This window comes from Castanea sativa, chromosome 5 (genome assembly GCF_040712315.1).
Source record: "Castanea sativa cultivar Marrone di Chiusa Pesio chromosome 5, ASM4071231v1".
NCBI lineage: Eukaryota > Viridiplantae > Streptophyta > Magnoliopsida > Fagales > Fagaceae > Castanea > Castanea sativa.
In genome coordinates this window covers 15,473,461-15,545,549 of record NC_134017.1, presented here as the reverse complement: position 1 = coordinate 15,545,549, position 72,089 = coordinate 15,473,461, and the positions used below count along the sequence as shown (strand labels likewise).

The 72,089-nt window shown below is 33.3% G+C and overlaps 4 protein-coding genes and 1 non-coding gene across 6 annotated transcripts; all 5 read right to left on the bottom strand.

Moving 5' to 3' along the window:
- Positions 1-5,873: 5,873 nt before the first annotated feature.
- Positions 5,874-6,018, bottom strand: LOC142637756 (small nucleolar RNA snoR135). Its single transcript, XR_012844881.1, has one exon. It is a non-coding gene; the product is annotated as a small nucleolar RNA snoR135 (small nucleolar RNA).
- A 7,530-nt stretch (positions 6,019-13,548) lies between these two features.
- LOC142636026 (profilin-4) lies at positions 13,549-17,298 on the bottom strand. Its single transcript, XM_075810088.1, has 3 exons — positions 17,010-17,298; positions 15,923-16,060; positions 13,549-13,982 (listed from the first exon to the last, which is right to left on the bottom strand). Exons 1-3 carry the CDS (start codon positions 17,130-17,132, stop codon positions 13,848-13,850), a joined length of 396 nt encoding a protein of 131 aa, XP_075666203.1. The 5' UTR covers positions 17,133-17,298; the 3' UTR covers positions 13,549-13,847.
- Positions 17,299-32,632: 15,334 nt separating this feature from the next.
- Positions 32,633-35,900, bottom strand: LOC142636556 (acid phosphatase 1-like). The gene is made up of 3 exons (XM_075810814.1): positions 35,423-35,900; positions 33,324-33,533; positions 32,633-32,914 (listed from the first exon to the last, which is right to left on the bottom strand). Exons 1-3 carry the CDS (start codon positions 35,803-35,805, stop codon positions 32,737-32,739), a joined length of 771 nt encoding a protein of 256 aa, XP_075666929.1. The 5' UTR covers positions 35,806-35,900; the 3' UTR covers positions 32,633-32,736.
- A 13,354-nt stretch (positions 35,901-49,254) lies between these two features.
- Positions 49,255-58,907, bottom strand: LOC142633336 (acid phosphatase 1-like). Its single transcript, XM_075807561.1, has 3 exons — positions 58,494-58,907; positions 57,405-57,614; positions 49,255-49,432 (listed from the first exon to the last, which is right to left on the bottom strand). The coding sequence occupies exons 1-3, from the start codon at positions 58,874-58,876 to the stop codon at positions 49,255-49,257; spliced, it is 771 nt and encodes a 256-aa protein (XP_075663676.1). The 5' UTR covers positions 58,877-58,907.
- Positions 58,908-62,222: 3,315 nt separating this feature from the next.
- On the bottom strand, positions 62,223-65,965 carry LOC142634323 (nuclear pore complex protein NUP85-like). Of its 2 annotated transcripts, none has more exons than XM_075808621.1 (4): positions 65,472-65,965; positions 63,414-63,515; positions 63,254-63,310; positions 62,223-62,264 (listed from the first exon to the last, which is right to left on the bottom strand). In XM_075808621.1, exons 1-4 carry the CDS (start codon positions 65,520-65,522, stop codon positions 62,247-62,249), a joined length of 228 nt encoding a protein of 75 aa, XP_075664736.1. In that variant the 5' UTR covers positions 65,523-65,965; the 3' UTR covers positions 62,223-62,246. The 2 variants fall into 2 exon arrangements, 1 of the variants encoding a protein (XP_075664736.1); XR_012844114.1 differs by lacking the exon at positions 62,223-62,264 and adding an exon at positions 62,272-62,307.
- Positions 65,966-72,089: the final 6,124 nt, after the last annotated feature.

Below are 72,089 nucleotides of genomic sequence, written 5' to 3'. Positions count from 1 at the left end.
GTGAAATCAACACAAACCCTCCACTTACCATTCTTCTTTTTTAAGATCACCGTGTTGGCTAACCACTTGGGAAAAAAACCTCTTTAATAGTCCTTGCCCTTTTTAACTTCTCCACTTTTCACGACCTTAACATGGGGTTTTGTAGCTTTCCTCGGCCTTTGCTTCTTTGGGGGGACTAAAGGGTCCATATTCAATTAGCGCATGATAAAGGCTGGATCCACCTCGGGTACTTCATATGGGCTCCAAGCAACATGTCTAAATATTGAACTAATGATAGCAAAATCTCCACTCGATCTTCCATTGATAGGTTCTTTCCAATCCGAAAGTATCTGTTAAAGTGCGACATAATTATGATGTGGACCAACCCCTCTGCACTATCCACGCCTACCGAACTCTCGGCTATTGGTGATTGCTATAACGACTCCCGATCAACCTGTTCCTTTTACTTTATCTTGTGATTTATTGCGGCTACCAAACATTTCCTGATCACTTTCTGATTGGCATGGATTACCGCAATTCCATCTTCTGTAGGAAACTTGATCTTTTGGTGCAATGTTGAAGGCACTGCCCCCATGCTATGGATCCAGGGATGCCCAAGAATTGCAGTGTAGGGTGAGTAAGCATTAACCACAATAAAATTCATCTCTACTTCTTTAGCCTCAATTACCACTAGAAGCTTAATTTGCCCTTCGGGCGTTACCACCTTTCCTTCAAAACTCACAAGAGGAGGGTCGTATTTGCCCAGATCCTCAAGTTTTAGTCCTAGCCCTTTTTAGAGGTCAGGGTACATAATCTCGGCTCCACTCCCCTGGTTTACCATGACTCTCTTCACTAGGAAACCACTAATCATACAGGTTATCACCAAAGCATCAGGGTGCAATTGGGACGTCCCTTCCAAATCAACCTCATCAAAAGTAATCGGGACCGACATTCTCCTAGGCTTCTTCTCTGGTCAGTTTCTAGAGTTAGCTTTAGACGCGGATGCCATACTCAAAATACCTTTCTATGTGTTTAAGTTTATGCCCTTCGAAATTGCTTGAATTACCTCAATAACTCCTAACGGAGGGGGATGTGCGAGCTCGTTTTGACCTCTTAACCCTTGGCTTATATTCCTACCCTTTTGCTTGACCAAAAACTCCTTGAGATGCCCGGCCTTCGCTAGCTGTTCCAAGTGATCTTTCAATACAAGGCACTGCTCGGTTGTGTGGCCTTTCTCTTAGAGGTAAGTACAATACAAACTTTGATGCTGGGTCACCGCCCATTTTACCTTGCCATCGAAAATACGGCTTATTATTAATGCGTTAGAGGATTTTATAAACGGGCTCTTTGAATGTCAAATTAACTCCCTCAGCTACCTCGTAGCTCTCTGTTGAAACTTGTCAAGGCAATACTCTTTGCAATATTGTGAAGTAGTCAGGGCCTTACCCTTCCTTGTAGGAGGTCATCCTCTAACCTCTTAAATTCTTTGATCCTTGCAGCAACCTATTTACTCCCTCCCCCATCTCATTATAAAGCTCCTAGTACCTACTCGTGTAGGAACGGAGGGTCTCCACACTTCTCATCCTCATGGACAACAAGGCGTCAATGGGCTGTGGAACTTTGCTGCATGTTATGAACCTCATGCCAAACTCTTGAATCAACTCCCCGAAACTCCTGATGGAACCCTTCCTTAATCCATTAAACCATCTCATAGTAGTCAGCCCCAGACTGGAAAGGAAAACCTTGCACATCAACCCATCATTATGAGAATAAAGTGACATCATGTGTATATAATGACTTACATGTTCAACCGGATCAGTTTTTCCGTCATAAATTGTGAATGACGGGCAGGTAAACTACCTCAGCATCTCTGTGCACCTTATCTCTTTCGAGAAAGGCAAACAGGTTGCCCTTCTCAACGCTCTGCTCATAGCATCTAGAGCCGTGTTATGGTAACGATGCCAACTATGGCAGGGAGATTCACTACGTCGCCCTGCTATCTTGCGGGATCTTTCCCTTGACCAATACTATCCGCTGCCACGGGAGGATGCCCCCAAAATGTAATCAGGGTCGAAAGACGACTCCTCCTGTTCTCTTCTATGTTGTTGGCCTCTCAGCTTGATTTCCAAATCATTAACCTATTTTCGCAGGTTCTCTAGCTCTCTTACCTAATCATTCCAACGAGATCACTCGAGGATGTAAGACATGATTCTCTCCCCTTGTGAAGATCCCTCATCAGAGTCTACCCTCATCTCATGCCTATCTTGCATATGCTGCTGCTCCCTTCTTCTCTCCCTTTCGAGCCTCATTTGGCCCCGTGATGAGGCCCTAGAACGATTACCCGCTACGAAACCCTCTCCAGCTTGGGGCATTTCATAATCAGACAGTATTAGACCAATTCGAAGCCCCCAAAATGAGTAAGATTCCCACAGGCGGCGCCAATTATATGCACCGAGTACTGCTATTTTATGTTAGTACTTGGGCCCTCAACTTATTTATTTGTGGGCTTTATCTCAATCCTCAAACCTTAACCTCTTACCCTCATCCTTACTTCCCACTGATTTCCCAGTAGTTCTCCTAGGTCTTTTCTTCTCATCCTTTTCTCCCTCTCTTTTTTCTAGAACCCCTTTACTTTTATAGCCCTCCATGAGTGGAGAGGCCATCATTTTTATTCCCATAACACCCAAAATCCCAAGGGATCCTCACGAATTCAGAGGATTCCCTTAGAACTTGTTCCAGATGCTGGATAGTGCTTAGGAGTGAATTCCTTCCAGAATGCTAATTCTTGGTTATCGACCTCTTAGGAATTGCACACAGATCTCCTTTATGATCGGTTCAAACCCTTTATTTGAAAGAACCTTTTGGGGAAACTCGCACCAATTCCCAATACCCGGCCAGTGATTGGGTCCAATGTGATGAAGCCCGGGGGTACCTCTTTATTATGTGTTGAGCCTACACTACCCAATGGGCCTCGAGTTTCGTGTTGGGCTTTGCCTTAGTGGTCGGTTTGGTTCACTAGGCCCAGTTCACTCACAATTTAAATTATCAAAATTCATATTTTTTTAGTTCTATATTTTATCATTTATACTAAACATCAGCATTTTCATGCTTTTATTATACTCTTGAAAATTTGTCATTTGCTAATATTTTTCTACAATTTGAGTTAATATATCTTATTGCTATATAATCTATATACTAGATATAAAATAAACAAAAAGTAATATTATTTTAAAATTGTAATAACATGAGGCAGTAAATATTTTTTTTCCCAATTAAGTTATGCGTGAAAGAATATATTAAACATATGCCCTTCACTCACTTGTTATATATTTCCTTTAAAAACACAACAAGAGTTTGAAGAAAAATATATATATTAAATTTATTAAATTATTTAAAAATAATATAAGTACACTACTAAATCAAAATATAATAAAAGAAATAACTTAACAATATAAACATTCTTTAGTCCCAAATTTTTCGTTCAAATTTGAAATATACTTGTATGTATGTCTATATATGTTTTTTTCATTTTCCTTTTTATTATGCCGTATTTCTACTAAGTTTTTTAAAATCTTGAGAAGAATGAAAAAAGATTTCATACTATATATATTCACTTATTCAGTGTTACATCATTTAAAACTATAAATGACGTGACACTCTGTATACAGCTAAATCTAAAAAAATAAAATCTTAAACATGAAATTGAGAAAATGAACGATATCATTAGAAAAGTAGGTTGGTGGTTGCCAAAAGACTTATAGTTCAATTAGAACCTCTTTATAATGTTTTCAAAAGAGAAGTCTAAGGTCACTTCTAACTTTACCTAATTGACAAACTGAAACTTAACATAAACACACAAAACACTTGCCATAACTTGATTATAAGAACCTATGTTTTTATTTTTTTTTTAAATTATAAAACTTGTCATAAGTAGATGCCGCAAAAATGATTCAATTGATAACCAAATCATGTAATAGTAATTCACTGGACACCATTTTTTCTTTCAAAAAAAAATGGACACAATTTTTTTTTCACAACAAATTTCACTATTGCATTATTGATCATGTTATTTTGATTCGAGTGCCCACTAGCATAATGCTGTTATAGGTTTTTTGAGTTAGATTAGGTTCTAAGCTTATTTATTTTTATAATTTAATATTGGAGTGAAGGAATTTTAAACCTAAATAGAAATACAAAGAAGCATCAATTAAATCATAAAGTTCTTCACCTCATGGTAAAGTTTAACTCATGAATAAAGAGTAAATTATAACCCAAAAAAAAAAAACAATTTTATTCTTGAAATTTCGTTCGTATATCTTCCATCATATAAATACTTAAACAGAGCTTTCATCCAAGACTTCAAATGAACTTTGTAATTGAAAATTCTTCTAAAAAAAATTGCAATTGAAAATAAATTATTTTAACAAGGAACAGATTCTATAATGGGCTAGAGGAGTTGAGGTTGTCGCAAATGGAACACATAAAAGTCCAGTTATTTATAGAGAACCCAATGAAGTCTGATAAATTTTAGGTAGGTCAAAGACCCAGGACAGAAAACAAGTGAAGCATATTCGTGGGTTTGCACTTTGCAATCACATAATTCACATAAGAATTCAGTCATTTTTGGAACAATTCAATTTATTAGTTTATTTGAGCCCGCACAAACCTTACTAGAATAAACCAAAAAAATCACAAATTTTAAGTCTTCACTTTACCAATAAATCCATCCAAACTCAACAAGTCATCTAATCCGATACCAATTGTCGATTGATTGGGTTCTAAATTTTTTGAAAGCTCAGGATAGACAAGATTTTCAAGCCAAATAACTTGATTCAACTAAATTTGTTTTAGATTTCGACATTCTAAACAACGAAATCCAATTTATTTTGACATTTTGAGACTTAACTTTGATGAGGTTGAAATATGATCAATTCAGTAAAACGTAATTATTTAATACATATTAAATCTGCATGATCAAATTAAAACTCAATTTTCATAACAAAATTGTCCCAACCCATCTATCTAATTCAATCTAATCCTTCCCTAAGAAAAGCATCCCACACCTCCGTTCTACAACATAGACCCTATGTTTTTTTTTAGGAAAACCCTATGTTTTTTTTTAGGAAAACCCTATGTTTTGAGTGAAGAGAATGGACGAGGAAGAAAAAACTAAGGGAAAAATATGGATCCAGGATAGGTTTTTCATTATATTTAGCTTTTTTTTTTTTATTTCTTATTAATATATTTTTCTCCCCCTTCTCTTCCCCTCAAACCAAACATAGGGTTATGGTGTGCAACCTAATGAGATCATTAAGTCACATATTGTTTTTAGGAAAAAAGTTTAACTTCAAATCGATCATTTCCACCCCATTAAGCAAAATATATACCTTTTGCCTCAAATTTAAAGCCATCTTCCTCCAAAATTTATAGCCAACATAGGTTAGTTTCAATCATATTGAAACTAAATGTTTTTTATTTTTATTTTTTACCCATTTGGTTTCTCTATCATATTTAATTTTATTTATAAAAAAGGAAAATTATTAGGAGAAAACTACCAATTACAATATATATTTTTTGTTACTTTTAAAAAATACATAAATATCGACATGACAGAATTCACAATTAAATTCAATGAAGCAATTTATCCAAGCAATTTATGAAATAACACAATCATGAAAAAAAGCAAGATTTTGCATATCCGTTTATTTTTATGGGTAATAAGAGGAAATAAACTTAAAATTTTACGAAAGGTTTTATTTATTCATTTTAGACAATCCAAAAAAGGAGATTAAACAAACAATTACAGAACAATTTCTAATACAATGTTTATATGTTTGCTCCAAAATAAACATTAAAGAAAAAAACATAAAGGGGAAGATAATGTAGAAAAGAAGCGATGTGGGGAAGATGATTGTTGAAAATATCAACGGTAAAGATGAAACACAACTGCCCACCTTCCCCAGATCAATGTTGCAGGGAACTCTTTCGGACACAGTGCACTTATTGTTGCACAACGCCGATACACACAATCCCTGCTTTAACTAAACTGACCATTCAACAAAAATTAAGATTAAACAGACATTGACACAGAAACAATATCACAAAATAGAGAGAGAAAAAGAGAGAGACACGAGAGGCTGAGTGAGTGTTGGGTATATATATATAGGTGAAGGGATTAGCTACGATTAGGGTTTTGTGGGTTGTGGAGCATGAGGCGTAATTACTAAAGTACCCTTTTCTGTGTTCATTTTTTATTGGAGCGGGCAAGGGTATTAAATGGGCTTGGACTTTGACCCGGCCTGCTCAATATGTTTCCGGGCTTATTTTTTACATTTATTTTTTATTTTTGGGGAAATTATTATTATTATTATTATTAACTGTAAGTGAGTCTGTTACAGAAAAGCTACGAAATAAGCTCAGTATCATCAACAAATTCTCCACCACATGCCGTAGGTTATCAAAGTACAAATAGTCACTAGATTGGTTAGCTTTTAATTTAGCAAATGCATCCGCTCATTGGTTTACCTCTCTAAGATCTGTTGAACTTTAAATATGTGGAAATTTTTCTATAGGGTCATGCAGTCATTGAGCAAGGGCTCAATTATAAGATCGTTCAATGAACAGTTGTACATCAAAGTATTATTTTATATTAATTCCCCAAAAATCGCTTGAAGAAAGCAAGATAAAAACTAAATAAGGCTAGGGCATGTGACCCGAGGGAGACAATAGTGATCAGTATGGATAAGGATGATGGGAAACTTCTTAGAAAAACATTCATCACCTCTATATTAAATGCACTACACCAACCATGCCAACTGCATTAATGGCTAAATGACACTTGAACAGTGTCAAAATTAGAGATGTTAATTTTACCCCGCTTCGCCCTGCTTACCCCCCTTCCCCCTAACCGCATCGTCCCATGCAGGTTTTCCCCACCCCACAAAGGTGGGGGGCAGGGATGGGGCGAAATTTTAGCTTTGCACTACAAGGCAGGGTGGGAATAGATTTAGACTTTTTAGACTCAACCCGCTCCGCCTCGCATTGATAAGGGTTGAACTGTAAATTTTTCATACCCTAAAACCCTAATATTTAAACAAACATATCATCAACTCATTTTATTATACCAATAAGGCTTTCTACATCTTTTTTTTTCTTTTGCAAGGTTGGAAATAAGGTACCGATTTTAACAATTTTTTTTTTTGTCTTTATTATGAACAAATTTATATACTATTGAATCATTGATTTTGTATTATGAGATTTTTTTTTATATTCTCTTGTTAAACACTTTAATAATATTATTCAATTTTTACTAAAAATTAATTTGACTTGATGGGATAAATTTATTTGTAATTTTAAGTAACTCTTAATTAATGAAACAAGTTTTATTAAAAACAATTGTAATAACTATGAGTAGATTAACAAGAAATAGAGTTTTACGGGGTAGGTCAGAGCTTTGTGGGGCCCCAAGGGGTTGGGATGAAGCAATAAAACTTTTCCCATCATGTGGGGCGGGGCAAGGATAGGGTAAAACAAAACTATGCGGGGTAGGGACGAAGACCCCATCCATTGAACCCACCCCGCCCTGTCCCAATGCCATCCCTACCTGTAATCTACTCAACATGGCTTCCAAAGGAAGAATGGGGCAAGTATCCTAAAGGAGGATCAACAACCCTCCATGTGAAGGGCCAAGATTGAAGTTGGAGCACTATAAAAGAGAAGAGATCCCTAATGAACAGAGATTAGATCCCTAATATCAGAGAGAGAAAATACTTATCTTTATAATCTATCAAGTGTAAAAGGCTACTCGGCCATTCTGAGGAAGATAAATCAAATGTATTATCTTTAAAAAACCTAGTTTAAACCCAATTCAATTGCCTTTTCTTTATCTTTGAATCAAAATCTACCTTTTAGGAGTTCAAGTGTTGGTCCAAAAACCTATCTCTACAAATTAATTGTGATGGACCTTGATCCAAGCCCAATCAACTTTTGGGCCTCAGATTTTTTCCCCATACAATTATTATTATTATTATTATTATTATTATTATTATATGAACACTTTGCCAATTCTATTTTTTTTTAGAGAGTTTCAACCTATAGTGTTTGCTCCTAATCATAGTTATTTATTATCAGATCAAGACACCAATCAGTTTTTGGTATAAGCAGGGATTGAACTCTAGATCTCTTATACAACCATCAGAGACTTTACCAGTTAAGTTAACTGGAACTCACAATTATTATTTTTATTTGATAAACACACACACATATCAGAGAGAGAAAATACTTATCTTTATAATCTATCAAGTGTAAAAGGATACTCGGCCATTCTGAGGAAGATAAATCAAATGTATTATCTTTAAAAAACATAGTTTAAACCCAATTCAATTGCCTTTTCTTTATCTTTGAATCAAAATCTACCTTTTAGGAGTTCAAGTGTTGGTCCAAAAACCTATCTCTACAAATTAATTGTGATGGACCTTGATCCAAGCCCAATCATCTTTTGGGCCTCAGATTTTTTCCCCATACAATTATTATTATTATTATTATTATTATTATTATTATTATTATTATTATTATTATTATTATTATTGTGGGGTCATGGATTTTGGGATTTGGCCGAGAGCATGTAGTTTTGGCCGAGAAGCATGGGTCGTCCGAGTCCGAGGAGTACTATTTCCTCGGACTAAAGTTAAACGCAAATCTAGTATAGATCCTAATGATCAAAGATGACCTTTCAGGAAGTTCTAATGATAGCAACGAGCACCATAAATGTACAAGAGGGATAATGGCTCAAAAATATCTAAGGGGAAGCTGCTACCACGGCATTAATGAGGAAGTGACTTTTGAACAGTATTATGGCAGCCTTACAGCCACCCCAGAAGACTTTTAGAAGGGGCTGATGGGACAAGTATTAGCATAAACCATCAACTGTCCACATGTAGGGTAAGGATGAAGGGAGAGATGTAATATAAATAAGGGAAGAGATCCCAGAGAGAGGGAGACGAAAAAAGGAGAAGAGAAAGCACTGTAGCAATCTCAATAACTCTTGTAACCATTGTCATCCAATATATACTAGAACAGAGCTCCTCGGATTGTGCCGATGACAAACTTTCTTGCACAAACCGGGTACAATTCTTGTTGGCTTATCATCCGAAACCATACTAACTGTTATCCATGCACTAAAGCCTAGCTCTTTGACCCACTCTCTACAAATTTATTGTACTAGGTTCACTGGGCCAAGATCCCTTACATTTTGGGCTTGGTCCACCAATCGTGTCCCTACAATTATTATTATTATTATTATTATTATTATTATTATTATTATTATTATTATTATTATATGAACACTTTGCCAATTCTAATTTTTTTTGAGAGAGTTTCAACCTATAACGTCCACTCATAATGATAGTTCTTTATTATCAGATCAAGACACCAGTCAGTTTTTGGTGTAGACGGGGATTAAACTCCAGATCTCTTATACAACCATCAGAGACTTTACTAGTTGAGTTAACTAGAACTCACAATTATTTTTTTTATTTGATAAACACACACACACACACACATATTAGAGAGAGAAAATACTTATCTTTATAATCTATCAAGTGTAAAAGGCTACTCGGCCATTCCGAGGAAGATAAATCAAATGTATTACCTTTAAAAAACATAGTTTAAACCCAATTCAATTGCCTTTTCTTTATCTTTGAATCAAAATCTACCTTTTAGGAGTTCAAGTGTTGGTCCAGAAACCTATCTCTACAAATTAATTGTGATGGACCTTGATTCCAAGCCCAATCATCTTTAGGGCCTCAGATTTTTGCCCCCATACAATTATTATTATTATTATTATATGAACACTTTGCCAATTCTAATTTTTTTTGAGAGAGTTTCAAATTATAGCGTCCAATCCTAATGATAGTTATTTATTATCAGATCAAAACACCAATTAATTTTTAGTGTAGGCGGGGATTGAACCCCAGATCTGTTATACAATCATCAGAGACTTTACCAGTTGAGTTAACTGAATCTCACAATTATTATATTTATTTGATAAACACACACACACACACACACATATATATAAGAAAAGGGGATGAGATAAGGGAATAGACTCACAATTCTAATTATATAAGATGAAAAAGTTCATATATAAAGTATTAACAATAATTCAATTCTTGGTTATTAAAAAAAAAAAAAAATTCTTGAGTGAAATGAACCGTCTTTCTTTGGCTAGCTTATACTAAATAAATTTGACCGTGCTTTGTCATTATGATTGAAAAAGCTTGTCCAATTCGTCATTAAATAGAACGTCAAATGTCCAATTCATTCCTTCAATTGGAGGGGATCTTTTTTCATGGAAGAAAAAACGTAAACGTAACATTTGAAAGCAGGATCCATTTTAAAAAAAATGTTAATTTCTTATTTATATAATGTTAGTTTTCATAACAACTCCGAAAATTTAAAGATGATTTTCATAAAAGGATTGCTGAGACGGTAGTAGGACAGTTTCTTATTCTTTTATTTTATTTATTTTTTTGTTGACGAAATGACTTTATGCACTTATTATAGTAGTGCATCCCATTATGACTATGACTCCTAATCTCTCACAAATTATAGGTTAAAGTGAATATTAGAAATATATAGGGGTATTTTTGGTGAGTATAGGAAAGTGAGAGCTTTGCCAATTTATTATTATTATTATTATTATTATTATTATTATTATTGTGGGAGGCCAGTAGAATTGGTACCATTGGGCCTGGTTCGAGGAATATAAAGGCCCAATTACGAACTAAATTGACCCAAGTCGGCCCAAGAGAACTGAAGGAGAAGCCTTTAGCCGAAGAGCCTTTTTGCCCAAGGGAAAGCACTTGGACGAAGACCGCTCGAAAAAAGCAAGACGAAAACAATATAAGGTCAGGGCATGTGACCCGAGGGAGACAATAGTGACCAGTATGGTTAAGGATGAGGGGAAGTTTCTCAAAAAAAAGTATCCATCATCTCCGCATTAAATATACTGCACCAACCATGCTAACTGTATTAATGGCTAAATGACACTTAAACAATGCTAACACAGCTTGTAATCTACTCAACATGGCTTTAAAATGAGAGTATCTTGAAGGAGGATCAACATCCCTCTATGTGGAGAGTCAAGATTGAAGCAGGAGCACTATAAAAGAGAAAAGATCCCCAATGAACAAGGATTAGATCCCAAATATTAAAGAGAGAAAATACTTATCTTTGTCATTTATCAAGTGTAAAAGGCTTTTCAGCCATTCTAAGGAAGATAAATCAAACGTATTATACTTAAAAAACTAGTTTAAACCCAATTCAATTGTCTTTTCTTTATCTTTGAATCAAAATCTAACTTTTAGGAGTCCAAAGGTTAGTCCAAAAACCCATCTCTACAAATCAATTGCGATGAACCTTGATCCAAGCCCAATAATCTTTTGGGCCTCGAATTTTTGCCCCATACAATTATTATTATTATTATGCTAGTTCCAATTATATAAGGCGATAAAGTTCATATATAAAGTATTAACAAGAAATTTTTTGAGAGATAAGTAATAACAATAATTCAATTCTTGGTTATCAAAAAAAAAAAAAAAATCTTGAGTGAAATGAACCGTCTTTCTTTGGCTAGCTTATACTAAATAAATTTGACCGTGCTTTGTCATTATGATTGAAAAAGTTTGTCCAATTCGTCATTAAATAGAATGTCAGATGTCCAATTCATTTCTTCAATTGGAAGGGATCTTGTTTCATGGAAGAAAAAACGTAAACGTAACATTTGGAAGCAAGATCCTTTTTTATAAAATGGTAGTTTCTTTTTTTTATATAATGTTAGTTTTCATAACAAATCCGAAAATTTCAAGGTCATTTTCATAAAAGGATTGCTGCCACGGTAACAGGACAGTCTCCTCTACCTCCATCTTTCTAAAAGCAAACTAAGTGTGCGTTTGACATGAATTATTTTTGCCAACTTAATTTACTATTTAGCTTATTTTTGCTACTATTCCTGAGTCTTACTGCACTTTTTGGTACTATTTATGAGTTTCACTTGTACTATTTCAGCCAACTTTTAGCTTTATTTATAGTATTTTTAACAAAAAATTTTCAGTTTCAGCAATATAAGCGAATCCCAAACGGACACTAAATGCGGCTACCTTCACCTTTCTTCAGAACATACTATAAGACAAACTAAAACACAGCTATAATTGAAATTATTGGACTAGAGGTGGTGGTTTGTAGAGTTATCTTTAGCCCTTTTTAGACTATAGGTAGTAGTCGTTGTAGACAGAAAGTCTCATCATCTACTCAACATATAATCTACTCAACATCTATTCAACATGGCCTCAAAAGGAAGAATGAGACAAGTATCTTGAAGGAAGATCAACAATCCTCCATGTGAAGGGTCAAGATCGAAGTAGGAGCACTATAAAAGAGAAAAGATCCCCAATTAACAGGGATTAAATCTCTAATATCATAGAGAGAAAATACTTATTTTTGTAATCTATTAATTATAAAAAGTTACTCAGTCATTCCGAGGAAGATAAATCAAATATATTATCCTTAAAAAGCTAGTTTAAACCCAATTTGATTGTTTTTTCTTTATCATTGAATCAAAATCTACTTTTTAGGAGTCCAAGTGTTGGTCCAAAAACCAATTTCTAAAAATTAAATGTGATGGACCTTGATCCAAGCCCAATCATCTTTTGGGCCTTGAATTTTTGCCCCATACAATTATTATTATTATTATTATTATATGAACACTTTGCAATTCCAATTATATAAGATGGAAAAGTTCATATATAAAGTATTAACAATAATTCAATTCTTGGTTATAAAAAAAAAAAAAAAATCAATTCTTGAGTGAAAAGAATAGTCTTTCTTTGGCAAGCTTCTACTAAATAAATTTGACCGTGCTTTGTCAATATGATTGAAAAAGTTTGTCCAATTCGTCATTAGATAGAATGTCAAATGTCCAATCATTTCTTCAATTGGAGGGGATCTTTTTTCATGGAAGAAAAAACGTAAACGTAAACGTAACATTTGAAAGAAGGATCCATTTTTAAAAAATGTTAGTTTCTTATTTATATAATGTTTTTTTTGCTATCTTATTTATATAATGTTAGTTTTCATAACAACTCCGAAAATTTCAAGAGGATTTTCATAAAAGGATTGCTGCCACGGTAATAGGACAGTCTCCTCTACCTCCATCTTTCTAAAAGCAAACTAAATGCGGCTACCTTCATCTTTCTTCAGAACATACCATAAAGCAAACTAGAGCACAGCTGTAATCGAAATTATTGGACCATAGGTGGTGGTTAGCGGAGTTATCTTTACCCCTTATCGGACCATAGGAAGTAGTGGTTGTACACACAAAGTCTCATCATCTAATTTAAGTCATAAATCATGTAATAAACACTTCAACCATGGCTGAAAATTAAAGCCTAAGCCTGTAAGGTAGCCTAAAATTTTCAGCATTAAACGAATTCTATTCTTGAGGAAGAAGAAGCTCTTTACAAGAATGCCTCTAATACTCCTTTGCAAGCCAAAGACATTCTAAATCACACATTTAAGAATCCAAAAAATTAAATCTTTTCATATCATGATATAAAAGAAATCCATGGATATTCGATACTATAAAAAAGGCAGACTCAATACGCACAAAACAGTTGTGAAATACATACACATAAGTTAAGAAAACATGGGAATTGGAGAAATAGAAATGAGCCTAATGCACCAAAAATCATTGTTCTGTTTCTCACACGGTTATTTTCAGCAACAATTCCACTGCCAGTTCACGACTGAAGTAAGAAGATGCAAGCCCAAAACCAAACACCACGATATGGAACCATGAAGCAAATAGCAACCTAAAGGCCCTGATCAATCAGGTAGTCTCCCAACCTCTCGACAATTATGTTACACTGTCCAGGGGTCAAAGGTTCGTCATATATACCAAAAATCAAAGCTTGGCCGGTTTTCTTCACAGTGATACCACCAGCACCCTGCATAGCAAATTGACCAACAAAACTATAAATATATATATAAAAATGCAACAATAAAAAAAAAAAATATATATATATATATATATATATATATATATATCTATTTTTGGCCAAAGCAAGAATAAGAATAAAGTAGAGGAGGCACTTGTAATCGAATGCTACCACATGAACCATTACTTAATGTGAAATTTAGCTGGCATGCATCAAACTAAATATGACAAACTAAGTCACCCCACGAAAAGAATTAAAAATGCAAGTGAAAATTCTGAATTGTAAACTATTTCTCATAAAGATTTTATTCAGCAACTTTTTCTCAGTATTATTAGAAATTTCACCCTTCATTAGGAATCCAATTTGGAAAGGGGTGGGGTTTTGAAATAGGATTATGTAGAATCCTTTTGTAAAAGGCATGGGGTTTGATACTCACTTATGAATGGGGCCTGCCGCCCTTGTGGACTGATTATGCAAATTTCATCATCAAAAGAAAAATGAAAAAGGAAATCAGAACATGATTATAGATCCAATAATACTCAAGGACAACTCATTTCTTCAAAGAACTTTCTCTTGCTTTATGAAAGTAAAGCAAAAGCAATTTGAATCCAATGTGTTGGTGAGGTGTCCTTGTCTGTCTGCACAAGAGACTGTTATTGACAGGGACTAGCGAATTGTGAGCAACGATGACTGAGGAATAATAGAGATGGTCCCACAAGTGAGATTCATTTGCTCTATTATTATTGTTTCAAGGGGCCAGGTACACGGTTGATGGTTCACAAAAACCTTAAAATAGAAGATAAAGCTCTCAATTGAGTCTTTCAGGGACATTACCGGGTGCATATAAGAAATTATAAGTCAAAAGGTGCATAAGAAGTCAAGAATCCATGACAAGGTGCATGTAAGTGGTCCATATAATAATTTGAAAGTCAAAAGGTGAAACAGCCATGAGTCCATGATGCCCAGTAATTATGACCAAGTGCGTATAAGAAATTGTATAACCTTAGCTACACATTGAAAATTCATTATACACTCAATAAATGAAAATGGAAGATTAGGTAAGATTTTATCAATAATGTTTCAATGGGTCTTGAACCACCACCTCACCCTCCACCAAGCACTTATATAAGGGGAGGAGGTGCTGGTTGAGATAGAGCTCACTGGATTATTAAATGAACAACTAATATTGGGCAAAGATAGAAATCCTGAACAGCCAGAGAAATGAGAACCCAATAAAAGGCCAATACCTAAAAAAGAAAAAGATACCTAAAAACATATTAAGACACACAAAGCAAAGTAAAATCAGCTAAGCATTGTCTACAGGTAATGAACCTGGGTAGAAGCTGGGGATCTCAATAACGTAATTATTATGACTAATTGGCAGATTAACATATATGAAAACATACTACATGGACTCAAGATACAAGGGTTGCGTGCAAGCGTGTACTCAAGAGTTGAGGCTTTCCAATCCCAATCTTGTAGCATGGCAAGGAAGTTTATTTGAAGCATCCAATTTTATTTCATCTATGCATCAAGGAAAGGTAAGTTCCTACATAATGTATCTTAGAGAGTACTCAACCCCTATTGCCAATATTGTATAAGGTCTACATTATTTCCGAGTGCCACATAACATGGGTGTGGAACTATGGTATACACTAAGATGCCCCTAATGTTTCTGCAACTAATCTTATACAACTACTATATGAAGATTTTATACAAAATAGCTCAAACAATAATAACATTACTATCATCAATTATCAACCACTGTAAGAAAAACATAAAAATGAAAGCGGTTAAAAAAGAATGAAAAGAGCATACAACACCTTTCATGAATAACAGCTAATGCCTCAAGATCAACAAAAGAATTAAGGTAAAACCATCAATCATAAACCAATGTAAAAAAAACGATGAAAGAAAAACAGGAGGACTAATAGAGCTTAAAAAAACACCTTCTTTCCACGAATAACAGCTCCAGGCTCTCCCTGAATAACCATGTACTTTGTGCCACCAAGGTGTAACCCAGTTGGGGCAAGAGAGCCGGGTTCATCAAAATCTTTTATGATGGCAGCAACTTCTTCTGGCTTGAACTGCATATAAAACGGGCGGGGAAGAAAAAAAAACCTCACTGTTAGTTTGCAGCTACATCTAGATTTTACAATAGAAGAAAAGAAAGCATATCCTAAAAGTATAAAATATGCTTGACATGTAAAACCCATTTATTCTCTCTATATTCTAAGCCCTCTCATGTATAAAAAGTTACCAAAAAGGACGCGAATCAAGCAATAAAAACATGGAAGCTTAAATGGTACAACTCAGAATCAATTTCGAATCATAAACCAATATCATCATGTAATTCTTATCACAAACAACAAATCCTTGGTCCAAAAACAACGGGTCGGCTATGGACTCTTAAAAGATTAATTGGGTCGTTCATATGAAAGTAAAATTTCCAACCCCATAGCAAACTCATTGATTTCGTTCAAAACCGCATTAATTTCACATAAATCTGCGTGTATTTTCATACAAATCAATCGTGAATAAAAGCATTCCCTAATGCCTTTGATCTAGTCATTCATATTACTTGTTCATCCACGCAACTAGGCTTTAATTCAACGGTCAAACAAGTTTAGTCAAACAATCCATTATCGGAAACCAAATCAATACATAGAAAAAACAAAATCGTAAAATTCAAATTTTCCTCTCCAATCCAACGAATTTCACCGAAAAATCCCGAATCCAAAACCTGAAATTTCAACAGATTCAGAATAAAATCACATTAATTCCATCCAAATCAATTGCGGAACTTCAGTGACATCCAGATCCTCAAGAAATGAGACGGATCAAGGTATATAAAACATTTTCCGAGGAAACAAACAGATTCAAAACACCAATCCACCACATAGATCAACACCAAAAAAAAAAAAAAATCAGAAAAAAAAATCGAAAAACTGAAACAACCAGATCTAACCGAATTCTGAAAATCAAAACCAAAAAAATCAGAAAAAATTTAGAGAGTGAGAGAGAGAGAGAGAGGACCTGAGGGAAGGTGGCGCTCTGGGCCCAGACGCTGCCGTCGTGGCCGATGATGGCCGCGGCGGAGAGATGCTGACCGTCGATGTCGCACATCAGATGATCATCAACGTAAGTTTGCCACGACATGTTTTCGGTTTCAAAATCAAATCCTCACCGTTGATTTCTTTCTTAATTTATTAATTTTTTTTTTTTTTACGTTTCAAAATTCTCCGATCTCTCTCTCTCTCTCTCTCTAGTGATTTTGGTTTAAAGAAGAAAGCTATAAATAGTGAGAATGTAAGAGGAGATTGGTAGAGAGAGAGAATAAGGTGGTGGGGGCCCACTTAAGAGGACCGTTATGATTAAGACCAGTCGGTGATGTAATCTCAGCCCTACGTTTCACAGACATGATTGAATGAGTGCCGTTCACGTTCTCAAAAGCATACTGCTTTTTTTTTTTTTTCCTATCTATGTTAGATCTCCATCTTTTACCGTACATGTGGACACATGGTCGCTTCTTCTTTTTCTTTTCTGTGTTATTTATTTATTTAATTAATTAAATTTTTTTTACCTCTAAAGCTTCGTTGTAAATTCTAGGTCAAATTTGATAATATGAGTCAATTTTGATAGAATTTATTATTGAAAATCAAAAACTGAAAATACTGTAATAAAATAATTTTTAAATGCGTAAAAAATTACTATTTCCTCTTTTTTTACTGTTCATATGCCTTGGTGCACTGTTCATGTCCCATGAACAGTGCACCAAGCGCTGGTCTTAAAAAAAAAAAAACGCGGAAACCTTATAGACGTAGACGTAGACGTGGACGTGCTATCCAAACCCAGCCTATATATATTTTTGACCGAAAAATGTCTGTATAAAGAGTTGTAAAATGTTTTATCTCAATAGAATTTTGAAAATTATTTTTTAATCTTGGCTTGCACAAACCCGCACAATATCTAATTGTCAAATGCTAACAATGGTAGTCATCTTTGGAAAATGTTGATTTGCAATTATAGTGATGGTGTGTTCCGATATGGTGGTTGCTGCACTAAACAAGTTATTTTTATTTTATTTATTTTAAAAATCCGATCTCGGTTTACACCAACTTTGTGAGTTGTGAGATAAAAAAATGTTTTCATTTTATGTCATAAAAAACACTTGAAATGTTTTTTTTACAACCATAGTACAACCAAACACTATATATATATATATTGTGCATGTGAGATTCGAAACCAAATTCATGTTGAGTGTCCTTTTTTTTTTTTGATGCAGAATTCATGTTGAGTTAACAAGTTATAAATGGTGCAAAATTATTTTTTTAAGGTAATATTTAAGTATAGTTCTTGCGTTTTACCTTAAGTTTTTCAATAGAGTTAAACCAAATGATTGAATTGATCAATCAAATAAAAATGATGTTATCATTTTCAATAAGAATTCAATTCAGAAAAAAAGTTGTGAATTTTTTTTGTAGTTTTTCTTAGATTCAATTATATTTTATTGGTCAATACAACTGTATGGTTAAATTTAATTTAAAAACCTAAAATATAATACCTAATTATTTTTTGATATAAGAATACCTAAAAAAAATTGTATCTAAATTTTGCCAATTTTGACCCATAAATTATGCCATGTTTATTATACATTATGCACTATTAGTAATATATTAACCCAAAGATTGTGGAATTACCATAAAAAGAAAAAATTCACTATTTATTTTTTAAACTCGTGGGTCCCAGATGAGTTGTGAGGATAATATTGAATGGTCTTTTATATATATATATATATATATATATATATATTTTTTTTTTTTTTGGAGAAGAAAACGTTCCTATCAATTATGATAGATTCTAATATGTCGGTTGAATCAAACGTGTATGACTTCATATTTCTAATTTTTGCGTTTAGCTTAAGCTAAAGGTCCTACTACATGACTATGATAATCAGGGGTGTCAATGTTCGACCAAACCCGTGAACACGACACGAATTCGACATTGATTTTTTCAGGTTTGGGTCATAAACGGGTTAACTCAAAAATGACACGATAAGAAATGTGTCATAAGCGGGTCAACCTACGTAACCTGCAATAGACACGTTTGATACGTCAATTTATTTGTATTAACCTGAAATGAGCCACTTAACACAACCCATTTAACTCGTATAACAAATAAATATTTATTTTATTTTAGATTTGTCAAATACCTTTTATATCCAACATATATTTTAAATTTTAAAAGAAAAGTGAGTAATTACAAAAATTTACAAGGGATATAATTGGAAATTGAAACCTTACAGACCCTAGAACTTCTAATACTTTTTTTTTTTGGCATAGAACTTGCACAAATGAAATTGGATGAGCTTGTGGAAGATGTTATAAATTTAAACATCAACAAAGAATCTATGGATGATAATCGTGATCATAGTCAGGATTAGTCTACTGTTTGCTCAAATTCTTTCAATATTGATACATAGCATTTGGCGAGTTCTAAGGATATTATATTTTTGTTGAACTATGTTATTTTATTTTTATTAAACTTTGTTATTTTGAATTTGGGTTGAAGTGTATACACTTCTTTTGGAGTGTAAATAACTTATTTCTAAATAAATGTTATATTTTTGTTGAACTATATTATTTTGAATGTAGGTTAAAGACTTGAAGTGTATGTACTACTTTTTGGGATGAAATTTTTTTTTTTCTAGATGGATGTTATATTTAATATTATGCAAGTTGAAATGGGTTGTGTTACATTTGTGTTAACCCAATGCGACTTGTTTATTAAGCGTGTCAAATGGGTTGGGTCAGGTCAACCCGCCTTATTAACAGGTCGGGTTAGGGTTGAAAGATCATAACACGATTATTAAATGGGTTGGGTTATGGTTGAGCCATTTAGTCGAATACCCCTACCTCGACACGACACACTAACCCGAATTGACACTCCTAATGATAATGAAAAATTTTAGGACCAACGTTTTTTAAATTTATTTATTTGATTGGGCCATGCATCACATGGTTTTGACCCTCTTATTGATAATGTGAAATAATGCCAAAAAGAAAGAAAGAAAGAAAAAGAATTTGATTCTTTTAATAGTTTTATTTTTTTTCAAATAACATAGGTGGATTATTTGAATCAAACGTAATAAATATTTCTTAAGCTGGATCAAAATCAAACACCATTTCCGCATGTTTATTTTTATTATTTACAAGTGACTCCTTTAACACAATTTCATGTGCTAGTTAAATAGATATTAAGGGTTGGTGATTAAATAATTTAGACGTAATTCTATAATTTATCTGTCTTTTTATTTAAAAAGACATTTATTGAGGACTATTTTTTTTGGGCTTTTGTTTCCTATTGAGCTACAAAATACAAACAAGTGTTGGGTATAAATTCTTGGGCCCAAATAAGTATTGGTCAATTTATTTTTCTTTGTGAGTTATTAGGCTTTTGGCCCACGTTACTTCACTATATGGACATGGGTTGGGCCAAAAAACTTTAAATTTTTGATATTCTTTTAATTGTTTTATTCATATTTCTTTGCAAATAACATATGGAGAATTATTGGAATCTCATGCGGTAAATTTTGCTTAAGCTGCACCAAATGACAAATACCACTTCCTAATGTTTACGAGTGACTACTTTATCGCAATTTCATATGCTAGTTAAAGAGACATCAAAGGTTTTCTCACAAAAAAAAAAGGGAGATATTAAAGGTTGATGATTATATAATTTATCAATTATTTATTTAAAAGGAATTTTGTTGAGGGTTATTTTTTCGGCCTTTGTTTTATAGTGGACTAAAAAATACAAACAAAATTGGGTATAAAATATTGGCCCAAACAAGTATAAGCTCATTTATTTTTCTTCACAAGTTATTGGGCTTATTGCCCATGTTACTTCAATGGGCCTTGTCGTATATCTTTTTTCCAACTTGGGTTGAACTTCAAGGCCCACACTTTAGAGGATTAGATTAACATAACTAATCCTCTAATTCAAGCAAAAATCATAAGTAGCTCACACATCCATACCTGTTCACTACCTATTACCTAACACAAAACTCTCATATTTCATTTTCTCACAAGCAATTTGGCCTTTCAACAACATCATCTTTTCACGTTTTTCAAGGGTAGTAGGAGGAAGATCATATGTGGTTTTCCAAGCTAGCAAATCTCAGACCTTTGATTCCTCTTCATTCTTCTTCTTAAAATTCTTTTATCCATCACCAAAAGCTTCACTTTTATTAACCAATTCCGCATAAGATCATTTCTTATGCTTCTAGCAGCATCATTAAAATGTTTTAGTAGCTCCATAACTTCAAAATAAGCAAATTTCTAATAATCATAGCTCACTATTTGCTTCAATCTCCATCACTCTTGACTAATTAGCTATTGGTCATTATCTACACAAAATGATATATGCTTTTTGCAAAAGATTTGACAGAATAACTTAACTGCTATTGCCATGCATTACCAAAGCTATGTTCTCCTCTCTGTCCAATTATTAAAATTTAGCTTATTATCTTTTCTCTGATATTCATCATTGGTATTTAATTTCACTGTTGAAGTTTATGTTATTGTGCTGTAGATATTTGCGTTAATGTGTTAATCTCTTTAATTCTCATTGTTGGACACTTCTTACTTGATTATCAAAACTATTTTATTTTGTAATTGTTGAACATGTACACTTAACCTTGTTAAACTCTCTTTACTTTAATTTGCTAAATATGTTTGTTTAACATTACAAGATTTTTTTTTTTATCAGTTTGTTGGACTATTCATTCAAAAATGTTGTTGGTGGATATGTAACATTTGTAATCGCACTTGTCACCAAAAGCTACATGGTACATGGTATTCTTAGACACCATAGTAGCAGGTAACAATTGATATTAGTGTTGTTGGATGTCACTTTTCTATACTCATAGCTTTATTTACTATAAAATCTCTCATTGTTGCGTAAATGCTTTATGTGGTAGCTACACCACACCACATTTGATCTTATTTCACTTTTGAATTATATTACTTTATATTTAAAGGGGAAATATAATGGTAATAATCAACTGGTGACCCGTCGGCATGAGTTCTATACTCGACTCCCCTCAAAGATTACAGGAATCAAGACCGGGGTTGCTAAGGATGTTGACCAGAATTCTTGCTTCTTCTTTGCTCAATGACACTTGAGAAATGAGGTCAATGACCATTGTGGATAGAATAATACATATTCGGGTATTTGGAAAGGGGTATGGCTTGTGTCCAGTGGCCAGTGGCCACAGGACACAAGTTCCACCCTTTGGAAAGTATCTAATTGCACTAAACCCATCCAAATGGTGTCATGTGTCCACTATTAGGTGTCAGGGATCTAATATAATTGGATAATGATGGACCAATCCAACTATCGAAATCCTTGGAAACTAGGTCAGAAATAGCAAAGGAAGTAGTTGGTTTCTTTCATGGCCTCGTCAAGCAACAGAACAGTTGGACTAAATGAAGTCAGAGTCACAAATGCTGTAGAACAGATGATGACAAATGCCATGAATGAAGCTTTACTTCAAGACTTCATAGCAGAGAGAAGTACGTGTCGCTCCATGAAATACGCCTAACATTAATTTTTTGTTTAATTTACAGAATTACATAATGAAAACATTTTAGGCTGAAATAAATCTATTAGAAAAATGACAGTATAACACCTTATTCTTGTTTAATTTACAGTATTACAATGATGCTATGTCAGGGGCATGCTATAGCATATTGTCTTGATGAGTGTGCACCGTGTCAAGATAAGAATCTTACACTTGTCTCTTCAATAGGATAACTATAAGAAGCATATTCCTTGTAATCTTGATTTTAGAGATTAGCCAAACAATTGATTTGAAATAAAATATGATATTAACTAAAACTAGTATTGTTTTATCAAATTAGAAAATATTTCAAAGGAAATTCTCGAAAAAAATTAGCTAAATAATAAATTCAAGTGTAGGACACACCATTTTATGAATTGCAAAAAAATTAAAAAAAAAACTAAATTTAAATACTCTTACGAAACAAACCCTTACATACTTTCCAAAATTGTCCAGCTCTCATGCCCATATGGGGTTCTTCTTCAAGTTGGTTGGTTTGCCAAACCAGAATCTTTGACAAGTTCCCGAATTTATTTTGGTACATCAAGAAGAAAGTAAAAGAGTTGGAGTTATTCTCTATGTTGGTTTGGACAACTTGGTACTGTAGAAACCAGCTACGAAGCTCCAGTGAATATCCAATCTCTCATGTCATTCCATCGGCTTAATCTTGTTTAATTTATAGTATTACAATGATGCTATGTCATGGGCATGCATATAGCATATTGTCAAGATGAATGTGCATCGTGTTAGGATAGGAATCTTACACTTGTCTCTTCGATTGGATAACTATTGGAAGCATATTCCTTGTAATCTTGATTTTAGAGACTACACAAACAATTGATTTGAAATATAATATGATATTAACTAAAATTAGTACTGTTTTATCAAATTAGAGAGATTTCAAAGGAAATTGTTGAAAAAAAAATATTAGCCAAATAACAAATTCAAGTGTGAGACCCACCATTTTATGGGTTGTAAAACAAAAAAACTATATGTAAATACTCTTACCAAACAAGCCCTTACATACTCTTTAGAGCTATCCAACTCTCACACCCATATGGGGATCTTCTTCAAGCAGGTTGGTCTGCCAAACTAGAATCTTTGACAAGTTTCCGAATTTATTTTGGTACATCAAGGAGGAAGGAAAAGAGTTGGAGTTATTCTCTATGTTGATTTGGAGAACCTGGTACCATAGAAACCAGCTACGAGCTCTAGTGAATACCCAATCACTCATGTCATTCTATCGGCTTAATTTTGTTTAATTTACAGTATTACAATGATGCTATGTCATGAGCATGCATATAACATATTGTCTCAATGAGTGCGCATTGTGTCGGGATATGAATCTTACACTTGTCTTTTCAATTGGATAACTATTGGAAGCATATCCCTTGTAATCTTGATTTTAGAGACTAGCCAAACAATTGATTTGAAATATAATATGATATTAACTAAAATTAGTACTGTTTTATCAAATTAGAGAGATTTCAAAGGAAATTGTCGAAAAAAAAAATTAGCGAAATAATAAATTCAAGTGTGAGACCCACCATTTTATGGGTTGCAAAACAAAAAAACTATATGCAAATAATCTTACCAAACAAGCCCTTACATACTCTCTGGAGCTGTCCAACTCTCACACCCATATGGGGTTCTTCTTCAAGCGAGTTGGTCCGCCAAACTAGAATCTTTGACAAGTTTCCGAATTTATTTTGGTACATCAAGGAGGAAGGAAAAGAGTTGGAGTTATTCTCTATGTTGGTTTGGAGAACCTGGTACCATAGAATCCAGCTACGAAGCTCTAGTGAGTACCCAATCTCTCATGTCATTCCATCGACTTAATATTGTTTAATTTACAGTATTACAATGATGCAATGTCATGGGCATGCATATAGCACATTGTCTTGATGAGTGCACATCGTGTCAAGATAGGAATCTTACACTTGTCTCTTTGATTGGATGACTATAACAAGCATATCCCTTATATTTTTGATTTTAGAGATTAACCAAACAGTTGATTTGAAATAAAATATGATATTAACTAAAACTAGTATTGTTTTATCAGATTAGAGAGATTTTAAAGGAAATAGTTGAAAAAAAAATATTAGCCAAATAATAAATTCAAGTGTGAGACCCACCATTTTATAAGTTGCAAAATAAAAAAACTATATGCAAATACCCTTACCAAACAAGCCCTTACCTACTCTCTAGAATTGTCTAGCTCTCACGCTCATATGGGGTTCTTCAAGATGGTTGGTCTGCGAAACTAGAATCTTTGACAAGTTCCTGGATTTATTTTGGTGCATCAAGGAGAAAGGAAAAGAGTTAGAATTATTCTCTATGTTGGTTTGGACAACTTGGTACTGTAGAAACCAGCTATGAAGCTCCAGTGAGTATCCAATCTCTCATGTCATTCCATCGGCTTAATCTTGTTTGATATACAGTATTACAATGATGCTATGTCATGGGCATGCATATAGCATATTGTCTCGATGAATGCGCATTGTGTTAGGATAGAGATCTTACATTTGTCTGTTTAATTGGATAACTATAAGAAGCATATCCCTTGTAATCTTGATTTTAGAGATTAGCCAAATAATTGATTTGAAATACAATATGATATTAACTTACTGTTTTTATGAAATTAGAGAGATTTCAAAGGAAATTAGAGAGATTTTAAAGGAAATTGTCAAAAAAAAAAATATTATCCAAATAATAAATTCAAGTGTGAGACCCACCATTTTATAGGTTGCAAAACAAAAAAAACTATATTTAAATGCTTTTACCAAACAGGCTCTTACATACTCTTGAAAATTGTCCAGCTCTCATGCCTATATGGGGTTCTTCTTCAAATTGGCTGGTCTGGCAAACTTGAATCTTTGACAAGTTCCCGGATTTATTTTGGTACATCAAGGAGAAAGGAAAAGAGTTAGAATTATTCTCTATGTTGGTTTGGACAACTTGGTACTGTAGAAATCAGCTACGAAGCTCTAGTGAGTACCCAATCTCTCATGTCATTCCATCGACTTAATATTGTGTAATTTACGATATTACAATGATGCGATGTCATGGGCATGTATATAGCATATTGTCTTGATGAGTGCGCATTGTGTCAGGATAGGAATCTTTCACTTGTCTCTTCAATTGGATAATTATAGAAAGCATATCCCTTCTAATCCTGATTGTAGAGATTAGCCAAACAACTGATTTGAAATAAAATATGATATTAACTAAAACTAGTACTGTTTTATCAAATTAGAGAGATTTCAAAGGAAATTGTCAAAAAAAAAAATATTAGTCAAATAATAAATTCAAGTGTGAGACCCACCACTTTATGGGTTGCAAAACAAAAAAACTATATGCAAATATTCTTACCAAACAAGCCCTTACATACTCTCTGAAGCTGTCCAGCTCTCATGCCCATATGGGGTTCTTCTTCAAGCGGGTTGGTCCGCCAAACTAGAATGTTTGACAAGTTTCCGAATTTATTTTGGTATGTCAAGGAGGAAGGAAAAGAGTTGGAGTTATTATCTATGTTGGTTTGGACAACTTGGTACCGTAGAAACCAACTACGAAGCTCCAGTGAATACCTAATCTCTCATGTCATTTCATTGGCTTAATCTTGTTTAATTTACAATATTACAATGATGCTATGTCATGGGCATGCATATAGCATATTGTCTTAATGAGTACGCATTGTGTCAGTATATGAATCTTACACTTGTCTCTTCAATTGGATAACCATTGGAAGCATATTCCTTGTAATCTTGATTTTAGAGATTAGCCAAACAATTGATTTGAATAAAATATGATATTAACTAAAATTAGTACTGTTTTGTGAAATTAGAGAGATTTCAAAGGAAATTGAGAGATATCAAAGGAAATTGTTGAAAAAAATATATTAGCCAAATAATAAATTCAAGTGTAGGACTCACCATTTTACAAAATGCAAAACAAAAAAACTATATTTAGATATTTTTACCAAACAGGCTCTTACATACTCTTGGAAATTGTCTAGCTCTCACGCCTATGTGGGGTTTTTCTTCAAGCTGGCTGGTTTGGCAAACTAGAATCTTTGACAAGTTCCCAGATTTATTTTGGTACATCAAGGAGGAAGGAAAAGAGTTGGAGTTATTCTCTATGTTGGTTTGGACAACTTGGTATTGTAGAAACTAGCTACGAAGCTCTAGTGAGTACCCAATCTCTCATGTCATTCCATCGACTTAATATTGTTTAATTTACGGTATTACAATGATGCTATGTCATGGGCATGCCTATAGCATATTGTCTTGATGAGTGCGCATCGTGTTATGATAGGAATCTTACACTTGTCTCTTTGATTGGATAACTATAGGAAGCATATCCCTTGTAATCTTGATTTTAGAGATTAACCAAACAGTTGATTTGAAATAAAATATGATATTAACTAAAACTAGTATTGTTTTACCAAATTAGAGAGATTTCAAAGGAAATTGTTGAAATAAAAATATTAGCCAAATAATAAATTCAAGTGCGAGACCCTCCATTTTATGGGTTGCAAAACAAAAAAAACTATATGCAAATACTCTTACAAAACAAACCCTTACATACTCTCTGGAACTGTTCAGCTCTTACGCCCATATGAGGTTCTTCTTCAAGCGGGTTGGTCCGCCAAGCTCGAATGTTTGACAAGTTTCCGAATTTATTTTGGTACATCAAGGAGGAAGGAAAAGAGTTGGAGTTATTCTCTATGTTGGTTTGGACAACTTGGTACCATAGAAACTAGCTACGAAGCTCCAGTGAATACCCAATCTCTCATGTCATTCCATTGGCTTAATCTTGTTTAATTTACAGCATTATAATGATGCTATGTCATGGGCATGCATATAGCATATTGTCTCGATGAGTGCGGATTGTGTCAGGATATGAATTTTACACTTGTCTCTTGGATTGGATAATTATTGGAAGCATATCCCTTGTAATCTTGATTTTAGAGATTAGCCAAACAATTGATTTGAAATAAAATATGATATTAACTAAAACTATTACTGTTTTATCAAATTAGAGAGATTTCAAAGGAAATTCTCCAAAAAATATTATCTAAATGATAAATTCAAGTGTGAGATGCACTATTTTATGGGTTGCAAAACAAAAAAAACTATATGTAAATACTCTTACCAAACAGGTCCTTACATATTCTCTAGAACTGTCCAGCTCTCACACCTATATGGGGTTCTTTTTTAAGCTGGTTGATCCACCAAACTAGAATCTTTGGCAAGTTTCCGAATTTATTTTGGTACATCAAGGAAGAAGGAAATGAGTTGGAGTTATTCTCTATCTTTATTTGGACAACTTGGTGCCGAAGAAGCTAGCTACGAATCTCCAGTGAGTATTTGATCTCTCATGTCATTCCTTTGGCTTCCTAGGCTCTAGCTAAGTTTTACCATCGTAATCCAAGAACACTAACTCAATATCTAACTCAACCTCCAACTTGTGTTTGTTGGCACCCTCCCACAGCTCCGTTCTTAAAGGATAATTTCAATAGAGAAATCTTCAGACTTAAACGTAGCAGGTCTTGGAGTTGTTATTCGAGATAGTAAGGGGTAGAGTGAAGACATCACTATTTGAAAACATAAATCTTCCCCCCTCCTCCTTTGACGTAGAAGCACTAGCAGTAGTGCGAGCAATTCATTTTGCTCAAGATTTTGCTCTTATCTTGGAGGGTGATCCCAAGTGGTAATAAATGCTCTGAAGACCATGGATGGATCTTTGGCCTCCTTTGGTCATTTGCAAGAGTTGGTGAAACCTACTATAAAGGCCTTTAGTAGTATCTTTGTTACTCATACTCATAGATTAGAAGTTTAGAGATGTGGTTGGAGGATGTTCCTCCACATCTACGTGTTCTTTCTGTCGATTATGACTATTTTTTTTTTCAATTTAAGTTTCATAGGTTTTCTAAAAAAAAAAAAAAAAGAAGGATTTAAAGGATCTAATATATGAACTAACTACAAATTTAACAATATAACAATGCTTCATAAATGAAAGAGTAATGATTCCTGTGGTGGCAAGCCTCCTGGCTTTTGACGAAACTTCTATGTGTTGTAATAGACTTGTTAATTCCTAGTTTTATACATATTGTAGTTAACCAAAAAGAAGAAGAAGAAGATAGAGTAATGGCTGCAATCAGACTACTTATTTGCATTAACGTCTTACACTGGATCTTAAACTAGAAGCGAAGGAAATAATATAACAACCACGGGCGGCCCAACACTATTTGAGGCCTAAGGCAAAAGATTATGTGGGGCTTTTAATATGTAAATATTAATTAAACAAAATTATATAATACTAATCAAGTCTAGGTTAATTTGATACATTAAATACATAATTTGATGAATAATACCAATAAACTAATGTTAATTTCATATAGAGTATTGAATATCATAATTGAACCATAAATATTAATAAAAAGAAATAAAAATATATTACGATTAAAAAAATACTTTATTTTGGATATACAACAATACATAGTTAAGTGAAGTTATAATCTAACTTTTAATTTTATATCGTGTTTTTAAGAGAGGAAGATAGATATTATTTGATGTGTGGCTTTGTAAGATATCAATTTACCAAAATTAAAGTCTCAAACTATTAGGGGAGATTAATCTATAATTGATGATTTAACACATTTGCAACATTTTTTGAAACATTTTAGAGTTTCAATTGGGTTAGGGTTCTATTGGTTTCGTACATCGAGAGTCTTAATAGAAATGAAAAGGAAAAATGTGTTTAAAACACCATAAAATGTTCACAATATGAGGTGACATTGACTCTCATTGATGAAATTCATCAATCTAACTAATGAATGTTTCTTTCATTTTTTTTTTGTGATTAGTAACATGGCAATTTGTAAGTCAACAGTAAAATTTGCAGTATCCTTAACATCACTAATAACAAAAATGCTCAATCTTTAAAAAATATATATAATTTTATAAAAATTTGAGTCTTTAATCATTGGAAGTGAGGTCTTTTTCTCTAAGGGGAATCTTTTTTTTTTTTTGTTTTTGTTTTTGGGTGGGGCCTTAGGCCAAGACCTTGGGCTGACCCTGATAACAACTAGCAAGTGAGAGATGCATAAATTGAGTGAGTGGTAAGAGGTTTCTTCCTAAGAAATGGAGAGGTAATTTTTAGAATAGCAGGAGTTTGCCACACGATATAGTTAGTTAGCAAGAACTGGAGAGAAATGAGGAAAATAACATCTCGAGCCTCAAAGGCTCAAGTTCGGTGGAAAAATCGAGGCTCAAAGACTTGAGTCCTGATTGCTGAGATGGGCAAATTTTTACAACATGAAACTCAAGTCTTAAAGACTCGAGTTCCAAAGAAGAACACGAAAAAAGATGGCGATGAAGATGAAGAACTAGAAATGGGAAGAAGAAGCAAAACAGGGGAACCAGAAATGGGAAGAAGAAGCAGAACAGGGGAAGAAGAAGCAGAAGTATTGATCAACCCGTGATTCAAATTTACAATAACTTTCCCCAATCCTAGACCTAAGTGGCATTGAATACTCTTGCTGTCCATGGACTTCAATTGAATAAACTTCAATTTCAAGTGGGTATCAAAGACGCTTGCGGAGTACAAAAACAAAGCACAAAAGAATTCCCATCCACTCATCACACCCATTAAAAGGCACCTGTATGTTCACTTTTTTTTTTTTTTTTTTTTAAATTTTGAAAATTTGATTCATATTTGGGTTGTGGGATGAATATCCTTGGAAACTCTGAGAAGAAACAAAGGAGCTACAAGGCTCTTCACATATTTTCACTTCTTTTAACCATGACGGAATTTCACCTCTTTGGAGAATGCAGATTTGATGAAGAAGAATCACGGGCTGATCCGATGAAGAAGAATAAGGAAAGAAGAACAGGGGAAGAAGAAGCAGCACAGGAAAGTAAATTGTGGAACTCGAGCCTTAAAAACTCGAGTTCCACGTGGATTTTTTTCCACATCTGCTCCCACTACTTACAATTTGAGTTTTTAAAACTTGATTTTTATTTTGGAACTCGAGTTTTAGACACTCGAGATGCTAATTTGCTAAATAATTTACAAACTAGACAACTAACTAAAATATTATAAAATTAAAGCTAAATGGAAAAAAAAAAAATTCAAGCAATGGGTCCTCAGTTTATACTTGAGGTCTCAATGATTATCGATTGTTCCTTCTTGCCATCTGACATTTTTACTTGCACCCAAATAACACTTGACGTTAATTCCCTCGTGTTATTTGAAATTTTGTAACTACTCATATTTATCTGATACTATCTACACATTCCCATATTTGAATTGTGTTATATGTAAATGTTTGTCCATCTGTTGCTTCCCTATGAGTGACACCATTTGTATACAGCAGGAGTATTAGTAAATTTAAATTAATTTATCAAACACTTTCTCATTTGATATTTGTGAACATATATGTAGGTTGTAATATGTAAATGATCTTTCTTTGGGGAAAAAAACATTTTTCAATGGCTTGCTCAAATGAGCTCTAAGGGCGCTTGAGCAAAGTTAAAGGGCAGTCAAAGTGCCATTCGAGAAATAGACTTCCTAAAATGATAAATGCTTGTCTTGGCGGAGCTCACTCAAATGGGGTTTTTAGTTTGCTCCACCAAGACAATTGTAAAAAGTAGGTTTTTTTGCAGAATTTGAAAAAAAAAAAAAAAAAAAAAAAAAAAATATATATATATATATATATATATATATATATATATATATATATATATATATATAAAAGAAGGAAAAAAGAAAGAGCCTTTTGAGCTCCACATGGCTTGAAAAAGCCAAGGCAATGTTTTGGATGGCTTTAGTAGGCTTGTATTAATAAAAGTGGTATTTTAATTGTGTTTTTTCAAGGTATTATATTTATTATGTATAAATAGTGTTTCATATTTATTAATTTTAAAAGGAATAAGTACTTTGAATAATTTTAATTTGAAAGCATAAACATATTTTGAGAGAATGATACACAATTAAAGAGAAACTCACAAGATTCTCTAAGATCGCAAATTGTAGAATCCAAGATTATTTGTATGGACTATAGCAAACTCAATCGAATGGGGTATTGTCTTAAAGTTAGCAAATTTACCATCAGCACTCTCTCGACTCTATCCCTCATTTGCGAAATCTAGATGAATGCATAATAGCAAGCACTTTTTTCCAAAACCAATTCTAAATATTGTCCTTCATTTAACTGTTTTTGTCTGTATGATTAAGATATATAGGCTGTAAGGAAAAGTAAAATTAATTTGATCCACATCCAAAAGGAGGCTAGGGCCTAGTGCATATTTCACTCAATACTTATGTTGTCTTGGACATTAGGGACATGATTTAATGTCGAGTCACTCGACTGTCCTTTCTCCGTTCCTACACTTCCTCACACTCGTTGACCAGGCCCTCAAATAAGGTTTGAGATAGAAATATAATGTTGCATATTTCCTTTTAGGAACAATTTGTTTAATTTTTTGTTCAATTTATAAAAAAAAAGTTGTATATGAAAATTAAAACCCAAAAAATAAGTTTATAAACTAATCCCAAACACACCTATATATCTATATTTTGTATTTTATTTCTAAATTTCACAAGTCTTTTTTTTTTTTTAATTAGAAAAAAAAAAGTTAGTTAGGCAAGCATTTCGATTTTCGTGAGATTTCACAATCTTTTCGCCAGCCCAAAAGGGAGGAAGAGTTAGGGCTCACTGGCAGCTAGCATAATATGATAATATAATTGAAAAACAAATAAATTATAATTGTTTTGATGGAAGATTGGGGTCCATGAGTGTATCGACAATCGAGTATTGACCATGTTTGGACCATAATTTTCTTGATCATAACAATTTAAGCCAGAACCTAGAGCAGTTCAACAGTTTTAATTCCCAACCAAGGCTGTTTTCCCTTCATTTTTTTTTGACAAATCATTAAACCCATAGGTACAATAATTTTTGTGTGTGTGTGTGTGTGGATGAACTGCAAATCTTTATCAAGAGAAAAAGATTACACAACAGACTGACAGATAGCTCAAACTAATTCAAAAAGATTTAAGCATGGTTATTACATCCCAATAAGTTGGTTTTTAGCACTTAGCATTTTATTTCCTAAATCATATATAGTTCAACATTCAACTAATATAGTACATTGGATCGGGTAGCTTGAAAGTCCGATTGCCAGTTGGACTACCCATGAGATCGCTCCACTGGTCACCAATGTTCCCAATGATTCTGTACCCATTTTTCTCAAGGTTATTCCTCTCAGTCGATTTGTACTCCACGGCTGTTTTTCCTGTATAAGATGAGGCCCTGCAATAAATAAATAAAATGACACTCATATGTAAGAAACAAAACTGAAAAACTAATTCACAGACTTCATAAAAAAAAAAAAGTACTATTAGTGTGATTTAACTTAACTTATGCTAAGTTTAAAGTTTGATTACGAGTCCTGTAACTTAATGACAATATCTGATTCTTCTAATTAATAGAACTTGATTAATTTTGAATCTTATTCCCCTCATCTTTTATGAATAAAGAAAAGCTTTTACCGAGTTTTGGTCTATCATAATTGTAAGGCACTTCAAAATCCAGTCTTTACTTTTTAGTATCACTAGCTTACTTGTGTGTGATGAATTAAATTATACTAAGTTTGAGGTTTGATTACGAGTATTGCAATTTAGTAAAATCCAGTATTTACTATATAGTATCATTAGCTTACTTGAGTATGAGCTTCTCCCAAGTGTGGAATCCAACACGCTTTAGATTATTTGTTGTGACAGTTCTTTGTTCTTCTGATCTTCCTGTTAGGAATACAACCTTAATACCAAGAGATAACAGTTTTTTGTATAACTTCACACTCTCCGGCAATGCTGGTGCTTTGGCTGTAATGACCCATTGGTTGAATAACGTAGAATTATATGGCTGGACCCTGAAAATTCAATACGATTAGTTTCTGGCAATGAATGTGACATCCAAAAGTATGAACAAGAATAACATCAACCATTGTTAGCAAAAAAAAAAAAAGAATAACATCAACCATATTGCTTAATACTACCAATAAAGATTTTGTTTATTGTTTTTAATTAAAAAAAGAAAGAACAAGAAAGTGCTTTAAAGCTAAAAACTTAAAATTAATAGCATAATGTCCTTATGAATTTTTGTTATATATATATATATATATATATATATATATTTGTTTTGGGAGAAGATAATGATGAATTGAGAATTTGTAGAATAACTAAAAGGATGGCTTTGTAAATGGATGTTAACTCTTCAACTACCTCTATAAAACTAGCTATAAAAATTTGTCACTCGGTCCCATGCCAGAGCTGAAGAGGTGCTCTTAGACTCTTAGTTGGAGGTGTATATCATTGTGACAATCAATAATAGTCATCACATGTATTCTAAAAAAAATTTAAAAAAATTTCCTCGTGCATGTATCTACTACTACTGACAAGTAAAACTTGAAATCTACTTTCTTACAGAGAGAAAAGAGATATCTTTTACAAGGTCTAAAGTCTTCAAAGTCACATCAAATAAGTTTGATGAAAGTAACACTATAATGTAACTAAGACTATAGAGAAGAAGTGCCAGTGCAAGTGCCCAAAAATGCGGATAAAAAAGTGACAAAAATAGTGGAGATCGATAAGATGGATGGTTAATGCCAACTAGTTTGGTCTGTAAAGCTAATTTGGTCTTTAAGACTTTTCGAAACTAACCAATTTGGTCCTTAAAACTAATTTAGTCCTTAAAACAGTTGAAAAAAAAAAACTAACTATTTAGGGGCTAAGTCGGCTTTAGGGACCAAATTGGCTAGTTTTAAAAAAACTTGGATCTAGTTAGCATTTCATGGGTATTATTATGTATTATTGTGTTTAGAGTTGGAGGTCAAGTTTAAATGTGGAAGGGTTACAAATTAAAAGGCACACGTACAATTTGTCATATTATTTAAAATTTGACACAAAGTCTAAACCGTAAAATGGAAGAAATGAATAAAATTTGAAATAGAGGGGATCCTGTTCTCAAAATCACATATTCAAAATACTTCAATTCCTATCCCAGCTGTCAAGAGACATGAAACTCTATTGACATAACTTACTTTTGTTTATTAGGAAAACTAGGATTCAGATCTGCTCTTCCCATTGTCATATTGAATTATCAAAAAAATCCCTAATCCCCACCAATTAACCTTATAATTGGTAATATTTTCCCCTTTTAAAGAAAAACATATTGGGCAGAGGATGTAATTGGGAGCTTGGAATAATGGCCCCCTTTTGGCCCCAACTAAATCTGCCCCTAAAAGCTAGCAAGTACATGCTGCAATATTGGCTAGCTGCACTCATATTTTACGGTTCTACGATTATAACCAGCCAAAATGCTGGCAACAATCAGCGAAAAAGCACTGTTAGTTGAAAAAAAAGAAATGAAAGAAAGCAAAAGCACTCAAAGAAAAAGAAAACACTAATGGTGCAGCTCAAAATGGTTGTACTATTGGACTGCATTTCATGCACACTAGTTGATGCCTGAAAGCTATAGCTAGCTAGTAAAAAACAAAGAACAAGAGAAGAGCTAAACAACAACATTGAGTTACAAAATTCTTGACTATATTATATCGATCTATTTTATTCATATACGTTATAGTATGCCTTTGATTATTTTCAAATATGTAATTACCATTTAAAGTCTAATATCATTGCCGTAATCCACCTATTAGAAATCAAGAAATGTATGTTCCTTAATTTGTTTGTCAGTGTATATGTGTTAGTTTACTAAATAGGTATTCAATAAAATCATAACCACTGTTGTTTGACTACGTACCCAAATCCATGCTCAGCATAGTAAGGTAGATTAGAGAGTGTAGTCTCATCTATGTCAAAGACCCACACATCCTTGCCATCTCCTATGAGTTTGAGGCTCTGAGCATAGTCAATAGCCTGACTAGTAACCACTTTGGAGTCTTCTCTGTACTGGTAGCCTAGCATGTAGTGACCTACATACCCTTCACACTCTTTTGGAACCGTAGTCCAGCCAATGATATTGTGAGTTTCGACCCCGAGTCGCCAACTTAGGCATGATAATCCAGGAACTTTGTTACCAGATTGTGGCCTGAGAAGGTGAATTTGGTGAGATAGACCCAGGTCTGATCCTTGGGATGATGATACCACAATTGTGGCAAGAAAGAAGAATAGCAACATTCTCATCTTGCTAGCTTTATGTATATAGTTTCTATAAGAAACTTTGCTACACCTATGAAGTAGTACCCATTTTCTTCCTTTAAATAGGCTTTATCTTGATCAACAACCTCGTGCTTTTGGGTATATTTTATTTCAACCAAAAAAAAAAACCAAATTTTTTTTTTTTTTTTTTTTTTAAATTACCACGGTTCCCTTGGTCATGGTGGACCAGTATGTCTAACCCTGCACCCCTTCTAGGTGCAACAACGATGTAATGTGACGTGAAGAAGGAACTATGGCCACTGAGTGATAACTTTGGCCTTTCACGGTACATCCTTCAAAAGTGACGTATGTCTTGAAATTTTCATGTCATTTTGCCCTCATTTTTCTGAGGAATCAATCCAGAGGGCGACTTTAATTAGTCTATCACATAAAGAACAATATCAGCTAAAAATTTTCCATCTCACAATTATTGATATAATTTCTTATGATTGGACTAATGTTATTTTCATCGAAGTTTATTGCTGATATCATTTTTATTGTGAATTAATCACAGCAAAGAATGTTATATATATATATATATATTTATATTTATACATATAAATAACGAATAACATTCTTTGTTGTGAATAGTTCACAATAGCATTTTGATCCTCTCGAACTAATCATAATAAACAATCAATTGTTGGCATGGTTATTAATTTTTGATCATTTTGAATTTTTGCAAGGAGAATAGATAAAGATAATATAATCTAATGGTGGATTTTTTAAAAATTTTCATCAAATTAAAAAATATTAAGTGGTATAATATTGCTTAAAATTACACTAGATGTAATTTGAAGTTAACCCCTCTCTCTCTCTCTCTCTCTCATATAATGTGGTGTTTCTAGAAAACATCTCTTTCTTCAAGAAAAAGAAAAAAGAAAAAAGAAAAAAGAAAAAAGAAAGCATCTCTTGAATCTTGATATGTGCTTGGCCTGTGTGAAATCTGTAAATTTATCTAAGCACATAAATTAGACTTTAGCTATATGACACACATTTAATGGCTTAGAATATATTTGCCTTTTTTACATAAAAGTTTTCTATGGATACCCGAAGCATGTTTGGCCATATTTGTTGTTGTTGTTGTTAGCCAATCTTGCATTGTCTAAGGCTAGAAATAATTCTCACGTGTACTTGGCACTATACTTCGATTGTGTTTTTGGAAAAATATTGTGACGAATCAATGTGTAACCCATAAAGAAATAAACCGAGTGAAACCCAATCACAATTCACAAACTACAGTTGTATTCTGTTATAGCCTTATAGGTTGTAGAAAAGACATCATATTCATTGGCCAAGCGCAAGAAATGGAATTTCAACAAAAGTATGCAATGGGTCATTAACAAAAGCCTGCAATTACAACCTCAATTTTATAAATTCCAGGCAATTCAAATTCACTTTTTCCTAGTTTTCCCTTGTAAATCCAATTTCTTTGAAAATGAAAAGTGACAGATACAGAATAAGCACTTATTATATTAGTTAGCTGAGCTGTTGCCTGTTGACTTGTAGATACTCTTTAGAGACAGATCACCTAGAAGGAATTAAAGGATAATATTTTTTTTTGAACGAGTAATATCCACGGAACATGTGGAAATTTAAAATATGCAAATTGGAAAACAAGGTTTCCAAGATTTGTATAAAAGAAAAGGAAAAAAAAAAAACTAAAAAAGCCATTACGAACTGACGATACATATTGTCCACACTAGTGTGTCATTTCTAGAAATCCGCATAGAAAAAACCATTTCATCATGGATGAAATTGAATGTCACAAGCTTTATTTATTTATTTAATTAATACACACACATAATGGAAAGTCAAAAGTTGGTAGCACTTCCTAATGGAAAGTATCTAATTATCAATAACAGTCAGATCTGATGATCCTTGTAATAGATGGTTATTTAATAATTGCTAATTTCCTATGTCGGCAACTACAGCACACATTTGGGCTGATACCATTGAGTAATGTTTGAGATTTTTGTTATTTTTTATTATTATATAATTTTAATTTATGGTATCTGCGAGCTTTTAATGAATGTAATTTTTATTATCGGAATAAGATATTAATTAATTTTTTGCATAGGTGGGAGTTGAATCCTAGATATTTTATTCAACCATTGAAGACTTTACTAGTTTTTTTTTTTTAAATTTTTTTTATACAAAATAGAATTTCTACTCTAGCATAATTCAAGTGTATATGTGTGTGAAGCTCACTCCTAGAGACTTGAACCCCAACCTTTGCCCCCACACCCCACATATACTTATACTTTTGGAGTGACCACCACATCAAGGGTGCGTGGTGGTACTTTACCAGTTGAAGTGTTGAGTTAACTAGAACTCACACTGGAAATTGGTATAACATGACTTTTAGGGTCCGTTTGGTTTGGTTGGAGGTGAGAATTTTTTTTATTATTTTCTCTCATTTTTGTTTGGTTGAGAGTGGAAAAGTGGAAGGATGGAAAAAATGAGTTTGAATAAATTTATTCATATACCCTTGTTAAAGAATGATGTTTAATTAAATAAAAAAAGTGACAAATAATCACACAAAAAAGAGTAATCACCCAAATTTATTGAAAAATAAAAATAAGGTCCCAAAAAAGAGAAGAGGCAATGTGCTGCCCAGCAAAAAAAAGAAAGAAAGAAAGAAAGAAAGAAAGAAAGAGGCACGCCAAGCCCTAGAGAATTAAAAGAAACAAAAAGAATAGAAAAAAAAGAGGCAACAGCCAAGGAAAAAAAAAGGGGCAACGGTATTGCCCAATGAAAAAAAGAAAAAGAAAAAGAGAAGAGGCAACTACCAGAAAAAAAAAGGGCAACATACTGTTGTAAACACAAAATTTTTCAATTGTAGAAAATCAAATAATTGAAAAGAAATACGGTTTGCAAATATAAATTTGTATTGATGAAAAATGAGTAGAATCTCTATTTTAATTCTTTTACAAAAGAATACCCTTTGATTCTATCTTCATTGAACTTGACTCGAACAATAAATTTTCTTGACTTTAGTTGAAAGATGGATTGAACGGTCTCTGCAACAAATCTCTAACTTTGAGCTTATTAGATATTTATTGTTCTTCAAGTCTTCGAATGTGAAGGCTTTTAGGTTGAAGTTCTTCGGGACTTTAGAGGCTTGATCCGTTGAGCTTCAAAGATTTAAGATTTGGGGTTTGTTGAAGTTTATGGAGGCTTTTTGAAGTTTAATTCCAATAGAACTTCAAAGAACTTCTTGAGGCAGAATTTCTCCAAAGCTTTGACGCCTTAGAAAAATTCTCCTTAAATGAGAGGGAATGTTTTCTATTTATAGTGGTTGCAGAGGATAAGCTCCCCTTTGAATTGATATGCTTGAAAATATATAGTAGGCTCTTGATTGACTCAAATTCTGCTTAATAATTATTTTTATTTATCTATTTTGATAAATATCACATGTTGATAAAGATAATAATCAACAAAGATAAATAATTATCTCTATTTAATTTATTTATTTTAATAAAGATAATTATCCATAAATTCTGAATAGAAAATTTATCTTTATTTTAATAAAAATAATTATCCACAAACTTTGGATAGTGGATTTATCTTTATCTTGTGGGCCAAGTGACACGTGACAAATTTCAATATGCCAATGTAATATCCATTTGGATGACACATGTCATCATTTGATTTAATTAATTTAATGACATATTTATCTAGAATTTGCCATTAAATTTTTGATGTGATATTTTGTAATTGGCTTGATAATTTTTTACCTCCTACAACTGCCCAGTGGAGAAGAAAAGAAAAGGCAACTTAATTAATGTGCATATGTGCATTTTTGTCAATTAAGAAAAAATTCATCCCCATTTAGTTTTCGCTCTATTTTGGGGAGAAAACATTTTGGTGGGAAAACATTTTGATGGGCCTGGGGAGAAAACAACTGAGTCTCATCATTTATTTTCCTTCCTCTTTACCCAAAAAAACACTCCAAAAAAGTTTTCCTTTCCATTTTCTTTCCAAAGTTTTTCATCCACCTTATTTCACCTCAAAACAAACACACCCTTACACTTTGTTTGGGAGGAAAGAATAAAATGAAAATAAAAATGAATAAAAGAATTTTTTTTAAAATATTCATTCCATTTCCTTATTTAGGAGTTTTAATTAAAGGAATGTAAATGTTGTTTCTTTATTTGGGAGTTTAAATAAGAGGGAATACTCATTTTTCCATTTTCTTTTAAAATCTCAAATTTTCTTTCCTTCCAAAATTAGGAAGAATAAGAGTGAATGAAATTAGATTTAATGAATTTTTGACTAAAGCTTCCAAATTACTCAATCCTTTGTGAGTGCAATAAAAATTTGGGATTTTTTTCCCATTCATTTCATTTTTTTTCCCCTTTCATTTATAATTATGAGTGCCCATCTTCTCAAAAAAAAAAAAAAAGAAAAAAGAAAAAAAGAGCACCCATAACTTTTGAATCCATCATTAAGATAATTCATATTATTTTGCATCAACCACAATATATCATATTGTGAAATAATTATGATATCATGAGATTAATTGAATATCATCTAACATAATCTCTAAATCAAATTAATCAATCCCACCAAATCAGCTCTAACTACCCACTCTTCTAGTCAAATACAGGATTTACAACATGCACATTTCATGATTCGATTTAATAAATACTCTTCCCTGTAGTTTGTCCTTTATGACTATCCATGAGAACATTGCAACTTTGAACACACCAAGAGGGAGGTAAATATATATATGGCTGCACATACGCTGGCACGCCAAGATCATTTTTTTCGATGCTCCTGTTATTTTATGGCTTTAGGATGTACCAGATTCTATTATCCATATTTATTTCGAATGAGACTTTGTATCTTTGGCCTTTTCGATGAAGCAATAAAATACTCATGATCTTTCATCTAAAAATACATTACATGCCAAACATGCTGTTTATTTTTTTATTCGGCTAGTTACCAATTTCACATGGCTATGGCCCTTTCCTCTATATTGTTCTTCAGAAAACTAATAAAGAAAAGGTAAGATAGAATCAAACGCCGCCCAAAAGATTTTTAGTGCAGTTTTTAGGGTCCCTATGTCTTTCTTGCTTGTTTGTGTAATAACGTCTTCTGAAAAATAAAAGAAAACTAGAGAAATAGTAAGAAATAAAAAATGAGCCAATAAACTGAGGTTCTCTGGGCTTTTCTTGAGCGTCGCAATTAGTTCACTTGATGTCAAATCCAAAAAAAAAAAAAAAAACCCCAAAAAGAAAGAATTGAAAAATAAGAATATCAACTGCATGAAACACATGAACTAATTAATTAAATAGTACCTCATGGTGCTTAATCAATAACTCTCATTTGTTTTGTATATTTTTTATGTATGGGATAGATTAGCTTAATGCCATGCGTGTGGTCTATACTGCTTAATCTTATTATATATATAGTGTCCTTGCCTTTAGCCATACTATTCTACTTACTTCACATGACATGTTTTGAAAACTTAATGGCTTAATAGTACGGTGGATTGAACTTATGAGATCGCAGAATTTATGTTATACCTATCATCTGAATACTCTTATAATGATAAATTTTTTGTCAATTGAGTAACTAAAACTCATGATAAGTTGATAACTCTGAATTTAAAGACATTGAAAAGTATTTTTTTAGTATAAAAAAAATCATATTAATTTCACTTTAATAAATGGCCCGACATGTATTGTTCCACCTTGTTAATTTACATATGATAAGCTTTTTGTTACGTATGAGATGATACGTCGACATTCAATCAGATAAGAATATAAGAATATGATAATAAGATGAAAGGTATGGGTTTATCCCATCGTGACTGAATGCATAATTTGTATAAAAAAAGTATATCTATTCCCATAAAATAAAATAAACCATCCCTATTGGTTGGACAGTTGGACATAATGTGACACCCCATTTATTTGGGAGTGGGGAACAAGGTTTTCTAGGGTGACACCCCATTTATTTGGACATAATGTGACACCCCGTTTAATCACTGGCACTGTATAGCCAGAGAATGTGAATTTCATGGGTCATATATTATAGATAGGTTTTCTAGGTTTATGCTACGTTATATGGCAAAAGAAATCATTGTCTCTTGGACAAAGTTCAATAAGTATATTTTTTACTCACTAAAAAAAATAATTATACTTTTTTTAAAAAATAAAAATATAAAAGATCAAGATAAAGATATTTACAAAAAAAAAAAAAAATCAATTCATTTTAACGCACATGTGATCTAAATTATGCCTTTACCAGAATATTCTTTTGTTGTAAACTGTTTGTAAAGTTGTCTAAAAAAAATGTAAAAAAAGATTTTCATATAGTTTAATGAAGCTTGATTAAATTATTTTAGAATCTTAATCTTCAATTGAAAATTTAAAGGTTTGATTTATTAAAAGACTCCAACTATTCAATTTTTGACACGAGATTTTATTTAAATAATGAATATGGTATATATATATACCAATTATGTAAACAAAGGGACAAACAAAGGGACACTAGTAAAATACAAGGACAAGTTGTCAATGGGAATGTAAGAAGATCATGGATGCTTATTAATGACATATATTACTAAGATACTATAGAAAATAACATTAAAATATGGAATAGAACATAGAACAAAATACAACAAACTGAGGAATATTATTAGATTAAACAAGTTTTTTACAGGACTAGAAGACATAAACTGGGAAATATTACATAAGGTTTTCTTTTTTCTTGCTAACTCCCAATGAATATGGTATATATATATAAAGAAAAGCAAAAGCGCTACTGGAGGACCACCCAATCTTGGTCCTCCAATCTATTTCGTTATTTGCAAAAACCCAAGAGCGTTTAGAGGAGATGGAGATGGACCCTTAGAGCATTCATACCAGCTCAGTTAAAAATTTGTAAAATAAAAGAAAGTACAATTTTTACACATTTTATGCAAAAAAACACTCACATCAGTGGGTGTATAAATAGCCAAAAATGTGAAAATCCATACACGAGCTACAGTACCGTGTAAATATACACGGGTACTGTAGCTCGTGTATGGATTATTTTATTCATTTCCCATTCACTCCATTTTTCCTCTCTCTTCTCCGTTCTCAACAAACTCAACGAACTCAGACATACACTTGCTCCAAAAAAAAAAAAAAAAACACAGATACACAAACACACCCACGATGCTTTGGTCGACGGAGCTGCGGATCAGTGGAGCTGTGGATCGGAGATCGGAGTTGGGATCGGTGGTGTGTGGATCGGAGATCGCGGCTGGGCTCGGTGGTGCGTGGATTGGAGATTGCGGCTGGGCTCGGCGGTGCGTGGATCGGAGATCGCGGCTGGACTCGGCGTGGATCGGAGATCGCAGCTGGGCTCGGAGATCGGAGCTGGAAAATGGGGGGGGAGAGAGAGAGAGAGAGAGAGAGAGAGAGAGAGAGAGAGAGAGAGAGAGAGAGAGAGAGAGAAATGAAGTTAGAAATGAATAGAAGGAGAGAGAGAGAGACATGAATTATGTAAACAAAAAGGGACAAAGAAAGGGACACTAGTAAAATACAAGGACAAGTTGTCAATGGGAGTGTAAAAAGATCATGGAGGTTTATTAATGGCATATATTACTAAGATACTATAGAAAATAACATCAAAATATGGAATAGAACATAAAACAAGATACAACAAACTGAGGGATATTATTAGATTAAATAAGTTTTTTACAGGACTAGAAGACATAAACTGGGAAATATTACATAAGGTTTTCTTTTTTCTTGCTAACTCCCTCTAACTCTCTTTTACTCTGCCAAACTAAGAACACAAGAGGCCTATTTATAGGCAATAATTTACAACAAATATTTTACATTAAGATAATCTTTGAGTTGTAAGGACCGATTTGTTCTTGACATTTGTCCAAAAGAGTGGAGGTCTTGGAAGTATAGTGACAATTGTCTTCTGGATGTAAGGATGCTAGTGTAGTAGATATTCACTTCTGAATATGCTGCTGACAAGAGATAATTATGTTGTGGAAAAAGGAGAAAAACATTATGCAATAGTGGTAGTTGTGATCTTAAAGCAAGAGATACGGCAAAATAATTGTAGGGAAAGGAAGGTCACATAATTGGCTTTGTTGGAAAAGTCAACAAAAGTGGCTGTTGACACCTTTTTTTTTGAATATATATTTCTTATATATCTATCTTTAGTCATCCCACCCATCTCTACCTTGAAACCATTCTTCATCAACATCTGCATCTGGATCATGATTATGATAGTAAGAGTCATCATAGCCAAATAAAGGATTAGGCATCTCCTAATGGTCTTCATGTGGCCATTGCTGTCTCCAGTAGCACTTTTGCTTTTCTTTATATATATATATATATATAAAGAAAGGCAAAAGCGCTACTGGAGGACCACCCAATCTGTTTTGTCATTTGCAAAAACCCAAGAGCGTTTAGAAGAGATGGAGATGGACCCTTAACCTAACAATGAGTAACCTAGGACGATAGGTTTTGGGCCCATATATATGCAACTCTACAGAAGTTTTAAGTAGAATTTCTGAAATGGCACTGCTCATGGTCTTGCAAAATTGTAGATGTGACAAGTTGAAAATTACTTAAAAATAATAACAATACTTTGAGCCTCACTTCGCCACCTTTATTTTATTTTATTTTTTGATAATCGACAGTATAACCCGACCTTGGAACTACTTGAACTTGAATCCTTAAATCTCTCAAGCCTTTAAGGCTTGGAAAGTACCAACTCGCTTAATTATTACGTGGACAGTGGTAGCGAAGTACCAACTTCTCTCGAGCTAGTCGCGAAATGCACTGATCTTCAATTAAGCTTGAGTCTTCACCAACTTAATACTACACCCAATACAATAAACTCCCACAAAAATACAAGGAAACAAATTTATGCAAACTTTTTGTCATGGAATAAAGCCAACATAAAACATAGTTGTAAATCACAACTTTACAATCTCCCCCTTTGGTTATTTTGTGACAAAACACACTATAATAGACTCTAGACTTAAACGTGAGTTTGGGAACAATGGCAAAACTCACTCACACCTAAATCTAGAAGTTGTGAAGCACTTGGAACATATATACCTGTAACCTGAAACATTTGCACAAAACGCATTAGACCCTCAAGGTAAATCAAGTGATAAAAGGATAAGTATAATGCGATTAAGGGAACTTAATGTGAAACATATGAGCAACTTGATTATACACAAAACAGTCATATGGAAATGACTACAATGATCATACAGCAAAACAAATGATCATCTGGACATGCAATCATGAAAGCACAAAGACATAAGGATATATACATGTGTCCAAATAAAATCAACCAAAAGGATAGCTGAACCCCCATTAAAAAGCAAAAACAAACAAGACCCATGTCAGTAAAAAGAAAACAAATATGACCCAACAACCAAAATAACATTAAAAATAAAAAACAAGTTTGAGAGAGAGGTAGTTTTGTTCACTAATACCCAAAATCTAAATGCTAAACCAAAAATCAAAATAGAATTTTTTTTTAAAAACTTATCGTTGGGGAGATTGAGAGAGGTTAGGTTCGAGTGAGATTGAGAGAGAGAGGTTGTTTTGTTATTGAAAGAAAACAACAAAATATAAAAACCCCATGAAGCAAATCCCTTAAAAAAATCCAATTAAACCCCAGCTTTACAAATACCTAAAATCGAAACCCTAAACCAAAAATCAAAACAAAAAAAATTTAAAAAACTTATTGTTAGGTAGATTGTGAGAGTGTCTTGAGTGAGATTGAGACTTGGAGAGAATGTTTTGAGTGAGATTGAGAAGGTCTTTGAGAGAGAGAGAGAGAGAGAGAGAGAGAGAACCAAGGAAGGGCGGCGAGACTAGATTGGAAGATTGTGGGAAGCGATGGTGCTACTAGGTGCGATTGGTAGCGCCGGTAATGGAGGATAAAGGAGAGGCGAGATTGGGAGGATAGAGGGGAGGCGAGATTCAGTGTCGTAGATTGGGTTAGGGGAGGGAACAACAATAAAAAGTGGAATTGGGGGGTTTTTTTTTTCTTCACTTGTGTGGAATTGAGGGTTTTTATTTTATTTTATTTTGTTTTATTTATACCAAAGCTATAGCCATGTTTAACAAAGCGTAGCTATAGACATGCTTTAAGCCGCATTTCAAGAAATGTAGATGTAGGCAAGGTATAGCTGTGTTTTGAAAATGCGGCTATAGACCCTTTTAAAAAAAGTTTTGTGAGACCTATAGTTTCAATTAATACACACGGCTACAGACAATACAATAGTCGTGTCTTTAAAAAACGCGGCTTTAGGTGTTCCTATGGCCGTGTTTCTTAAACACGGCTATAGGACATCTTCTTTCTTCTTCTTCTTTTTTTTTATTTTTTATTTTTTATTTATTTATAAATTTGATTGGATCTATAGCCGCATTTTTTAAATACTGCCATAGGCCCTACCCAATAAAACGCGACTCCAAACTTTATAAACGCGGCTACAAAAATGGGCTATAGTTGCATTTTCTAAAACGCGGCTATAGGTATATGGGTGTAGCCGCATTTGCTACGAATGTGGCTATAACGCGGCTATAGCCGCATTTTTTGTAAACGCAGCTAAACAAAACGCAGCTATAGCCAGTTTTTTTGTAGTGAACCTCCCTAATTGGTCAGTATTCTAGAAGACTAAAACTATGTTGGAAACTACATGCTTGGCAAACAATACTGTTGGGATTGTCGAGTTGTGGCCAATGCTGCCTATACCGATGCCAAGAACCTCACACTCGGTGATGATGGCTTGAATATATATATAGACCCTGAGACAACTAACACTCTGTTTGTTTCAACAATGATATTTTCTAGAAAATGCGTTATTTTCTAAAAAATATTTTCTATAAAACTATCTCATTTTTCCATGTTTGGTAGCAACTTTAAATAAGTTGAAATTTTTTTTCTTAACTTCTTTTATTTAGCTTACTGTGAGATAGAGTTGTTTTCCAAAAATATTTAATGGAAAACAATCTCTAAAAATAAGCCATACTTTTTATGTTGACCAAAGATAGTTTTCTTTTGACTCATCTTTTTTTATGCTACTAGACACTGGAAAATAAAGAAAACTATCTTTACACAATGTTTTTCATTGAAACAAACGGAGCGTTAAAAGGACATTTCCCACCTTTATTCTTAAACTAATATATTATTTGTGTCAATTATTATGAACACATGATTTAGTAGGGAATTGTAATTTTAAAAATGATAAAGTTTAGTTACAAACTTGGTAATAGTTATTGGCTACAACTCCCACTAAAAAAACTAACATAGTTATATATTTTAAAAATCTAATCTCTCTTTCTCTCTCTTTGAGGGCAATTGCATATAACTCAACAGCCTTTGGAGAATGGGTATTGAAAGGCATAGCACCAGCTCTGCTTGCAAATCTTGATCTTTACAAAAAAAATTAGTAGATCTTGAGTTTAAGATTGTCTTTCTTACCTGAAAGTCTATTATCTATAGAAACATTATGATACAGAACCTGAAGGATGTTGGTTACACCACTTGGGAGAAGCTCATACTAAAGTAAGAATCAAAGGATATGTATATATATATCTCATGCGTATTTTGGACATTGTTTTGATAATTTATATATATAAAAAAAAAACTTACACTGTTATTTGTATTTATGGAATTGTGTCCCTTATAAAAATCTGAATTTGGAGAAGAGGTTGCACGCATGAGGGATAGGGAGAGAGATGTGAAAAAAAATTGGGTTTTATTTTTTGAAGAAGCGTGTTTCAATATTTTAAGTTTATTCCACCCAAGTAAGAGGCATGTGTTTTTCATGTGCAGTAGCATATCGTTAAACATAATAGCAAAAGTAACATCAGGGCACAAAGTGTGATAAGTGTGAAAGTTTAAGGTGCAAAGTGTGTGTTCAAATAGTTTATGGTGCAAAGTGTAACCTGGTACAAAGTGTAACCTGATGCATAGTTTAGGAAAGTAAAGTTTAATTTTCTCTATTTTTAAAAATAAATGCAATATACTAGTATTACACACATAGTGTTCTTTCTATGTTTCCTTATTTTGATTTTGATTTTTTGAAGTGTACTTTTTTTGAAAGATGCCAAATTAAGCCCATTTGTATCTTTACAGTATCGAATGCATACCGTATTTTACTAATTATTCTCCAAAAACACATAAATAATATTTTAATGAAATATAAGTAAAATAAATAATCTAGTGTGTTGTGTTTTGAAAAGTAATTGTGTAAAATAGAGAATATATATATATATATATATATATATATATATATATGCTAAAATAGTCAATTTTGCACTAGCTTTTGCAAATACTCTAACAAACTCTAGTTCTCATGCCTCTTTGTCATCAGAGTAATTCTTGAAGCACTCCCAAAATATAAAGAATGATACTTCTTTTCACATTCATAGTGAGGTCGAGGTGCTTGTAATAGTTTAGATCAGCCATTTATAATCAATACAGATAAGCTTTTCATGTAGGGCCGAAAGGTAACACGGATTATTAGTCCCACCATCACGAAGTGAACCCAAATAATTCTATATAAGACCAGGACAAATCTGCAAGATACAAATAACCTATCCAAGATCAAGTCCATGTCATGGACCTCATGACACATCAAAGCCTGCAAGCCCATGACTTGGGCCCACTTCCTGATAGCGTTCCAAAAAATCTCTGTGACCTTTTATTGCTACATACATGTCGTTGACTGAAAATAAGCCAATTATCTGTTGTCTTTTTCAAAAGAAAAATTTATAATATTTTTGTAATATTTTTACAATAAATTTTAAATGGTTAGCTTTTAATTTTAATTTGAATTTGAATCCGCCACTTAATGATAAGTTTACTAACAATTTTTTATTTTAAATTTATTATAAAAGTATTGAAAAAATGTTGTAAACATTACATTTCTGTTTTTATACATCTTCTACTCTTCCAATTTAAGTCTTCATAATTTTGTTCAGATAAAAAATAACAATAATAATCTAGTGAACATATTTTTTGTGTATAATTTTTGCTTTAGCAATTAGCAAGAGGCAAAATCTAAAAACATGACATTGAAAATCTGAAGGCAGAAGAAAAAACTGATCAACCAATTGTAGCCTTGGATTTTTATTTCTAAACATATTAATATCGAGAATGTGAGTTCTCATTAGGCAAGAACAAGAGCCAGCTCAAGCACCCTTACAACTCATCTTGGGGTGGCTCAAGCAGGCAAAGAACCAGAAAAACACAGAAAATAGAGCCTTACTTAACTTATTTCAAGGCATAGCACACACCCAAAACAGACCCCTCAAAGTAACACCTAATTAAAATCCAAAGCCAAAAACTCGGCATGGTACAAAGCATAGAGCTGAAGTTATAACTTATCAAGTGCTTCCAATTAGCTCTAGAGCTTTTTAATCTTAAGATCATAATGAAATTTCAACTAATGTAGTACATTGGATCAGGGACTTTAAATGTCCGATTGCCAACATTTGTACCAAACAAATCGCTCCATTGATCTCCCATGTTGCCAAGGATCCTGTACCCTTCAGCTTCAAGCTCAGCTCTTTTGGATGATTTGTACACTAATGCTGTGGTACTCGATTCAGAGGTTGGCCTGCCACCAAATTAACATAATCATGAATGGCTCAACAATCAAAATCATGGTAATATTCTCTTTGGATGCATGTTACCAGATCTCTCTGTTAAGAAAAAAGATTCCAATTAACTAATAAATATTTACCATGTAATAAGATCTTCTTCATTTCACAGTTGAAATTTTAGTTTATGGAGTAAACAATATATGAAATGTTTTACTAAATGGAACCTGTATACAATGATGGTGTAAAATTTTAGGTGGTGATGATTTTCACATGGGAATTGTTGGAAATAAAACAAAATACTGATGAGCCTTCCTTCAGTTACTCTCACAAATATCCACACACTACTTAGTGTGTAGAAGAGACTCACACTCACAAATTAAATAAAGAGAGAGAGAGTGGAGAGGGAAGAGTTAGAACTCTTTAAGGTTTTGTATTTCTCTTCAACTCTTGCATAGAATTTGACGGATGAATGAGTTTATATAGTACACCATCCAACCTTTAACTCTCACTACATTTATTTTCTAACTCTTACATTCATAAATCTCACACATAACTTCAATAAACTTCCCACTACATTAACTTATGAAACTCACTTATTTATGAAGGATTAATTACAAACAAGTTTAACTTCTAACATCCCCCCTTAAACTTGTTTTCTTGATTACTCCAAGTAAGGCTCACAGCTTGTTGAATGTGTCATACTTGAGTGGTTTAGTGAGTATATCTGCAACCTGATCATGTGACTTCACGAACTCAAGATGAACTTCTTTTCTTGCAGTACATTCTCGAATAAAATGATACCTTGTGTCGATGTGCTTGCTCCGGTCATGAAAGACTGGATTCTTTGCAAGAGCTAGTGCAGACTTATTGTCCACAAATATCTTTGTAGCTTCTTCTTGAAACATTTGCAACTCTTTCAATAAACTTCTAAGCCACTTTGCATGACAAACACTGGAGGTAGCAGCAACGTACTCAGCTTCACAAGTGGAAAGCGTCACGATTGGCTGCTTTTTGGACGTCCATGTAAATGCAGTATTACCCATATAGAATACAAAACCAGTAGTACTCTTTCTATCATCCGTATCTCCGGCCCAATCACTACCACTGTAGCCAATAAGTTTAAAATCTTTAGAGGGTGAATACAACAGTCCATAATCCAGTGTACCTTTTAAATAGCGAAGAATTCTCTTGGCAGTCTTCAAATGAGTCATCTTCGGTGCTTCCATGTAACGACTAACTAGTCCAACGCCAAAAAGAATGTCTGGTCTTGTGCATGTTGAATACCTCAGACTTCCGATCAAACTTTTGAAGAATGTTGGATTAACCTTCTCTTCATCAACATGCTTTGACAACTTCACTCCACATTCTACAGGGGTGCTAACTGGATTGGAATTTAACATCTTAAACTTCTCGAGAATATCCTTCACATAACCTTCTTGACAACTTCACTCCACATTCTACAGGGGTGCTAACTGGATTGGAATTTAACATCTCAAACTTCTCGAGAATATCCTTCACATAACCTTCTTGGGAAATAAAAATCCCATCCTCCATTTGCTTCACTTCAATGCCAAGATAATAGGCCATAAGTCCAATATCTGCCATTTCAAACTCCTTAGTCATTGCTTTCTTGAAGTCTTCAAACATACTTGGATTGTTGCCTGTAAAAATCAAATCATCTACATACAGACAAACAATTAAGATATCTCCATTTGTATGCACCTTATAATAAAGCGCATGTTCATGTGAGCATTTAGAAAACCCATTAACCTGGATGTATTTGTCAATTCTACTATTCCAAGCTCTTGGTGCCTGTTTTAGGCCATATAAAGCTTTCTTTAACTTCAAAACTTTATCTTCCTGCCCCTCTACAACATAGCCTATAGGCTGCTCAACATAAAGTTCTTCCTCAAGGTAGCCATTCAAAAATGCGGATTTTACATCCATTTGAAAAATTCTCCATTGATTTTGAGTTGCTAAAGAAATTAACAATCGTATAGTTTCCAAACGAGCAACTGGGGCAAATACCTCATCATAATCAACACCTTGCTGTTGACTATACCCTTTCACCACCAATCTTGCTTTGTATCTCTCTACCTCTCCTTTTGCATTCTTTTTCAACTTGTACAACCATTTTACACCAATTGTCTTCTTTCCAGTTGGAAGAGTTGCAAGCTCCCATGTATCATTCTTCTTTATTGCCTTTATCTCTTCATCCATAGCATTTCTCCGTTTTTTGTCTCGCACTGCTTCTTCAAATCTTGTAGGTTCACAATCAGCAAACAGACAAAAAAGTGTTACATCATCAGTAATCTCTGTTGAATCATAAAGATCCTGGATACTTCTCATTTTTCTTGGTCTTTCACTAGAACTTCCTTCTAGTAAAGATGATAATGATGGACTTTCATGAATGGGAGATGATCTTTGCTTGGTGATGGAGGTGGAGTGGTAGGCTCTTCCTGAACTTCATTCCCTTGATCTTCCTCTTCAGATAGAGGAAAGAAATCATACTTCTCCTCTTCTTGGGTACTCCAATCCCATGTGCCTTCTTCGTCGAATTCCACATCTCGACTAACAATGACTTTTCCAGTACTCGGATTATAGAGCTTATAGCCCTTAGAGCTTGGATCATAGCCAATGAACACATACTTCTTGCTTTTATCATCTAGCTTGGATCTCTCTTGATCTGGTACATGTGCATATGCAATGCTCCCAAACACAAGAAGATGGGGAAAGTTAGGCTTCTTCCTACTCCAAGCTTGTTGTGGGGTTTTTCCTTGTACACTTCTTGTGGGGCAACGATTGGACAAATAGATTGCACAATCTATAGCTTCAGCCCAAAATTCTTTAGGCATTTTCTTGCTCTTCAACATGCTTCTGGCCATATTAAGAATTGAGCGATTCTTTCTTTTTGCTACACCATTCTGTTGTGGTGACCTTGGAACTGTTAAAGGGCGGCGAATCCCATTTGCTTCACAAAATTCTTTGAATTCATTTGATGTGAATTCGCCTCCTCTATCAGATCTTAAGGCCTTAATTTCATGACTACTCTGCTTTTCTACAAATGCCTTAAATTTCTTAAATGCACCAAATGCTTTAGATTTCTGCTTCAAAAAATAAACCCATGTTTTTCTACTAAAATCATCAATAAAGAGAAGAAAGTAGTTACTTTTACCAAGTGATGATGGCTTGATAGGTCCACACACATCAGTATGAACAAGTTGCAATGGCTTGGTTGATCTTGTACTAGCTTCTTTTGGAAAGCTTTTCCTTGATTGCTTGCCAAGGAGACATCCTTCACAAAGCTGATTAGGATGCTCAATGGAAGGCAATCCTCTCACCATCTTCATCTTTGTCAACAACTGTAGTCCTCCAAAGTTTAAATGCCCAAATCTTAGATGCCAAAGCCAAGAAGAATCTTTAAAACAAGCCTTCAGACATCTAATAGCATTAGTGTGAATATTTAACAAGAACATTCTATTTCTTGTCATAGGCACATTAGCTATCACATTATTTCGATGATCCCTTATTAAGCAACTACGATCTTTCAACTGGATATCATAGTCTTTCTCAAGAAGTTGTCCCAAGCTCAAAATATTAGTTTTCATGTTTGGCACATAATATACATCAGAAATAAATTGATGATCTCTATTCTTTAAACGGATAAGAATTTTACCTATCCCCTTCACTAAAACTTTGGATGAGTCACCAAAGGTAACACTCTCGACTACCGATTCATCAATCTCCATAAACATCCTTTTATTCCCACACATATGGTTGCTAGCACCAGAGTCAAGATACCACGCACCATTTTCTTCTTTGCCTTCTCCTTTGTATGCCAACAACAAAGTCGGCTCCACTTCTTCATTCTTATCTTCAACATAGTTAGCTTTCTCCTCAATAGTGTTAGCGGCATTTTTACAGTCAGAAGCATAATGCCCATACTTTTGACAATTATAACATTTGATATTAGACTTATCATACCTTCTTTTATATGGTCTTGAGAAACTTCCTCTTCCATGATCTCTTGTGGATTTTGAACTTTGACCCCTCTCTTCATAATTGGGAGAGTTTTGACCATTTCTTCCTCTAGATCCTCTCCTTCTACCACGTCCATGTCCTCGGCCTCTTTGGCTACTTTCACGCCAACCTTTCTCATTCAAGGTGAGCTTTGCTTGTAGGACTTGCTCCAAAGGCTCTTGCTTTCTTGATCCCCCCTTAAACTTGTTTTCTTGATTACTCCAAGTAAGGCTCGCAGCTTGTTGAATGTGTCATACTTGAGTGGTTTAGTGAGTATATCTGCAACCTGATCATGTGACTTCACGAACTCAAGATGAACTTCTTTTCTTGCAATATATTCTCGAATAAAATGATACCTTGTGTCGATGTGCTTGCTTCGGTCATGAAAGACTGGATTCTTTGCAAGAGCTAGTGCAGACTTATTGTCCATAAATATCTTCGTAGCTTCTTCTTGAAACATTTGCAACTCTTTCAATAAACTTCTAAGCCACTTTGCATGACAAACACTGGAGGTAGCAGCAACGTACTCAGCTTCATAAGTGGAAAGCGTCACGATTGGCTGCTTTTTGGACGTCCATGTAAATGCAGTATTACCCATATAGAATACAAAACCAGTAGTACTCTTTCTATCATCCGTATCTCCGGCCCAATCACTATCATTGTAGCCAACAAGTTTAAAATCTTTAGAGGGTGAATACAACAGTCCATAATCCAGTGTACCTTTTAAATAGCGAAGAATTCTCTTGGCAGTCTTCAAATGAGTCATCTTCGGTGCTTCTATGTAACGACTAACTAGTCCAACGCCAAAAAGAATGTCTGGTCTTGTGCATGTTAGATACCTCAGACTTCCGATCAAACTTTTGAAGAATGTTGGATTAACCTTCTCTTCATCAACATGCTTTGACAACTGCACTCCACATTCTACAGGGGTGCTAACTGGATTGGAATTTAACATCTCAAACTTCTCGAGAATATCCTTCACATAACCTTCTTGGGAAATAAAAAACCCATCCTCCATTTGCTTCACTTCAATGCCAAGATAATAGGCCATAAGTCCAATATCTGTCATTTCAAACTCCTTAGTCATTGCTTTCTTGAAGTCTTCAAACATACTTGGATTGTTGCCTGTAAAAATCAAATCATCTACATACAGACAAATAATTAAGATATCTCCATTTGTATGCACCTTATAATAAAGCGCATGTTTATGTGAGCATTTAGAAAACCCATTAACCTGGAAGTATTTGTCAATTCTACTATTCCAAGCTCTTGGCGCCTGTTTTAGGCCATATAGAGCTTTCTTTAACTTCAAAACTTTATCTTCCTGCCCCTCTACAACATAGCCTATAGGTTGCTCAACATAAAGTTCTTCCTCAAGGTAGCCATTCAAAAATGCGGATTTTACATCCATTTAAAAAATTCTCCATTGATTCTGAGATGCTAAAGAAATTAGCAATCGTATAGTTTCCAAACGAGCAACTGGGGCAAATACCTCATCATAATCAACACCTTGCTGTTGACTATACCCTTTCACCACCAATCTTGCTTTGTATCTCTCTACCTCTCCTTTTGCATTCTTTTTCAACTTGTACAACCATTTTACACCAATTGTCTTCTTTCCAGTTGGAAGAGTTGCAAGCTCCCATGTATCATTCTTCTTTATTGCCTTTATCTCTTCATCCATAGCATTTCTCCATTTTTGTCTCGCATTGCTTCTTCAAATCCTGTAGGTTCACAATCAGCAAACAGACAAAAAAGTGTTACATCATCAGTAATCTCTGTTGAATCATAAAGATCCTGGATACTTCTCATTTTTCTTGGTCTTTCACTAGAACTTCCTTCTAGTAAAGATGATGATGATGGACTTTCATGAATGGGAGATGATGCTGCTGGTGATGGAGGTGGAATGGTAGGCTCTTCCTGAACTTCATTCCCTTGATCTTCCTCTTCAGATAGAGGAAAGAAATCATACTTCCCCTCTTCTTGGGTACTCCAATCCCATGTGCCTTCTTCGTCGAATTCCACATCTCGACTAACAATGACTTTTCTAGTACTCGGATTATAGAGCTTATAGCCCTTAGAGCTTGGATCATAGCCAATGAACACATACTTCTTGCTTTTATCATCTAGCTTGGATCTCTCTTGATCTGGTACATGTGCATATGCAATGCTCCCAAACACACGAAGATGGGAAACTGAAGGCAAACTTTCTTCACTTTATCAACTCCCGTTAGAGAGTTTTAAGAATCTCCCATGCTTGCTTGGATGAAGTTGCATTTGCAACTTTCTCGAACATAGTTTCATCGAAGCCTTGATAAATCAATGTAAGTGCTTGTTGATCTTTCTTTCGAGCTTTTTGCAAGGCTTCCTTTTGGTTTGGGGTTAAAGATTCTTCATCTTGTGACTCCACATAACCTTTCTCCACAATCTCCCACGCATCTTGGGATCCGAGCAACGCCTTCATTCGGATACTCCAATTTTCAAAGTTTTGTTTGGTAAGTCGAGGAAATTGGAATGACACCATCCCATTAACAATAGCCATTCTCACCACGAACCGATTGGCTCTGATACCACTTTGTTGGAAATAAAACAAAATACTGATGAGCCTTTCCTCAGTTACTCTCACAAATATCCACACACTACTTAGTGTGTAGAAAAGACTCACACTCACAAATTAAATAAAGAGAGAGAGAGTGGAGAAGCTAATGTGTGGAACTTTGACCCCTCTCTTCATAATTGGGAGAGTTTTGACCATTTCTTCCTCTAGATCCTCTCCTTCTACCACGTCCATGTCCTCGGCCTCTTTGGCTACTTTCACGCCAACCTTTCTCATTCAAGGTGAGCTTTGCTTGTAGGACTTGCTCCAAAGGCTCTTGCTTCTTCTTATTGAGCCTTTCTTCATGGGCTTGTAATGATCCCATGAGTTGGTTAATGGTCACTGACTCTAAGTCTTTTGATTCCTCAATTGCTACAACAATATAGTCAAACTTTGAAGTTAATGACTGTAGAATTTTTTCTACTACACGGACATCATCCAAGTTCTCACCATATCTCTTCAATTGATTTACAATTGCCAACACCCTTGAAAAATAATCTGAAATAGATTCAAGTGCAAACTTTCAAACTCGCCTTTCAATGTTTGAAGGCGAACTTTCTTCACTTTATCAACTCCCGTTAGAGAGTTTTTAAGAATCTCCCATGCTTGCTTGGATGAAGTTGCATTTGCAACTTTCTCGAACACAGTTTCATCCAAGCCTTGATAAATCAATGTAAGTGCTTGTTGATCTTTCTTTCGAGCTTTTTGCAAGGCTTCCTTTTGGTTTGGGGTTAAAGATTCTTCATTTTGTGACTCCACATAACCTTTCTCCACAATCTCCCACGCATCTTGGGATCCGAGCAACGCCTTCATTCGGATACTCCAATTTTCAAAGTTTTGTTTGGTAAGTCGAGGAAATTGGAATGACACCATCCCATTAACAATAGCCATTCTCACCACGAACCGATTGGCTCTGATACCACTTTGTTGGAAATAAAACAAAATATTGATGAGGCTTTCTTCAGTTACTCTCACAAATATCCACACACTACTTAGTGTGTAGAAGAGACTCACACTCACAAATTAAATAAAGAGAGAGAGAGCGGAGAGGGAAGAGTTAGAACTCTTTAAGGTTTTGTATTTCTCTTCAACTCTTGCATAGAATTTGACGGATGAATGGGTTTATATAGTACACCATCCAACCTTTAACTCTCACTACATTTATTTTCTAACTCTTACATTCATAAATTTCACACATAACTTCAATAAACTTCTCACTACATTAACTTATGAAACTCACTTATTTATGAAGGATTAATTACAAATAAGTTTAACTTCTAACAGGAATTGCATGACAAATTCTTTTTATAAAAGAAAATTATCAAGACAATGTCCAAAATACAAATGAGATATATATTCTTGATGCTTACTTTAGTATGAGCTTCTCCCAAGTGGTGTAACCAACATTCATCAGGTTCTCTATTGTGATATTTCTATAGGTTTCAGACCTTCCTGTAAGAAAGACAATCTTAAACCCAAGATTTACTAATTTTTTGTAGAGATCAAGATTTGCAGGCACAGCTGGTGCTATGCCTTTTGCTTCCCATTCGTTAAAGGATGTTGAGTTATATGCAACTGCCCTGAAAAAGAGAGGGAGAGAGAGAGAGACAAGTCAAGTCATGCATAAGATAAGAAAACATATATTAGATCAGATATATATTTACTACAAAACTATTAAGCAAGAAACAAATTAAAGACGTATAAAATTTTCATGTCTTAATCAAGCGAATTTTGTTGTCCTTTGGAAAGAGCATACTTCAATAACCATATATATAAACTCTTCTAATTAACCCTGAAAATGTGTCAGCTCTCAAGTCTAATTAAGTATATGCCTGAGCTGCACCAAAAAAAATATAGCGGTGAAACTCCCATGGCAATATGTCATAGCCTATGTTTTGTTCCCAGCAGAACACATTGAATAGTCCTAGATTCCAGGTATACTTAGAAGCACAAACCACTTCATTTTTTAAAATGGTTCTTATGCAGATCAATAATCATCCTTCGTCTATCAATATTATCACACTCATACTTGTTTATCCTCCACTACTATACTAAGTTCTTCTTATTGGTAAATTTTATATGTACTTGATGGATCTTAAAATCATGATCTTCCTCTCCAACTTGATTTTAGAGCTCCGATTGAGCTAAAGCTTCTTGGCACAGATGTAACTTTTAGTAATAATAATAATAATGCAATATGCCCATCACGATTTTTTTTGTTTTTCTAGTTAGAGACTTTTAGAGCCCATAACGAATTTTAGAAGTCATAATAATGGACACTATGACCTGTGGTCCGGTACTGAATAATATATTTATAATGATTAACACAATGTGATATTAACTTATATCGGTGGCAACTACTCTTTTGTTTGTCTCATGGAAAATATAAATATATCAAAGTTTAAACTGGCCACGCATCACTTATCAATTATTATAAAATGTAGTATTATTTTACTTACCCAAATGCAACTTGAGGTTGAGCATAGTAAGGCAAATTAGAGAGTGTAGTTTCATCAATGTCAAACACCCATATATCCAAGCCATCATCACCGAGTGTGAGGTTCTTGGCATAGGCATGGGCAGTATCGGCCACAACTTGACAATCCTTACGGTATTGTTTGCCAAGCATGTAGTTTCCAACATATTTTTCACAGTCTTCTGGAACTAATGACCAGCTACGGAGGTTGTCAGTTTCCACGGCTAGACGCCAACTCAGGCAGTCAATGCCTTCAACATTGTGACCAGCAAGGCCAGAATGTGGCCGGAGAAGGTGAAGGTTATTGGGAATGACTTGAGTGGTTTCTAAAATGGTGGCAAGGTATAAAAATGGTAGAGCTCTCATGGTGTTGCTAGGATGAAAGAAAGAACTATCACTTCTTTCTTTGTGGAAGATGTTGATACACTCCCTTGCATAATGGCTCTTTAATTAAGCTCAAACTTGTCAAATTGAACCTCATTTTAGGGTGTAATTTACTCAAACAACCAGAAAAGATGCTTTAAACTTTTTGTTGCCTTTTTCTCTCGTGTGTATTATTTTAATGAATCTTATGACTCATCGTGTGATTTGAATAGTGTGGGGAAATATAATTTTAAATTGGTTTAGAGTTAAATTTTTTCCTGTACTCAATAATGCTAAGGATACATACAATATTTTTCATATTGGTAAACTTAACACGTTATTATTAAAAGAACTTCACTTTTATCTAAATCTTTATTAATACCATTTTTATTATGAAACCTTCGCAACAAATAATATCAATTATTGTAAGAACTGTTATGTCGGACTTGACAAGCCTTTTAATTTATTATTTATTTTAATGGGCTAAGCCTTTGATTGTCTCTCACTTTCTATTTGTACACTGTCATTACACTTTTTTTTTTTTCGTGTGTTAAATGTACAATGTCTTGTTATTTTTCTATTAGTCATGTCCCTCAGGGTGTTAGGTGCATTTATTCCAGCTGTAGTATTTTTCTTTTTGTGGAACAGCTAGGGTTCGTTCATCACTTCATCTACAACTCCAGAAATAGTAGGTATGAAAGTAAAGATGATTCATAAAAATTTTAGATTATAAGAAAAAGGACACGACTACGAAAAACCAAGCAATGAGTAATGATAATTTTTTTTTGCAAACTATTAATGTGATAAATAGTTATTATTAATAAATTAAAAAGTGATGTTAGTAATGAGTTCAAATGAGAATCAATAAAAATTTGTTATTTCATGGTTTGTAAAAATATTTTAAAATAATTTGTACCTGTAGCATAAGCATAACTCATTTAAAATTTGTTAAAGATAATAAAATTGGCGGTAAATCCAACTGATGATATTCTTATCACAAAAATCATGCCATCAATTGTGTGCATAGTATTACGCTAGTTCTTTCAAATTTTACCTTAAAAAGTGTAAGAGTTCAGTAAGTTTGAAAGCATAACATTTTTCACATTGACATATATATATACTTTTTTTTTTTATTTGAGAAAAACACACACACACACGTATATATAGGGGAAAGGAATGAGATAAGAGAATACACTTACACGCCAAGTTATAAACCCCTTCTCAATATCACACCTTATCAATGTAGGATGACTCGACAACACTGAGAATCTTTTTTACATTGGTATATTGGCATAACCTATTATGATTGGTATATTATAAAAGTAGTATCTTTGGGGGACTTATATGAAAAGTAATGTTGTTTTAATCACAGTTTGTCATCTTAAGTCTTAACCAAGTTATATAAAAGGGAGAATTACAGTAAACTCACCTATGGTTTGGTCCGTTTTTACTTTGTCTATCTGTGGTTTAAAACTTAATACTTTGCTCACCTGAGCTTTAATCGGTTTGCTCTCCGTTACTCACCCCACCCTCAGACGTTAGAAAAACACTTTTTCAATACAAATCACAACATAACACGGATCAAAACACGAACCCTTTGAAATCTTTCCTCACGAGCCCTAGAATCACAAAAATCCTTCCCCAAAATAAGAAGAAGGCTGCGTCAAGGCTAATTTCATCTAAAAGTTCAAAGCTTGAAGAGATACCTCCAAAAGAAACTACTGAGCTTGAGGCATTCTCAGCTGCAAGATGTCGGATCTTTAAAAGATTGAACAATAACAAGAAGGTAGCTTACATGAAAGATTTAGATCTTCATGTATGTCATAATCGTCTGAGTAGTTGGTTCTAACTTTCCCCCTATATATAAATGTTTCAGATTTAATAAATTTTGCATTATATGATAATAGCATTAATGTCACTATTTTTCTCACTTTTTTTATTATTATTATTTTTAATTTTTAATGATCGCTAGAGAACAGAAGATGAAGCCGTTTCCCACAGAGTGGTGGGGCACTATTATCATCCTATAGAAGCAATACAAAGCTTGAACACCTATAGAGTAATTTTCTTTTCGATCTTTTTAATGATCGCTAGAGAACAGAAGATGAAGCCGTTTCCCACAGAGTGGTGGGGCACTATTATCATCCTATAGAAGCAATACAAAGCTTGAACACACCTATAGAGTAATTTCCTTTTTCCTTTCTAGATTAGATGCGACTTTTTATACTTTTGTTCCTTGTGATATGGGATTCAATAAAATCAATCGAGAGGTGACATTAGTTTTTCTTTTTTTTTTAAATTTTTTTTAGCAAGTTGTAGAGGAGCTGACCTTTTCTTCTTTCAGGGAACGGCTTTACCACTTACAGGCAAATTTTCAACCTTTCTGTTCAGTAGTAATTTTCCAAGGGTTCGTGGTTTTGATCCATGTTATGTTGTGATTTGTATTAAAAATGTGTTTTTCTAACTTTTGAGGGTTAGGTGGGTAATGGAAAGCAAACAGATTGAAGCTCAGGTGGGTAAAGTGTTAAATTTAAAACTACAGGTAGGTAAAGTGAAAACATGTCAAACCACCGGTTGGTTTACTGTAATTTTCCTTATATAAAATGTTGTTATAAAGTTGTCCCTAACAATATTGTTGGCAAGAACTAACTCACCTCGCCCTGTTTAAGGAAATAAAGCTTTAATGGCAAAAATTTTGCTAAAAAAGAATTGAAAGAAAATAGTTTTATAAGTGTTTGAAGTATTTGACAAGCTATATTAATAAATGATTTGTGTATGATCCAAAATAGAACTTTAGGGCTCTTAAAATTGTTTTAGCTGAAATTTCCCACACACTACAAAAAAACTGGCCTATTGCGGCGGGCCAAAACCGCCGCTAAAGCCCCAAAAACCGCCGCTATAGGTACATTTCACCTATTGCGGCGGGAGCTATTGCGGCGGTTCTACCCGCCAGCCTTGTCGCGACGCAATATCTCTATTGCGGCGGTACAAAAACCCGCCGCTGTAGATACGCCTTTTAGCGGCGGTTTTGGTCTATTGCGGCGGGCATAAAACCGCCGCCATACGACGTTCAAATTCGTGTCAACTGACTTTTAGCGGCGGGTACGACCCGCCGCTATTGTGTTCACCTTTAGCGGCGGTCAAAAAGCGCCGCTATAGGTCCACATTTTATCTATTAAACGTGGACCTATAGCGGCGCGTTTTGTCCGCCGCTATAGGGTTTGAACCTATAGCGGTGGGCTATAAGCGCCGCTATAGGTCCACGTTTAATAGATAAAATGTGGACCTATTGCGGCGCTTTTTGACCGCCGCTATAGGTTTTTTTTTTTTTTTTTTTTTTTCCCAGTGGGCTTTGAAACTACTGTTGTTTACATCAAATATAAGGGACAACCTGTTTCAAAGAACCTGTTTTGCATCAAATATATTGTTCAAACCTGTTACAAATAACCTATAGTAGATTTAGCTCTACTAACACAATACCACAAATATAATTAATTAACAACACCACAAATGTCTCCAAACTAACGTAATATTTGCATAGAAATATATTTTCAAATATATAACATTGTCTATAACCACTGTTTACATCAAATATATTGTTTGTTACAAAAAAACCTGTAATAGTTTTAGCTTTACTAACACAATACCACAAATGTCTCCAAACTAACCGCAAATGTCTCCAAACTAACCGCAAATGTAATTAATTAACAACACCACAAATGTCTCCAAACTAACATAATATTAACATAGAAATATATTATCAAATACATAACGTTGTCTATAACCTCCATCAAAGTTCCAAGCTAATACCACAATCAAAGTTCCAAAGTGTTTAAAAATATCCTTCAACACTTAAAAAAAAAAAAGCAGTAAAACTAGAAATTCAATGCAATACACACACTAAGTGACCCTATTGTAGCCAATTAGTTCAACATAAAAGAAAAATATCCTATATAAGCATACCTCAAATTTCGTAGTCCCCACCAAAAACAGTAAAATAACTTCGGTGGAAAATCAGTTGACTCCACTACAACAATTGACTCTTAATGTGAGCCTATTTATGTAAGATTTTTACAAATCAGTGAATTGCAAAGCACAAATAAGTATTACTTTTATAACCAACTTTGCAACTTCATTCACAAAGCTACAATTTTGTAACATAAAACCAGCTTAGCAATCAAATTTATGTATATAACTAAGAGATCCTTCCTAGTGTTTTCTCCTTTAAAGCACTATTTATCATAATCGAAACCTGTAATTACAGTTTAGGAGCTCAAAATTTCAACTTCATTTCCATAAACCTCTCAATTCAATAACAAACACCAAAACACACTCACACACATGTATATGTACAAGCATGCTACACCAAATAATATATACCTTCATAATGTTTGAACTAACACTGTCAAGTTCATACAGATGGCATATCTCTATAATCTGCATAAAATTATATGCAACTTGAATTAGTCACAAATATCTCTGTCAAATTATAGGACACTAAAATCCAAAAAAACCCTACATTGAAAGGTAAATCAATTACCTTAAGCAGTACTTGATTATTTTGAACAGGTTGCTTCCTCAATAAAATCTCTAGCAAACCCATTCCCTGCTTTAGGCATGATGCCAAATAAATTGGAGCTATCTAAAGACATAGGAGCATCAAACTTTATGAGGATTACTTGAGATGAGCACATACACTAGTTCAAATAAAAAAATAAAAAAACAAAAAAAAAAGCACCTTGGAAGAGATACTGATAGACATGTTGATTAATAGCCAACCACAAGTCAACTTTTACAGTTGATACACACACATGCATGCAAAAATTAAAATGAAATGATATTTTACAAGGTGCAGTCTAGAATATGTTAGTGAGGATTACTTGATATAAGCATATAGGAGCACGAAACTTTATGAGCATTACATGAGATAAGAAAAACACACATTATTTCAAATATCAAAAAGTGCCTAAGTAGAGATACTGATAGACCTGTTGATTAATAGCTAGGCACTAGTCAACTTCCAACAATTCATATGCACACAGAAAGAAAAATAACTTCATATTTTACAAGGCACAACCTAGAATAAGAAAGTGACCCTTAGAGATGGCACTAAAAATCTATTGAAACTACTGTCCCTTCTTTTTTTCTTCAATTAAAATTTTTATTATATAGTTTTGGTTTGTAACCACTTGTGTTGGTTTAGGAAATACCTTTTGTTGAAGGTAATTTAAGCTTAATAAAAGAAAATAATTAAAATACAATGATTTAATATATTTTTTTGTGTAAAAAAGCTTATAATTTGAATCAATAACTTCTTACAATTTGTCTTGACCAATTTTCATATTCTTAAAATGCTAAAGGATCGTTTCATTATCAATCCTATTACAAAGAATAATTTAACCAATTTCAAAACATTTTTAAAACATAAATTTATAATTTTTTTTTATCTAAAGGTGGGACAGTTAAACTAACAAGAATTTTGTACTATTTAGTAAAGTGTTCAACTAAACTTGTCAATACTTAATTAAACTTATAGAATATCCAATATTAAAAGTAAATAATTGAAACCCTAAAAGATCCATTTCAATTCTTTATATTAAATTATTACTTGCATTAAAAAAAAATTTTAAATCTGCGAGAAACTGTGAATTAATGTAATATTTAATATAAGTAATTAACCAAGTCAACATAAATGCAACCTTCCCCTCAAAAAAAAAAAAAACATAAATGCAACCTAATATAAAATTTAAGTTTTATATAATTTTTCCATTGATTATAACCTACAGAGGGAATGAGAAAAATCCCACCATTAGGGGAGAGAGAGGGGCGGGGGTGTTGATCTGAGTAACAAGCTGTAGGGAATTTTGTTTAGACACCACGTCAAAAAGAAGGAAACAAAAGTGGTTATTTCTTTAGTTTTGGGACCATTTTTTTTTTTATACATACTATTCTTTATCTTTTTCTATCTTATCTGTTCATAAGTGTCTAAGATGTTAAAGATCTCTGGTTTCTTTTTAAATGCTCTGAAGTTAAGTTAGCTTCACATTTTATATGTTGCTACGTACAATTGCAAACAGAATATCATATGCTCTAATATTATTTAAGCTTAATTTTTTTTAAAATTTTAGTGGGCATATAAGTTGCACCCACTCGTCAATACTATATGGCTATGCCATTAGGACGAGAGTGGAAATAATTATCACTTCCTTTATTTTTTTAAGCTTTAATATATGATATGAGGGATGAAAGAAAATAGAATTTTCTTTCTATTTGTGTTTGACTGTAGAATGAATATGAGAAAAAAAAATGATAAAGTATTTATGTAAATTTAACAATTGTTGGGTTTTAGACCTCGGTTAGTGGATTACTTAGAGAAATAGCCAAGTTAAAAATTATTACAATTATGCAATTTACCAATTCAAAAGTAAATATGTTAAGTATGTTATATCAAGATAAATAATAAGATTTGACTTCTTGCAATATAATGTAAATTCCTTGCAAGAGAAAAGCTTCAACCCAGGAAACAGTAGCATAATTTGGTTAGGTGAATACTATTACTATAGATTTTATGAGAGACTTTATGGAAATGTAACAGTACCTGGTAGACAAGGGGCTTATTCAAATCGACCTTAAACTCCTGTGCAACCATCTTGGCAGCTTACAATGTAGCTGCAGAGAAACCAACAGAATGAACGAATGAATCAGCTAAGAAACAAACTGAACAAACCCCCTTTTCTATTATAAAGAAGCATGACATAACATAAAAAGAGGCTCAATTTTGAAACTTTAATCATTAACTAATTTATCCCAATTTTAAGCTAAACGAACTCTTTCCCTTTCAAATCATGAAAAATCGATCTTAAGTCAAATATGTCTGACAGCAAAGAATTCCTCTTTATAAGGATATCACAATCAACCTAGGACTATAGGATCTTCCCTAAACCAAACAAAAACAGGATTAAAAGAATATTTATTCTTTTTCTTTGCCTAATTTTAGTTTTCTTGGAAACCTAACACAAACTTGATAAAGATTTCAGCTTTGGAAGCAAGCAAATAAAGAAGCAGCAGTAAATGTTCATAACAGTCAAGAAAACAAAGAAAAAAACCAACAATGTATCTTGAAAGTTTACAACTCTTCTCAAGCAGCTATCCTATGAACCTTAAAGAGTTTAAAGAGAATTTGAATCTTGAAAGTTTACAATTTCAATCAGTTTAATTTCCATGCTTAGGTTGATTTTTGTTACACTAGAAAAAAAATTAATATCACTGACATGCCCTATTGAATGTCTCCTAACATTTTTATTTGTCCAACAATGCTCATCCAAACTAGAAAAGTAATTTAGTACCCTCACATTCTACAATAAGCCTTAGTGACAATACCAACATTCTTAGAACACTTCCATCCCCACATTTTAGGGTAAAAGTAGGAGACCACGCTGGGGGGGTGGCGGAGGAAGAAGCAAGACAAAATGGGAAGACTGAAATAGATGATATGTGAAGTGAAGTGTTAAAATTTCTTAAAGGATTTTAAAGAGGGGAGCCTTTTTTTTATTTTTCAAAAATGGTGTCTTCTAAATTTGGTGGGTTGGGGCCTTGTTTCCTAATTGGTCACAGCATTTGCATTGAGCAGCAACTAAGACTAATAGAGAGAATTTGTTGTAGTGTTGAGGTCAAATTCTCTATTTGATACATCACAATTCACACTTGTACATTGATGCATACATCATTTGACTCAGTATCTTTACATTGCACATATTCATAAAATACTCCAACATACACAGTATAATTTAGCAATGTCTATAAGAAAACTTTGTAACCCACACTTGTCACAGATCCCAATCAAACACTAGATAAGTGTTTTACACAGTCAAACAAACACATACCGAATCATGTTGTCAGCAAACACAGAAATCCTTTTCTCCTTTTAAGGTTAAATACGAAAAATTCCTAAAACTTTTTTTTGGTGTTCATCCTCACTTTTGCAATTACAAGGTAAGAAGAAACATAATAAAATTCCAGATATCAAACACAACCACACCAATTCACCATTTTGAGCCAAATTTTTCATAAAAACCCATTAAGCAAATTATACAAAAACCTTTTTTTCTCTAACAAAAATTTAAGACAACCAACCAACCAAAAACAAAAAACACAAAACCTTAGGATTTGCTCCAATGTAAGCCTTCCCTCGTTGCGCTGCATCTCGGACTGAACAGAACCGCATGATCTTCGTCCGCCCCTGGTAGAGGCCTCCGTAGGCCTCCACGTCAAGCTGTTCGCTGCTGCTAATGATTCGCCGATTGTTGGTCGTGGTGGTGGTGGAGTCGTCGATGCTCGGCTCGTCGTCGACGTCGCCGTCGCCGTCGCAGAGGTTGATTCCGCCATTGGAGTGGATCTAGAAAGAGATGAGTGAAGAGGGAGGGAAAGAGGGAGGGAGGGAGGGGATGGGGAAAGAGGAGGGCGGCTGAATGAGAAAGAGATGTGTAGGGTTTTTTTATGTTTAGTTTTAAATAGAACCAAAACGACGTAGTTTTGGATATAGTAACTTTAAAAATGGAAAGGAAAAAAAAAAGCCTGTCATGGAGGTTAGAACCTTGGACAAGTCCTTGAAAAATATGCATGGTACACGTGTTAACCACCAAGGCAACATACGTTTTATTTGTTCATTATTATTATCTATGTATGATAGAAAACTGAAATTTTTTACTTTGTCAAAGACCCATATTAGAATTAGGATTTAAAAAATAATTATAATATTTTTAATTAGACCTCACATTAGATTTTTTTTATATATAAAAAAGGACTTAGTTTAGGTTTCAATACAAAGAAAAAGAAAAAAGAAAGACTCACGTAAAACTCTCACACTATTTAGTTTAAAACATTAAAATGATGATGTGGAAAATTGTCGGAGTTTCAGATATTTCAGTTTTAAAATTTAAATAAAATAATAATTTTATTTAAATATTAATGATAATAATGAATTTCAGTTAGATTAAAATGGATTGTTGTTAAATTAATATTTTTATCAACTTAGAAATTATAAGAGAAGAAGATAAAAAAAAAAAATTATATTTATTTTTTAAAAAATTTTAAAAAAAAAATTTGCAAGTTGGTGAAGTCACTTGGTTATTTTATTAATGAGCTATGAAATAAAATTTTAAAAAAAAATCAAATATACTCAATAAAATTCACCACTCAAATTTCTCAAAAAAAAAAAACCACACGACAAAAATTATCACACATTCTTATTAAAAATTAAAAAATATATATATATCATGGCTATTATTAAATTTATGTAAGAATTTAAATATTTGACTAATTACATTTAATTTTTTTAAAAAAAAATGACTAATTGGATGGTCAGATTGAGAGAACATAATCATACAAGTACACTTGATGTAACTCTAAAAAATGTTACACCAACCAATAACTTATTGTTGAATTCATATTTTGAAAATCCAACCGTTGGATCACATTTTCTATATGTTCTTAACATGCATACCAATTTTCATACCAATCGGATGTAATTTACCATTTGATCTTTAAACTCATCTTTTATGCGTTATTGTAAACTACAGAAACTTGAATTTAAACAATTGATTGATGACATGGCTATTAATTTTTGATCACCTTGAAATTTTATAAGAATGAAAAATATATGAAGATAATGTAATTTAACGGTAAATTTGTCAAAATTCACATCGAATTAGGAAATATAGGGTTGGGTTCAAGTTACACTTGATGTAACTCTAAAAACTGTTACACCAACCAATAACTTATTTTTGAATTCATATTTTGAAAATCCAACCGTTGGATCACATTTTCTATATGTTCTTAACATGCATGCCAATTTTCATGCCAATCGGATGTAATTTACCATTTGATCTTTAAACTCATCTTTTATGCGTTATTGTAAACTACAAAAACTTGCATTTAAACAATTGATTGATGACATGGCTATTAATCTTTGATCACCTTGAAATTTTGTAAGCATGAAAAATATATGAAGATAATGTAATTTAACGGTAGATTTGTCAAATTTCACATCGAATTAAGAAATATAGGGTTGGGTTCAAATTACACTTGATGTAACTCTAAAAAATGTTACACCAACCAATAACTTATTGTTGAATTCATATTTTGAAAATTCAACCGTTGGATCACATTTTCTATATGTTATTAAGACGCATACCAATTTTCATGCCAATCGGATGTAATTTACCATTTGATCTTTAAACTCATCTTTTATGCGTTATTGTAAACTACAGAAACTTGAATTTAAACAATTGATTGATGACATGACTATTAATATTTGATCACCTTGAAATTTTGTAAGCATGAAAAATATATGAAGATAATGTAATCTAACGGTAGATATGTCAAAATTCACATCGAATTAAGAAATATAGGGTTGGGTTTAAGTTACACTTGATGTAACTCTAAAACATGTTACACCAACCAATAACTTATTGTTGAATTCATATTTTGAAAATCCAACTGTTGGATCACATTTTCTATATGTTCTTAACATGCATGCCAATTTTCATGCCAATCGGATGTAATTTACCATTTGATTTTTGAACTCATCTTTTATACGTTATTTTAAACTACAAAAATTTGAATTTAAAAAATTGATTGATGACTATTAATCTTTGATCACCTTGAAATTTTGCAAGCATGAAAAATATATGAAGCTAATGTAATCTAACGATAAATTTTTCAAAATTCACATTGAATTAAGAAATATAAGATTGGATTCAAGTTACACTTAATATAACTTTAAAAAATGTTACACCAACCAATAAGTTATTGTTTAATTCTTATTTTGAAAATCCAACCGTTGGATCACATTTTCTATATGTTCTTAACATGCATGCCAATTTTCATGCCAATCGGATGTAATTTACCATTTGATTTTTGAACTCATCTTTTATACGTTATTTTAAACTACAAAAACTTGAATTTAAACAATTGATTGATGACATGGCTATTAATCTTTGATCACCTTTAAATTTTTTAAGCATGAAAAATATATAAAGATAATGTAATCTAACGGTAGATTTGTCAAATTTCACATTGAATTAAGAAATATAGGATTGGATTCAAGTTACACTTAATGTAACTCTAAAAAATGTTACACCAACCAATAAGTTATTGTTTAATTCATATTTTGAAAATCTAACCGTTGGATCACATTTTCTATATGTCCTTAACATGCATGCCAATTTTCATGCCAATCGGATGTAATTTACCATTTGATCTTAAAACTCATCTTTTATGCGTTATTTTAAACTACAAAAATTTGAATTTAAAAAATTGATTGATGACTATTAATCTTTGATCACCTTGAAATTTTGCAAGCATGAAAAATATATGAAGCTAATGTAATCTAACGGTAGATTTTTCAAAATTCACATTGAATTAAGAAATATAAGATTGGATTCAAGTTATACTTAATATAACTTTAAAAAATGTTACACCAACCAATAAGTTATTTTTTAATTCATATTTTGAAAATCTAATTGTTGGATCACATTTTCTATATGTTTTTAACATGCATGCCAATTTTCATGCCAATCGGATATAATTTACCATTTGATATTTAAACTCATCTTTTATGCGTTATTATAAACTACAAAAACTTGATTTTATACAATTGATTGATGACTATTAATCTTTTATCACCTTGAAAGTTTTCAAGCATGAAAAATATATAAAGATAATGTAATCTAACGGTAGATTTGTCAAATTTCACATTGAATTAAGAAATATAGGATTGGATTCAAGTTACACTTAATGTAACTCTAAAAAATGTTACACCAACCAATAAGTTATTGTTTAATTCATATTTTGAAAATCCAACCGTTGGATCACATTTTATATATGCTCTTAACATGCATGCCAATTTTCATGCCAATCGGATGTAATTTACCATTTGATATTTAAACTCATCTTTTATGCATTGTTTTAAATTACTAAAACTTGAATTTAAATAATTGATTGATGACATGACTATTAATCTTTGATCACCTTTAAATTTTGTAAGCATGAAAAATATATGAATATAATATAATATAATCTAACAGTAGATTTGTCAAAATTCACATCGAATTAAGAAATATAGGGTTGGGTTCAAGTTACACTTGATGTAACTCTAAAAGCGTACACCAACCAATAAGTTATTGTTGAATTCATATTTTGGAAATCCAACCGTTCGATCACATTTTCTATATGTTCTTAACAAGCATGCCAATTTTAATGCCAATTGGATGTAATTTACCATTTGATCTTCAAACTCATCTTTTATGTGTTACTTTAAACTACAAAAACTTGAATTTAAACAATTGATTGATGACATGGCTATTAAATTTTGATCACCTTGAAATTTTTAAGCATGAAAAATATATGAAGATAATGTAATCTAACGGTAGATTTGTCAAAATTCACATCGAATTAATAAATATAGGGTTGGGTTCAAGTTACACTTGACGTAACTCTATAAAATGTTATACCAACCAATAACTTATTGTTGAATTCATATTTTGAAAATCTATCCGTTGGATCACATTTTCTATATGTTCTTAACATGCATGCCAATTTTCATGTCAATCGGATGTAATTTACCATTTGATATTGAAACTCATCTTTTATGCGTTATTGTAAACTACAAAAACTTGATTTTATACAAAAATTTGATTTTATACAAAAACCTTACCTATAGCGGCGGTCACAAAAAACGCCGCAATAGATCTCATCTACAGCGGCGGGCCAAAATCACGCCGCAATAGGTGACATATAGCGGCAGTTTTTGCACCCGCCGCAATAGGCCTGCTGCAATTTCAGGGTCTATTGCGGCGGGTCATTGACCCGCCGCTATATCTAAGCTGAAGGCCGCTAAAAGAGGTCTATTGCGGCGGGTCACTGGCCTGCCGCAATAGTACGCCGCAATATACTAGGTCTTTTGCGGCGGGCCAATAGATCTCATGTACTGCGGCGGGCCGAAAAAGCGCCGCAATAGGCGACCTATAGCGGCAGTTTTCGCACCCGCCGCAATAGGCCCGCCGCAATAGGCCAGTTTTTTTGTAGTGACACTTTGGTAAAGAGCTTTATAGGGTCCTTAAAATTGAATACAAGTTAAGGCTAAAGCTGAAAGTTTAAATTTTAGTGTTAAAATCTTTAGCGGGTAGTTCCATCTTTGAATAAAAATAATGAATAA

Bases quoted from the DNA above. Each gene is read 5' to 3' on its own strand.
- LOC142633336 (XM_075807561.1), bottom strand. From the start codon at position 58,876: ATGAGAGCTCTACCATTTTTATACCTTGCCACCATTTTAGAAACCACT. The intron at 57,615-58,493 runs GTAAGTAAAATA...TCTCTTTTTCAG, and splicing joins CAACCTCAAGTTGCATTTGG to GGCAGTTGCATATAACTCAA. The intron at 49,433-57,404 runs GTAAGCATCAAG...ATTTGGTGGCAG, and splicing joins TGGGAGAAGCTCATACTAAA to GCCAACCTCTGAATCGAGTA.
- LOC142636026 (XM_075810088.1), bottom strand. From the start codon at position 17,132: ATGTCGTGGCAAACTTACGTTGATGATCATCTGATGTGCGACATCGAC. The intron at 16,061-17,009 runs GTCCTCTCTCTC...TTTTATATGCAG, and splicing joins AGAGCGCCACCTTCCCTCAG to TTCAAGCCAGAAGAAGTTGC. The intron at 13,983-15,922 runs GTGTTTTTTTAA...TTTGCTATGCAG, and splicing joins CTGTTATTCGTGGAAAGAAG to GGTGCTGGTGGTATCACTGT.
- LOC142636556 (XM_075810814.1), bottom strand. From the start codon at position 35,805: ATGAGAATGTTGCTATTCTTCTTTCTTGCCACAATTGTGGTATCATCA. The intron at 33,534-35,422 runs GTACGTAGTCAA...TTGAATTTTCAG, and splicing joins TATGCTGAGCATGGATTTGG to GGTCCAGCCATATAATTCTA. The intron at 32,915-33,323 runs GTAAGCTAATGA...TATTTATTGCAG, and splicing joins TGGGAGAAGCTCATACTCAA to GGCCTCATCTTATACAGGAA.
- LOC142634323 (XM_075808621.1), bottom strand. From the start codon at position 65,522: ATGGTTGCACAGGAGTTTAAGGTCGATTTGAATAAGCCCCTTGTCTAC. The intron at 63,516-65,471 runs GTACTGTTACAT...CTATGTCTTTAG, and splicing joins ATAAGCCCCTTGTCTACCAG to ATAGCTCCAATTTATTTGGC. The intron at 63,311-63,413 runs GTAATTGATTTA...AATTTTATGCAG, and splicing joins ATAATCAAGTACTGCTTAAG to ATTATAGAGATATGCCATCT.